Genomic DNA, 72,089 nt, shown 5'->3' with positions numbered 1-72,089 from the left:
TTAACCACACGTCTCAGGAGAGGTCGACCTGAGTCTATTCTAAAATGCATGTTTAATCGTACATTTACACTTACAATGCAGCTACGTCAGGCCTGGCAAGGCGGTAGCAGTAATTGCATTTTCCTTTACACACACACACACACCCAAATTCGGCAAAACTGGTTGGAGAAATATATATATATTTCTCCAACCAGTTTTATATATATATATATATATATATGTGTGTGTGTGTGTGTGTGTGTGTGTGTGTGTGTGTGTGTGTGTGTGTGTGTGTGTTTTATTGTAATATGTCGATGAAGAAGTAATTGAAGCTGGCTAATTGAACATTTTTAGTTCTGTACTCACTTGCTGTACTTTTAGTTACTGTATTAATGGGGTTATTTATTACAGGGTAATAATATATAAATGGTTATGTAATACCCAAAATATTTTTAAAAAATTAAGAATCCTGAATTCCTCAACATCTTGGCTCAAGCTTGGTTTTTTCATCAATTTTCTTATTTTTATCAAGATGACGATTCCTGACGTAAATTTTTTTCATCATATGTTAGTGTTTTCTTTAGGTCTATACCAGTGTTTCTCAACACAACTGATACTACGGATAATAAAAATTTTAAGCTTGTATTGCGGACCACACAAAAAGTTGCATACCAAACTGAAGAAATTGCAGGTTTTTTTTTTAATAATTTGCGGACTAATTACCTACACTAATTTTATCTGTTTAGACTCCGGAACCATCGTAAGGTATTACTTCAGAGGATGTATGAGAATTATATGTATGAATGTAAATGAAATGTAGTCTTCTACAGTCTCAATTCGACCATTCCTGAGATATGTGGTTAATTGAAACCCAACCACTAAAGAACACCAGTATCCACAATCTAGTATTCAAATCAGTATAAAAGTAACTGCTTTTAGTAGGATTTGAACCTTAGAACTCGCAGACTAATTACAGTTTCTTTCTTTTTCCTGTTTAGCCTCCGGTAATTACCTTTCAGATAATACTTCAGAGGATGATATGTATGAGTGTAAATGAAGTCTTGTACAATCTCAGTTCGACCATCCCTGAAGATGTGTGGTTAATTGAAACCCAACCACCAAAGAACACCGGTATTCACGATCTAGTATTCAAATCCGTATAAAAATAACTGAGTTTACTAGGACTTGAACGCTGGCACTCTCGACTTTCAAATCAACTGATCTGGGAAGTCGCGTTCACGACTAGACCAAGCCGGTGGGTTGCGGACTAATTACCTAAAAAATTCTAGCAGTAATGTAAACTCGCAGTTGTACGGTAAGCAAGTGCTCGGTTTTCTCAGTTGTATGCATTATTATTGCCATTAGTAATAATGGATTAATTAGTAACAATGCATTTAAAGGTTGTAAAACTGTGTGATAAATATAAAGACGTTCACGGACCACTAAAATCTTCTTTCGGGCCACCGGTTGAGAAACACTGGTCTATACTTATATCAAATAAAAATAAAATTATAATATCTGGATAAAATTTGAAAAATGTAACTTACTTTTAAAAACTCACTAAATAGTTGAGAAAATTTGATTTTTTTTTAATCAGGGCTAAATTACGTTTTTTTAACGCGTTAAATATTTTTAATTTGACTTTAAAAATAGATATTTAAAGAAGATATGCTGAGGGATTCATTTTTTATATTTTAGAGACATCTGTTTAAATAAAATGTTAATTTTATTTCACCTGAATTTAATACTAACAGAAAAGTTATTTTAAAGTATTTATAATATTTTTAATTTTACATTACACATACCGTTAATGATTATAATATAGGTGTAGAATTCTGAAACATACATTAATTAAAATACATAACGTATTATACATTAAAAGGCTTTGAAAGCTAAGTAGTCACGCTTTTATAATAAACCTTACATTATTGACATCATATTTAAGCCTCATACGTCTTTAATGTTAGATCAGTTCATGTATTTTGCTATTCACCTTTAAAAAGGATTTAATTAAGGTGACATGTGATAGTGTTCATTTTCGTAATTTATTATATAAGCAGGCTTACGTGTTTGGTATTTCTAAAATTCATATTTCACAAAATAAAAAAATATCTATTTATTAGTTTCGTAATATCAAAACAAGACGTATTCTTTGGCCTCATCCTGTAAATTTTGTCCCCTGATTTTTTCCATGATCAAAACAATTTCTCTTAATAACCAGACTTCGTGTTTTTTCCGTCACACTGAATTCAGTGCTGTACTAAATGCCCTATAACTTGATGTGTTACTGTGAAATCAAAATAGATCTTAGAAAAAATTCAATTAAACCTTATAATCATCAATTTTTTATGCGTAAAATGTATAAAATCATACTTGCGTTTTTCGTTTTCTTTTTATTTGAGTGAAAATATAACAAAAATTTGGTTTTTTGAAAATTTTCGAAGCAATATTTTTGAAAAGTAAAATTTAGACAAGCTGAAAAAATATAAATATTCGTAATCAATGGTGAATCAAATTTGATTTTTAATTATCGTATGTATAATATTTATTTATCATTTTGCCTAGTACAATTTTGATTTAATGAATTTTAAATCGTCCTTGACGTGTTTTTTTTTCAAAAGAAATGCATTCCGGGATCTGACAAACGTTTTCCAATAAATTTGTTGGAACCATCAGGACTATAACAATATAAAATAGAAATAAATTGATGAAAACCACCTGATGGGCGTATATTTGAATTAATTTCTTTTTATTTAAAAAGGTCCTCGTGAATTGGCAGGTCCCTCATTTTTGCACGGTAACACAGTTTCTACTGAACATGCATAATATTGCGAATTGAAAAATAAGAAGTCTTTCTTACTGGGTAGGCTTAACAATTTGATAATACACAAATATTTTTGTAATATTTAAAATATTTTTATTTCATTAATAAATAATCATTATGTATTATAATAACTAAAATAAAGAAGTAATTTTTTTTTCACTTATTCAGAAGTATTTTTTATTATCGGCCATTGTAACTGATCTAGAACTTTAAAAAATCAATTGTACCAAAAAAGAGCTATAGTCTTCTGAAAAAAATTGAGTCCTAAATGTATTTCTTCCTTATGCGGTGTGCTTTGGTGTAGGTGATTGGGGTTCAATAAACCACACATCTCAGAAATGGTCAATCTGAGTCTGTAGAAGACTACACCTCACTGTCATACATATCATTCTTATCTTACTGGGCTTTGGGACGGTTGCTTATCGTTTACCAGTTGAACAGATTGCAACGTTCGAATTAGGAATAATAAATAAATTATATATATATATATATATATATATATATATATGTGTGTGTGTGTGTGTGTGTGTGTGTGTGTGTGTGTGTGCGTGTGTGTGTGTGTGTGCGCGCGCGCGCGCACGTAATATAGAGACGTTACAACGTTTTTACAATGAAAAGGGCGACACAGATAAATTGAAGAAAAAAGAATTGTAAATAAAAGAAATATTTTATTCATTGCATTAATAAAACAGAATACACTATAATATAATAAATGCATAATAAAAACATTTGTTACATTTTATATTGTGTCTCATAATCGCGTCTCGCCGCACTTTACCGAGAACTGACGAATCGTCATGTCAAATACAAAAATACGTCACATCCCACAAAACGGACCGGCTCAGCATCGATCGAATACGAATATTTAATTAGTCTCAAATATCGAAAAGGAGGACACTTTTCGAAAGAGGAAAAAACTTACAAAAGGATTACGATTGGTCACCTAAATAATATTATACGTGTAATTTAAAATACATACTTAAGTGTATAATCTTAAGAGTTTAAGTTGTGAAGCGTCTCATTTTGGCCGACTTTCTGTCTTAATTATTTTTTTTATAATTTTGACTCTTTTTAATTGTATTAAAATACTTTTGAAATAAAATCAAAAAAGGAGTAAAATTATTTTAACACCTTCAATTATAAACGTAAAGGTCAATGTTGTTTCCTTCATTAGAAATTACATCAGAGTCTTAGATTTTGTTAAAATGTTTAAATGCTTACAATTCCTGAACTCGTGAACTGATTTTAAGAATTAATCTTTGCTCTTTCTTACAAGGTTCTATATTTGCTCATGCAGTTAAAAAAGAAAATTTCCAATTATGTAATTTTTTGTACAGGAGAGAGAGAGAGAGAGAGAGAGAGAGAGAGAGAGAGTGAGAGAGAGAGAGAGAGAGAAACGATTCATAACTAACTTCCCGTGGTATAAATGTTTGTTAATAAAAATTATGTTACGCATTACATAATACTATTATTGTAATACTATATTAGTATACTATTATTTACACTTAAGATTTTTATTTAATTTATTATTATTCTAATTTTTTTTAAATCAATTAATACTGGTCAGATTTTAAAAATTAAAATTTTGTTTTCTTTAAAATCTTTGACATATTAATTTGTTACATCGATACATAATTACGTACATATCTACTTTTTTCCGTATATTGGCCTATTTATTTTTTGATAATCTAAGACTAGATAGACCGATTGTATAAAATCTGGGACGATGATTTCTACATGTAGGGCATTGAAGCCATTTAATTTTGGTCAATTCATTTTGGCTTGATTCAGTGAGATCTTAAAATTTTATTCAGAGTAAATCTATTTTTTCACGTAATTTTGTACCCTCTACGTAGGATAATTTTTTATATTGTTTGGCCTAATTTAATTCCCCACAACACTCTTTTAATAATTTACTTCCAGAGATTATCGTTATAAAAGATGTAATAGATAAGTATTAATTTATGGGAAAAATATTCTTTGAAATTTTAACATAGGGTTTTCTTCTAGTTAATAGGTAAGAAAATTTCACCCACTTTGGCAGCGATTTCAAAAGGTAAAATTAAAGAATAATAAATATTATTATTTTTTTTTAAGTCTGTTTTATGCACAGTAAAGTTTTAGTTTCTCAGTTATACTACATAATAACCTCTAACTAAAAAACACAGTATTAGCGTTGAAAAATTTCGTAAGGATAAATTGTATAGACGTACAATATATATGCATGTATATTTGCCTGTTTTTTCTTGATATTTCCTGACTGCATCTATAATTTACATGAAATTTAGCACGGTAATTTTATATACACAGGGCATTGATGCTATGATTAATTTTGCTCACAATTGGTCATGTAGGCAGGGAAATACGGAGTTTATTTCTAAATTTGTCCTTAAAGGGTAGGTAAATTTTTTACATAGTTTAATGTCTCAAAGATAATTTCTGATGGTTTTTCGAATGCAAAAAACACTTGTTCATTTTTTTTTGTCATTTGTGGACTAAAATTAGCATTCATGCGACTAATTCATGGACTAATTAGATGATGCGATTACATTATAATGTCACTTTGGTTATGTACTTGGGAAATTTCATTCAGTGGTGATGTATTTTTTTTCGTCAGTTTTATTTTTATCTAAATCAATTTTTATTCAGTCTGGATGAAAAATGTTTATGAACTTCTGTAACTTCTTAAATGAATATGGGTAATTCATACTATTTAACTCTTATTACAGTTTGCCATGTGGTTAGGGAGATACGTACTCGGTAGTTTCTGTTTTACAATTCGATTAAGAATTCTATACTTTTGGTTTTTGTAATAACCCATTAGACACCCTACATTAAAGTGGACAAAAAAACCTTTTTCACAATTTATTCTTGTATCGTCAACATTTCCTTATTTATTATTTAAATTAGGTTACCTATTAAAGAATCCCTTTCGACACGCTGGAAGGCGGAGGTAGATTTCACCGGTGTTAATTAGGGGATAAAAAGGATATTCACCTTAAATTTAAGAAAAACTTCACATTTACTCAATACGGCAAAGGTTGCATGTGAAAAAAGTTTCACATGTTTAGCGTACAAGTCCCATTTTCTTACAATCCCAGCAATATTTTGGTCATCCCTTTCCGTAAGGGTTGGTCATATCAAAAATTGTTTCAGACAAAAGTTTTCGGTAATGTTTAGAGGACTAACGACCACTTTAAGCCGATTCGATACTTGCCTATTAAAGGAGGTATGATTCTTTTTTGTCTTCGAAACCCGATTTCTTCCACCCTCTGGGCTAATGATTGGTGATATCAAAGAAACTTTACTTAGATAAGTTTTAGGCCCTTATCCAAAAAATAGTAGGAACTTTTAACGAATTCGATATTTTACTTAATAAGAAAGTTTTAGCGATATTTTGTTTTTTTCGAAAAAGCCCCCCCCCCAGAATTTCCACCCCCGTGGTCTGATGTTGGTCGTTAACAAAGTAGACCGAGATTTTGAGACGAGTTATTTTTAAGGGGCAATTTTAAAATGATTGGCGCAAAATTACGGCCAGTTATCGTGCCCAGAAAAAAGTGAAATATATATATGTAAATGTATATATAAAATTTTGACCTGACGGTGGTTTCGGGGTCTGGGGGATGTGAAACGCGAAGATATGTCGTTATTTTCCGGAAATCGAATCATGTTACCCATTACAATAGGTAGCTTTCTTATGAAATCTACCTAAAATGTACGGCTATCAAAATAAAAAAATAAATTAAGAACAAAACATTTTCTTCTGTTTATAGTGTACCGAACTACCGTTTATATTTAACAAAACCTTATATAATACGTCTATTATTATTTATAATTTTATCAAGGTTTCTTTGTCCGTAGCATCTTTCACTTTAATTTCGTTAACCGATCTGCTGTCAAATCTTAAATTTCTGTTTATTTGGGAAAACATTTTGTTGTTCGAATTTTTCTTTATAAAAAAAAAAAAAAACTAGGCTTATTATTAGTGCATGCTAGACGAGAGTGTTTTATTGTTTATGTAAATATAAATCCCGTAAAATATGTGGAATATAAACCGCGGTATAAATTTCCCAGCAAAGGCAGAATAGGTTTAGCCGGATTTTCTTTTATTTTTCAACGAGAAAAAACTACCATTTATTTCTGTTATAAAAGATACTGCAGTTATGTAAACTTTTATGTAACTAAATAATCTTGTTTTTCTTTTTTACTTTCACAGTTGTAGCTATACATAACTTCTACTGCTGCAATAGTATTACCGTAAACCGAAAGTTCAGAGATCGACCAAAATGTTGCGTATCAGGGTTTTTGAAAATGTCGATATTTGAAGACCTTATTCTAAAACACAAAAAAATGTATAATTAAAGATTTTCAGAACATGTATGTACGTACTTATATAAAAACTGATTCAACACAAATTCTTCGAACATCACTCAAAAATTATCTACATTACAGCATTAGTTTTTTACCCATCAAATAAAACGGCAACATTATCCCGACTTTTTTTTTTTAATAAACTATAATTATTTTACAGCCTTGTCGAATAAAATTGCGTATAAGATTGAGGGTAACTTATTGAAGTCAATAATTGCACTAATAAATAAACTTTTAAGTCTTCCAAAAACGAAGGTTAAGGTTAATTGGGATCCGTATCTAAAATATATTGTTTTTATTTTTAACTTTAATTTTCAAATTAAGATCCAACAATAACTAGTATTAATATAGACGGCACTGGAACTTTTTTTTTTTAAAAAGGAACCCATGGAAAAACTATTTGAATTTTTTATAATCTCTGTTTTTTTATGTTTTTCAAGTTGTGGTTGTTATTAAAAATGTTTTATAAGGTAGCAGTGGATCAACAGGTTAAGTGCATCCCAAATATCTTAATAAAAGTTTTTTTAGCAGTTACATTCTAAATACAGAATAAATTTGAGAATAAAAACATCATTTAAAAGGGAAAAAAAATATTTTACTAAGAATTCTGATTTTTTTTTCGCAATACTACTTTTAATAGTGCGTAATTTTTAAGTTAAACAATATATGTGATGGATATGTTCTTTGGTGGTTGGGTTTCAAATAACCACAAATCTCAGGAATGCTGGAACTGAGACTGTACAAGACTACACTTCATTTAAACTCATACATATCATCCTCTGAAGTATTATCTGAACGGTAATTACCGAAGGCTAAAGTGAAAAAGAAAGAATATATGTAATGGAGGGTCAAGTCAGAACCAAATTTTTTTCTGAACATTTTGACATTTTCGCAATTGTATTCTAAATGTTGCATAATTAAGTCATTAATTTAAAAAAAAAACTATGGCGTATTTGAAATAAAATTCTCCTCATATCCTTGACAAATTTTTATTTAATTTAATGATTTTTTTTTAATTTCCTTGAATAATTCTAATTTTTAAAAAAATTGATTTTTTGTTGCTTTTAAATGTACGCCACTTATTACGTAAATACTATTTAAATTAAATCATATATTTTAAATACTGAACTGGTTATCAAATCAAATTTTGGTTAACGAAATCGAATCTTATCTCGTAAAATATTGAATCACAGAAGAACATTAAGCGACGGATGTAACATAACGATATCAGGAGAAGCTAACATTCACCTACCGTGTTCAACTTAATGATGTTTACTTTAATGAGCTGAACGTTAGATAGCGGCGTCAAATGTCTCAACTAGAGTAAATTTAATCCAGTTCGACTATCATTAACACCAACATCAATAATAATAATAATTTTAACATACCGTGAAAGTTGCAATACAGTCGACTCCCGATAACACGAACTTTAATAACTAGAAATCCTTGTTAACATTGATTTTTTCGTGTAAGCTTTTATCTTCTCAAATGAAACTTTTATCGAGAAAGGCAGACGCCTTCTCGATAAAAAAAAAACGGTGGATAACTGGAAAAAATTATTGTGCGAAATTGTACCTTTATAAGTCGAAGTGATCAAATGATTACTCTACAACTCGAAAAACAATCTCAAAATCGATCGTTATCTGTGTATCTCGAAGTTCTTGCCATAGAACCTGGTAAACTTGAATCCCTACCCTGGTAAACAAGCATATTGTAATGCTTCGGATGATCAAGTTTTGGAAGAAAATATAATGTGACGGTAAAAGACGCTGAAAGTGCTATAAACAAACACTTAGTTCATTTTCTTAGAAAAATTTAATGAATTTCCAGACAGCGTATTTTCTACTGTTTCTATTAAAAACATTATACTCGCACGTCGTAGTAATTAAAAGCTAAGTAAAATTACAGACTTCTTTACAAGTGAATAATGTACATACTGTGTTTTTTTCTTATTACAATTTACCTACAGAAATTTTTAGATAACGTAATTTTACACAGTAATATTTATTAATAAACATTGTTTTATAACCATTTTAAAGTTTTATAATCATTAAAAGTTGTTTTATAATCATTTAATGTTCATTACAGTAATTACAGATTTATAGTTTATGTAATAAAATACAGCGCAAAAGAATTTACCTCTGCATGTCGAAGGTTGCTCATCCACATCTCTGTATCTCTAAATAATTTACAACTCCATCTAAGTCGAAAAAGTCAGAAAATTAACCCGTATAACATGAACTATTCATAACTCGACGTAATTTCTGTTCCCTTCGGATTCGACTTATTGAAAGTCGAGATTGCTGTTATTATTTTATTTCGTAAAGTCTGTTTATCTGTAAATTGTTTAATAAAAAAATAGTACCTAAATTATAATTAATTTAATATCCAGAACTTAAAAAAATAAATAAAAATACCATTAACATTTACGAGTGAATGTGTCTTTAAAAGTCAATCTTTATAAATAAATAATTAATTGAAAGAATAAATATACTGCTAAACAATATATACGAGGTGTGATCAAAAAATACGGTGAATAAATTGTTATAGCGGCAACTGCCGACGCTACATCCATATGCTGTAATTTGTCCAATAGCGTGATCAACTGAGACAGACAGGGACAAGTTGTAACACGTTCGAGCTTGCCAGAGCCGCTAGAGTGAGGTTGTGTTTATCGTGTCTGTCGCGCAACATGGATTTTGAACAACGCATTAACATTAAGTTTTTTTTTTAAGTTGCAAAAGAGTGCCAAAGAAGTTCACGAAATGTTAGAATCGGTGTACGGCGATAATGTGGTAACTTTGATGACTGTGTACAAGTGGTATGACCGATTTAAAAACGGAAATGATTCTGTTGAAGACGAGCAGCGTGCGGGACGTCCAGTAACCTCAAAAACAGTTGAAAATGTGCAAAAAGTGGAAACAATGGTTCGTTCAAACAGGCGAATGACTATTCGAGAGCTATCGGAAGACCTTAACATCTCGTACGGATCCGTTCAAAGCATTTTAACTAATGAATTGCAAATGAGACGAGTGAGTGCAAAATTTGTTCCCAGACTTTTGAGTGATGAACAGAAGGAAAATCGTGTGTCAATTTGCACGGAGTTGAAGGGTCGTCTTCATGCAGATCCGGACTTCATGGCCAAAATTGTAACTGGAGATGAAAGTTGGGTCTATGGCTATGACCCTGAGACCAAAATGCAGAGTTCCCAATGGAAAACCAGTTCATCTCCTCGCCCTAAAAAGGTAAAATCCAACATCAAGGTCATGCTCGTTGTTTTTTCGATAGTGAGGGCATAGTGCAATCAGAGTTCGCTCCAAGGGGAACAACTGTAAACTCTGAATTTTATAAGAGTGTACTGCAACGTTTGCGAAACGACGTACAAAGAAAGCGAACAGAAAAATGGACCAATGGCTTCCTTCTTCACCACGACAACGCGCCGTGTCACACCTCGCTTCTCATTCGCGAGTTTTTGGCCGAAAAAAGTGTTCCTGTCTGTCCACATCCGCCATACTCACCGAATTTAGCACCATGCGACTTTTGGCTCTTCCCAAAAATTAAAACTGTGCTTAAAGGAAAACGTTTTGACACCATTGCTGACATTGAGAGGGCCACGACCGAACAGCTGAAAGCCCTTCCGAAAGACGCCTTCCAGAAATGATTCCAGTCATGAAGTCAACGTTGGGATAAGTGCATTGCTAGCCAAGGACAGTACTTTGAAGGAGATTAAATCGAATTCTATGTAACCTTATTACTTTTTTTAATAAAAAATTATTCACCGTATTTTTGATCACACCTCGTATATATTTGTACACATAATTCCTGAAAATCTTTCCGGTGAAATTTAATTAATTGATATATGATCGTAACTATTTAATGTCTACATAAATAATCAACCAATTAAAAGGAGTTAATTATTAATTAAGAAGTCATTTAATTTATATTAAAATTTTACATAAGCACAAATAGTAGTAATAATATTAATGTAAAACCTTGACAAATTGTAATCATGCTCTGGAATTGAACTGCTTCTTAGCTATGTAGCTATTAAAATTAAATTCTGTAAAATAATACAAAATTTGAAAATATTGGCATTCAGAACATAACTTGGAATTTCTTGTTAATCCTGTACTTTGACTTTTCTGTGATCAATTTTAAAAGAAAAAATATCGTAAATTTTGTTGATTATATAATTTTAAAAAAAGTTATTTTTTTTCTTTTTTTAATTTATCTTGTATTGGCACTGAAGAATAGTAGTCCTTTCTTATTATATGCATTTCGATAAACCTGATAAGCTTTTTCTATCTTTCTTGCTTCCTTGAGAGATGTTGTAGGATGTCTTTTCAAAATAAATTTATAATCTGACGTTACCAGATGTTTTTTTTAAACGTCTGTTTATATATTTTTTTTCTCTTTAACTTCTGATAGAATCGTAATATAATCCGCCAGTTCACTTCTAACCCTAATCTTCCTAACTCTATTCCTTTAATTCCTCTTTTTTAAATTATTTTCTCTATTGTAAATTTCTTTTTATTTTAAAATAAAGAATTCAGTAATTTTTCAGATAACTGAATCCCCTACAATAAATAAATATTTTAATTTGGTCGGTACATTACAATTCCTTCTACAGATCACGCGGCAAGAACGGGTAGACGCGCTACTCCACGAATAAAAAAAAAAGTAACAGGAACAACATTTACCTGGATAGATCAAGGGAAAACATGATAAATCCCTGAAAAGAGCAGAATCCAGAAGTACTTAATTAATTATAAAATAAGTGATTAAAATCCATATATTAGTTATTAAAATAAAAATACATAAAACAAGTTTAAGGTGTTAAACACATGACGATACTAATTATAAAAAATAAGTACAAAATAAATCACAATTTAGGAAGAGTTATAAACAATTATTTTAGAAAATATTCGTAGACAAGTTGAACGGGTGAAGGGTTTCTAAAACACATTTTTTTCTAATTTTTGTTGAGTTATACGATAATAGTTCTGGTTTAATAAGGTTGGATATTGTTATTTTTTTAGGAATAAGTAATTATAACGTGGGAAATATTACGTTCTCATAAATACAAATACATGTTTAAATTAATATTTAAATAATAATCTGATAGCCCATTTTTACATCTTGAAAACTTGTTCTAACTTCTTAAGAACGATGAAATAATTTATACTGGAGATTGGTTCATATAAATAAACATAATAAATATTTAATAGTGATGACACGGTTAGCATTTTATTATTATTATTATTTTGAAGCTAAAATTAAATTTTGATTTTAGTGCAAACGAAATCAATTTGATCACCAGAAATCTAGCCTAGTCTAATGGAATACAACATAATCTCTATACTACAATATCGGTTGTTCTGGCTGTTTACAAAGCTACTTAGATGAAAACATATCTTCCCATTAAAGGAAACGTTACCCAAGATCCGAATATTGCTACAAACAAAACGTATAAAACATTTACAATTATTGAGTTTTTTCCGTGATCGAGTTCTTGCAATTCCTGCACGACGTGAATAAGATACGAAATTAATTTTAATTTCTTTGAAATTTTGCGGAGACTTCTGTATGAGATTCCGATTCGCTGACATAGCTTCTTATTGACTTTCAAGGTGATCGTTCAAATGATGCACGACATGTTCAAAAGATTCCTCATTTATAACCTTTGGCCAGCCGGACAGTTATCGTTCATCTAGACTACTGGTTTTTCTAAAACGAGCGACTATGTTTGAAATTGTTGACTTGTGGGTAAGTTTGATCGAGAAAAAAAGTACTGCGAAGTTTTCTTGGTGCTTTAAAAACGATTCCGTGTCAAAATAAATTTGAAGAATCAATTCACGTTGAGACTGTAAAATCCATAACAGTCTTTTAATAGCACACCTGCTGCACAGACAAAATAAGGAGAGATAAGCAGATTTTTGAGTATATGTTATTGCTGCAAGATCATGCATTACCAACCCAACCATTATTGCTAGCCTCCAAAGAAAATTTCTCATCTCTTCGGATTAATGAATTCAGGGTTGCGTAACTTTGCATTATATTTTAAATTCAATTACCTTAATACATTTTTGAAACCAGTCCCTACACTTTCATAATAAGTGTATTCATAATACTTTTTTAAACGTTTTTTTTTTTTTTTGCTTTAAAATGTTTCAATATATTAAACGTACTCTAAATGGATATTTTAACAGTTAAAAATATTAAATAAACTTAGCATTAGTTTATTTTATTTTTGTATGCATCAGTTAATGACGATTATACAAATTTTAAAGGATGAGTTTAATTTACTTTTAATTAATATTTGATATTTCTGCCTTAATTTGGTTGTCCATAATTTGTTTTATTTTAATATACATATAAAGTGCATATTATTAATATAAATACAGTGAATATGTTAACCGTTTTGAAATATGAAGTAGAGTTGTATAAAATCAATTTTTGACGTTGCGTATCTTTTCTCTCGCTCTGTTTTATATTTGAAATTCAATTGCCTTAAAATATTTATATTTCAAAGCACTCTTACATTTCCTATGCTTTTATAATAATATTCTTCTAAAACTTTTCAGAGATTCTATTAATTATTAACAACACAATCTGATTTAAATCAGCATTGAAGTTAATAAAATAATTAACAACAAAGGATTAAAAATAATTAAATTATTCAAATAATTTTGAAGATTATTTAAAAATATAAACATAAGATTTTATGTAGTGTGTTACGTCTAAAACTATTGACATTAATTAAAAAAAATTCTTAATTCAATTCCAACTGGGGTTGGACGAAGTAACTTTACTACTGGTACTTCCTAAGTAGCTGAATGTGTAGATTTTGATACCTTGTATTACGTCTAACTTAGTGCATTTTCACAGACTCTTAAACTATTTTAAAAAAGCGGTTCCATTATATTAAAAAAAAAGTAAAAAATCGGGATTCTGGCTTATTATTAAAAAACTCAACATATTTCTCATTATTTAAAGGAGTTATATGAGTAATATAAAAAATTTTTCTTTTTTTTCTTTTCTGGGGGATTTATCAAGCAGAATGATTATTAATGAAATAAAACAAAAAAAAAAGATAGCATTATCTCCAACCACAGAATAAAATATCCCAGTTATATAAATAATATGATATGCTAACGTAATCGAATCTTCAAATTAGTGTAATATACTTTTACTTTTTTTTTCTTGAGCGCACAACGAAGTGTCATTATCAGCGCCCGGACACAATATTATTATAGGAAACAATTTAACTTAACTATACCAAACTTAAAAATTAATTAACAGTAGTATAAACAAATACGATACAATATCATAACGAAAAATATTCCTCACACAGTCTAGCTTAGATGTAAAGTGTCAATCCCGTCCGGTATGCTAAAGGAAAATAAAATACAATAAAAATCTAATTTAAAACAAAGTTACCACTTGGTATTCGCCAAATGAGATAAATAGACGAAAAACACTATATTATTAATCAAATATTAGAATTCAGCTGCACGGCCTTAAGAAATAGTAAGATATTCGGTAACATTATCATATTTCTCCCTAAAATATTTCGGTTGTTACCTCTAATTTAAATTTCCGACATAATGCCGCAGAAAAGAAACAGTCCACAAGGATGTGATGTACCATTAGCTGGCAATCACAGCAAACACAAACGGGTGATCGGTCTGGATCATGAGATGTCCTAGAGTGAGTCTAGTGTGACTTATTCGCAAACAGTAAATAATAACCTTCTCTCAACGGTTACTCCTGTGTGAAGAGCTCCACGGCGCCACAGTGTTTTTAACTGGAAGAAGTTTATTGTTGTTGGTAGCATTCCATTTACTTTGCCAGTCATCATCACAAACCATCCTCTTTAAAAAAACATGATCGTCAGAAACAATGCGATTAGTGAAGGAGGCTGCCAACCTTCTTTTGCCACACTGCCAGTGCGCTCACTGCCTGAAATTCTAATGTGGCTAGGGATCCATCCATATCATACAGTATAAAAAGTATATACCGTACAGTAAAAAAAAAATAATCAATAACATTTGTATTACGTTGAGTCATTTTAGAAATAATAGACCGTATCTCATGCATTAATTTTGACTCCAGAAAAGATAATAAAGTGTTTTTTGCTCCCACCCCATTAGTAAAAAAAAAGCCAAATCAATCAAAAAGTATCTTATTATCTAAGGGGAGATGCGGAATCCATAAGCTCCGCACTTTCCTGCTCCCTTGACCGATTCTGACGAAAGTTAAGTGCCAGGTATTAATCCACAATATACAGAAATCATCGAACCAAATTTCTACTAAATCGCTAGGTCCAGTTTCGGAATATCAAGTAAAAATCAAGCTAATATACATAAACCCTTCCAAACGTTTTCAGTCCTAAAATTTGGTTTTTGTTTAGATGGAGTCATGAAACGTCAATATCTGCAAAATTTAATCCGATTAGCATACTTTTTGTTATATAAACGACAAAGTAGAAATGATGTAATAACATTATAAATAATTTGCAAATGATTAATTAACAGAGATACTATTATTAATTGAGGTAATTATTAATAATTAATAATATTAATGCGTTCTGTGTTTAGTTGTATATTTTAGAGAATACTAGTATAACGCTGCTAAATAGGTTAATCTTCCAAACTTTTGAATTATTGACACGATCTGAACATAAGTAAATTGGGAAAACAACAAACTCTTCAATGAAACCCAGTATTACTTGTGTAGTAATGATATTATTTCAATTGTTAATGCGTATATATATATATATATATATATATTTATATATAAAGTTAATTACGTGGGAAGTATGGAGTAGAGATATTTTTATCGTATGAAAAATTCTTTGTCTGAGATGCCAGATCTTAACCTTTCGTGACCTGGAAACCCCGGAATGCAAAATTTGATCCGATAAGCATATTTCCCTTATATAATATTCTGTAAACCTAATAAACTTGCATCATAATACGTAGTTGGAAAAGTAACAGAAAAGATCTTTCCATAATATGACTAGTAAACTTCACTTGTTTTTTATAGAATTTTAAATGATGTATTTTCTTTCGATAGTTAAATGGAATGTACTCGTAAATTTATCTGGTTAAAATCTTAATCAAAAAACTGATAATATAAATTTATACATCCAAAAACAGTATATGTAGAAGGCGTTACGATTTGTAGGTAAGTTGTAAGACAAGTATAAAATTACTTTACAAACAATTACAACAAAAAGCAATCGAGTTTAAAATGTTTTGGTATCTTACTACCGATTTTGATAATATCTTTTTCTCTTTCTATATTTAAAAATCAAATTTTTCACTCGCTAATTCACCTAAAATTTGATTTTCCTAATAAGATAGAATATGGTAAATGCGCATTTTTATTCCAATTAAGGTAACATCAATTTACTTAGCGCTGAGGTAAGTAAGGAAAATTATTTACATTAGCAGTACCCAAGGTTATTATAAGAATCTAATCGGATATCATGTTAATAGATTAATTAATCAGTTATGATTAAAAATATATATACATTGCTTAAAAAAAAAAATCCAGTTAAAGAAAAGGAAAAAATAGTTGTAAGATTATGTGAGTTGTTAAAAAATTAAAAAATTCCATTTTAATAAATGACAAAATAATTATTAAGAGTTCTTATTTATGGAAAACCACGCTAATATTGCAAATTTATGTAATTTTTAAATAAATATACTTCTTTATGTTCCCTTGTAATTAGACTCATGAAGTTTTACAGCAATAAATAATAATTTTCCAGTCTCATTATAACGTAAAGAAACAATTCTTTTTCTATGTTCCTGATAACCTCGAAAATGACTGAGCCAATCAATATGAAATTTTAACTGCCGGAATATTTACCATAGTTCAAACCTCACCACTGACTGATGAGGTTATTTATTAAAATAACCCTATATTTATATAGTAGTATCACTACTATATAAATTATAAACTACAAAAAAACTACAAATAAATAACGTAAAACGTTTTTTATTAAAGTTAACATTGTCTATATCGATTGTCATTATCTATATCAGTTATTGTCTACTCATTATTCTCAATATAGACTTCTTTAGACAGTCATTATGTGATTAATAAAATCTAATGTCAGTGCCTATAAGAGATAATAAAAATTTGCGTAAAAAATGTTAGTTTGATAGTTAATCTTACTATTTACGTATTTAACAATTGAAAAGTTGTTTATCCTCCAAATTAATCTATTTTATCAGGTAAGATAATTTTCAAAATACAATTTTTTTATAATTAGAAATTTATAAAACCATATTACATTAATAAAATATTGAAATGAAATAATAAATTAAAAAATACTTTTTTCGAAAGTAAAATTAGTTCATTCATATAATGTATTTTTCTATCGTAGGTTTTAAACAGTATTTCTTAGCGTTTTAGAATATATTGGATACAGTATTAACAATAATAACAATAACAACAATATTATTACAAAACTCTCGGTTGCTATGCTTTCTATCTGTGGATTTGTGTAAAGCGTAGGCGATTATATCTTTGTTTCTGGAATAGATTAATCAAGTTATTAAGGAAATTAAATTTGTTATGTTACTATGTATATATTGTATACAAAGAACATTAATTATGAATATTTAAAATAAAAATGCGCTACAGGAAAACTTTAATCGAGTAGGCATTTAACATCAAAATAAAAATATTATACCGGTGAAAAAAAGAATTTTTTTTAATAAAACATTCCGACAATTTTTTTATTTTTATTTTATCAATGCAGAATTCGTATTCAATTATTCAGTTTAGAAACATACAGATTGATGTTAAAGTATGTGTACGGCTTCATATTTCAAAACGAGGGATACTAAGATGTAGAAACAAGTGTAGATCTACATAGTTACAAAATTACTACTTGATGGTGTGTGAAATTTTGGTCCGCCATCTTGGATCTGCCATATTGAATCAAGCTCTCCTTTATTAAATAGGAAGGCGAAAATGTGATGCACCATTTTAATTTACAATTTTACGAGAAAAACGATGGTGAAAACCATTTTTCGATAAATGACTTCAACTTTTAGTTACGAGTATAAGCAATAGAATTTGCAAAAACGAAAAAATTGCGGTAGTAATAAAAAGAGATAAAACGTCCTTAGTAATGTTTTTATTTCGTATTACCATCAACATTACATCCAACAACAAACTTTTGAGTTAATAGCCCAAACACCAATACTAATAGCCTTCACTAATAATAATAAAACGCAATAACTAATAATTTGCAACACTACTACAAATTAAATGGCTGGGTCAACTCACTTTATTTACTTTAACACAGTATTTAATTTTAAATGTATTCGGTCCTAAGTCACTTAATACAATAAATTTTGAAAGCATTCTTGTATTTATAAGAAATATTCTAAATGCTTCCCCTCTACAGCGTGTCAGTAATATCAATTTACAGTTTGTTGTATCATTTTGGAGGTATACCGTGCAGATTCGTCAATTAAAGTATTATTTTTTTTTAAATAATCGTTTTTATACTAAAATATAATTTATATTACGTAATTAAAATATAATTTACTTTACGTAAAATATAATTTATTTTTATATATTAAATCATATACCACATATCCACCTTCCTATTTAATAAAACTTTAATAAAACTGCTTCAATAAGCAGATTCAAGATGGTGGACCAAAATTTGAAACAAAGTAATAATTTTATAACTACTCGTATGTACCCGCACTTGTTTCTATCTTCTATTAACCCTCAGTTTTAAATACGGGCCAATTTCCATTCCTTAATATGTCACCCGACTGTACAGAATATACCGTGAGTCCCACGAAGAGATATACGCTTTTGATTTAATGCCACTCGCCCGTTATCCTACCGCTTCTATTGAAACTTAACAGACCTTGTAACAAAAGTGAAAAAAATTTTGTGTGTAAATTTCAACTTTCTAGGATTTATAGAAACAAAATGGCGGCTTTCAAATAAAAACATCAATTTCAGATAAACCACATTTTTTATTCGTTACAAAATATCTGGAAAAAGCAGATGATGAATTGTTAAACAGCTCTTCTAATTAAATAAAAGAATTTAATAATTATTCATAAGCATGACTAATTATCTAATTGTTTTTAATTATTCTAGTTGTAATTATCATGTGTTTTACCGTATTTTATTTAATACATACTAGTTTTTAAACTATTAAATTAAATTGAATTAACTTAATTTTTTTTAAATTGTACTATTCACATGGAAAAAATCGGTGGCGAATACTGTGCATCAATACCTCTATTCGTTTTCAAGATTAGCCTTTAAAAAGCCTACTTACTGGCTTAGGTGATTCTTTGGTTAATTCTCTGACCTAAAAAAAATGACCAAATGAAAATTTATTATTTATTTTACGGTGAAACGGCAGGAAAACACTGAAACCGTTTTCCTGCAAGATGACACGCTACGCTAGTTCAATACAGAAATAGGACAATTTTTAAATGTCGAGTTTCATGAAAAATGGATAGTCGGAAAGGATCAGTGGAATGGCCAGAATGATCTCCTAAGGTCTGGAGATCATTCAGAATGATCTCAATCCCATATATCTCCTCTTATACTTGCAAATATAGAGCATTTGAAGATAAAATATACAACAACTTAGAAGTTAGATGATTCCGTTTTAAAAAATTGTGTTCTTTATATTAAAAATAACAAACTAATAAAAAATTGACACGAAAACAAAATTTTCATTTAAAAAAATTTTAACATTAGCTTTAAAAATTAATAAATATGGCTTCAATTTCAAAAAAGCTAACTTTTATTTTTACCTGATTTATTTATTTTAAGTAAAAATCTAGGAATCCAAATTTAATAAATAAGCACCCTCGGTTATTAAATTGTTTAATAGCTAATATCTTGAAAATCTATAAAGATATCGCTGCACGGTTTTCGCCATCGATTTTGTTTGTCAAATTGTACATGGAAACAATGTAGTGTGATGATGATTTTGCTATTAAAAAATTAACTAGATCCAATATGACGAAACAAGATGGCTGCCAAACTTTTAGAATAGGTTTGAAAATAATATTTCTTGTCAAAATTAATGGCATTGGTCAGGATTTTATAAAATAATAATTATAGAAAAGAATTAAAAATTGGTAGAAACTTACTTCATACAAACTACAATGAATTGCTACTCAGTAAAAAGATAAGTTCATTTGTTGCTTTTGTCTTACGGCTGTGACACATGTAAAGCAGGTCGGATACAAGGAGTACTTGACAGAGGTAGAGTAGCTTTTTCTGAAAATAATGACTACTTTTTTTCGTCAACAGGAGGGAAACATTAAGATTTATGTCCGACCAGGAGAAGGACGTCAAGAAGTAAAACAGGTCTTAAGAACTACACCCGCGGTAACTGATAGCGGTACTGTTATTGTTAAAGCGCAGGGAAGATCCTACGCGGATTTATTACGGACTGTCAAGTCTTCGGTGTCACAAGAAGAAGTGGGTGATATTTTGTCACTAAAGAAAGGTGTAAATGATGATTTATATATTCGGGTCCAAGGTTCAAAGAAAGCTGCCGAGCTGAAAACGTTATTGAAAACCAAGGCGGCTGATCTTAAAATTGATCTCAGGTCACGTGAAAGCAGGCGGACGGTGGTACATGTTAAGGGCATAGCCATGGATACAACAGAAGAAGAAATAACCACTGCGTTATCGCGAGTACTCGGTGAGGACGAAGACTTTAAATTATCGTCAATAAGACAAGCGTACGGTGAAACTAAAAACGTCACCGTAATCACGAACTTCCGGGCCGCAAAAAAATTAACGGAAAGACGGGTTTGCATCGGCTGGGTTCATTGTGGAGCGTACATAAGAGAACCGGAAGAAAGATGTTTTAGATGTTGGTCTTTCGGCCACGTCTCTGCGACCTGCAAGGGTGTGGACCGTTCGCAACTGTGCTACGGGTGTGGAAAAGCGGGTCATCACAGAGCACAATGTAAAGACCTGACAACGTGCATGCTATGTGGTAAGGAGGGCCACAGGACCGGTCGGTGTACTGTTGCAAAATAAGATTTCTACAAATCAATTGCAATAGGGGCCGACAGTCATTGGCTTTATCGTGGGACACCGCTTTGACGGAGCGCTCAGACGTCATTTTTGTGTCGGAACCTCCTTATGATCTTACTTCTGGAACAGGATGGCTAGTGGATGCGACAACGACAGCAGCTATTGGTTTTCCGGTGTCTGGGATCCCTATAATTAGCAGTGGCAGCAGTGACGGTTTTATATGGGCCGACCTCGGTGAAATCGTAGTATTTTCTTGCTACAATTCTCCAAATGCGGGAATAGATAATTTTGTAGTATTCCTAGAAAATCTTGCAGGAGAGGTTATGAGGCATAGAGGTCGTAAAGTCTTAATCGCTGGAGACTTTAACGCCAAAAGTCCCGAATTTGCGGGAACTGTAAACAGCCTAAGAGGGCGTCACCTGAGTGAGTATGTTAATAGACTAGGGCTGACTTGTATAAACGGTGAAGATATGACGTTCCGTAGACGAATGTCGTGTTCGGCAATAGATTTAGCCTTTACAAGGAGTACTGATATTAACGACTTCTTTGATTGGAGGATTGTTAATAAAGAGAGTTTATCGGACCATCTATTTATAGCATTTGAGTCCCGATCCAGGGAAATTCGTGTAATGTCGGGAAGGCTGATCGTCTCCAAAAAAGGATGCTTACGGTTTAGGGACAGAATAATCCTAAGACTTGCTGGCGATATGTCCCCCGAAGACTTTGTGGAACAAGTTCAAGAGGAATGCGGAAAAGCGGGGGTCTTAGTTTATCCCCGGAGGCAGCAACATGCTTACTGGTGGTCGCCTGATTTGGAACAACTACGGAAGGCAGCATGGAAAGCAAGAAGAGCCTACCAAAGATCGGGTATGCAGAATGCTAGATTAAGGGGTGCTGCGCGTGAGGTATACGTGGAAGCAAGGAATGCATATAATGCATCAATTAAAAGGGCTAAAGCTAGTTGCTGGAAGCGACTGTGTCAAGATATAGATGCTGATCCATGGGGCAGGGGTTTTAAAATTGTTACCAACAAGTTAGGGAAGAGATTACCTGCCTTAACAGACGATAAGATCCATCGTGTTGTTAAGGAATTATTTCCTCAGCAAGCGGATCCTATTCGGGAAGAGATTGTGGATAATAGCTTTGAACTTCTTGACGCTAGTGAGCTATTAATGGCGGTGAAATGACTGAAGCTACATAAGGGACTCGGGCCAGATGGCATTCCAGCCGAGATAATCAGAATATTAGCAGAGAGGATGCCTGCAGAGCTTCTTAATATCATGAATAAGATCCTGAGAGATGGTTGTATTCCAATGCAATGGAAAGAGTCCAGGTTGGCCCTTATCAAGAAACCGGGGACCGATGACTTACAAGTAGCATATAGACCTATATGCATGATTAATAACATCTGGAAACTCCTAGAGAGATTGTTGGAATTGCGGCTGAAAAATGCGATTGAAGAACATGGTGGCCTTTCTAACGCACAATTTGGTTTCCGTAAGGGGCGTTCTACGGTGGGTGCTGTTAAGACAGTTATGCGTCTGGTGGACGAAGCGGCATCGGGTACTTGGCGCACCAGGAAGATACCAATTGTGATATTGCTTGATGTGAGCAATGCTTTTAATTCGCTGAAATGGGATGCGTTGATCCTTGTTTACTCCCTTCCCTGCCAGTTACCTCATATAATATTTTTAAATTCAGGCAGTACCTGAAAAAAAAGTATCAAAAATTCTAAAATAACGTAAATTCTTAATTCTTTCCCTTTAAAAAAAATTCCATGCCGTCTATATTAACGCTAGCCACAGTTGGATTCCAAACTTGAAAATAAAAATAAAATTTTATTTTAAGTTTAAGTCCCATTCACCCCCACTTACTTTTTGGGGCTTAAAATTTTATTTATTGGATTAATTTAATAAACAATATATTTTCCCTTACCAACATGTATTATCCAAGCGTTTTCAGAGTCATTTCTCCATCATCAGGGATTATTTAAAACTATGAATTTATTTGTATCCACAAATTAATAGTTTGTTAATTTATGGATATAAATTCATAGTTTTAAATTATCCCTGATGATGGAGAAATGACTCTGAAAGCGCTTGGATAATACATGTTGGTAAGTGAAAATATACTGTTTATCTAAATTATATCAATACCAACGGTGTCAAATGTTAAGAAAATTGGATTAGTTAAATAATTCAATAATTTGGCTCGACTTAAAGCAGTGTTAATCAATAAGGCTAAAATACCTTTGTCACAAATACAACCAAATACTTGTGCTAAAAATTCAACTTTTTTGGTCAGCGGGTTTCTAAGAAATCAAGTAAAACTCTTTGGAATTGTTAACAACTTAATAAAAAGTCTTATCGTACTAAACCTCAATTTTCTACGTCCTTTACATAAAAAATAGACGTGACCGCTTCTCTTTTTAAATGTATACAAGATTTAATACAATCACAATACTGTATATATAAATTTTTTAAGCCATTTTTGAATAATGCATGTTGAGCTAGTCGGGAGATATTGATCAAAATACCAGCCAACACACTTACGTATAGGTGTACATTTTCCCGAAATTTTTATGGTATATTTTAATTTGAGTAAATTGAATTGTAGGAAAAAACTGTCGTTACGACTTATACTTTGTTGGAATAAGTATAATATTTTTGGCGTTTCAATACTCAAAGTAATGATCTGCGTCCATAATCTACTTGACGTTAGATATAGGAAGAGTTTTTGTATGAAACCTTCAGTGTTAGATGACGGCTCGGAGATCGCGCTTCCGCGAATCATTTAATTTGATAGTTAAGAGTTTTAAGTTATGGTAGGTGGTCGTAGTTGGATGAGGCCATACGAAGGCGATAATTGTGTAAATACACTGTTGGAAATGCCTGCCGAGGCGATTGCATTGGTGACACCCTGAGAGAGGCCAAACTGATAACTGTGTTGTGTTATCAAGTTTAGAAGGTCTAAAAGACGACTTCCGGTAAAGCCCATCCGGGATAGAAACGGAGGAGGTGGTGCGGCGACTGTGATGGCCACAAGGTGGGTGTTTTCCCATAAAGGGGTCAGGATGGACCTTATGGGTTCTTTGTTTCTTATGTATTTCTTTACAATGCATCCGGAGTCTGTTGCAGGTCAAGATTATCGCTGTTGCCATCACAATTTTCTAATTTTTAAGTCCTTTGATATTATCTCTTAAATTAATTAAAAGTAGACCATTACTGTCTAACCTGTTAAAGTTTGTTTTAATTGTGATTAATCTTCTTCAGTGTTAGAGTGAGGCAAGGGGATCGCGCTTCCGTAAACTCGACCGAACAGTTGTGAGGGCTACGATGTAGGACAGAATAGCGAAGATGTCCGAAGAAGGCTACAGCGAAGGCTAAAGCCCATACAGCTAGGTGGAGTTTGTAGGGTCCGAAATCGTCGCAGGAAGGTGTCTTCCCGCTAGAGATTCAGGAAGTTATGGGCTCTATATCTCAAAATTTTACTCAAATTTCACATAATTTAATGCACCTTAGATAGCTATGATACTTTCAGATGGTATGTGATCTTACCCAAACCTCCATAAAGATGTAGGGGCAAAAAACACCTTCTTTTTATTAATAACTGAAATTGAAGTCATATTCTTTTACTACTTAGATGGTTCCATTACATTAATTTCTCACTTTAGTTAGATATTTGGATAATTTCATTCAGGATTGAGAGGTAGTAAGGTGAATTTCTTTTGTTTTGTTTCATCAGCTATCGATGTCTTGATGACTTCAGACTAGATTAAGTAGGATTAGATTTATGAAATTTTGTACGATAATTTCAGAATATGAGTCACTGATGCCTTATAATTTTGGTTAAACTGTCCAATTAAACAGCGAAAAGGAAATCACCATTTTGCAATGGATAATTCTTTGTTTATTTTTATTCGTAGAATCCAAAAATGGATATCTAGGTATCCGTTTTGTTGCAGTCTCTCTCACTCTGTCTCTCTCTCTCTCTCTCTGTGTGTGTGTGTGTGTGTGTGTGTGTGTGTGTGTGTGTGTATGTGTGTGTGTGTGTGTGTGTGTGTGTGTGTGTGTGTGTGTGTGTGTGTGTGTGTGTGTGTGTGTGTGTGTGTGTGTGTGTGGTTCGCGGAGGGGGGGGGGGGTGGTACAGGGAAAAAAGTTGTTTAGCCAATTTTTTCTGATAATTGTTTTATTGTATTATTAAAATTTGCATGGCCCTGTTCATTTATAGTAATGAAAATCGATCTTAGTTGTAAATAAACAGATATATTGTAATACTTCTTATAGGTAAAGGAAGGGAATTAGTCCACTGAACATGCAAAGAATATTCATAATTCATCTGAATATTCATCCTACAACATTATTCGCAAAAGTTTACATTATTCGCAAAACAATTTAGCCTATCATCAGACTCATACAACTACTTCATAATTAGTCTAACTTTTATACTTTTATTTGCGTACGTATTATTTTTGCTGTTATTCAGTTTCGGTTTCATTTTTAATAAGCAATTTTTGTTTACGTTATCAGTAATAAGAGAAGTAGTGAGATTGAAAGAACCACAGAAATATTCAATCTCAGGCAGTAACAAAACAAATTAACGTTAATTAGTTTTGCGTTAGCAAAAAGATTGAATTATCAAGAGACTTTAGCGATGATTACCGATGCAAATAAATAATACGCTTTAAGGCTTTTGCAGCTGAAAGTAGAAAAGTAGAAAAGTAAAATACTTTTCTACTAAGATGAATTAATGATGAACGAAATTCTTATTTATGTGGGTTAAATAAGTGCAGTTGTCTTCCAGCGAAGTATTGTGAAAACGTTTCAAATTGTAGTGGTACAAACCCTCGTAATAAATTAAGATTTAATACTGATAAAATAGTTAAAGAGATTGAAGTCTGCAGAAAAGTGTTTTTTTCTTATTCGTGGGATAAACCGGAAAAAATTGAATTCTGCAAAATTCGATTAAACTTACTGGTGTACCTTCTAAACATCAACGAGGTTAAAATAAAGATTTTTTTCAGTAGTTGTTAGGGGCGTGAGTCACAATGAATTAAACGGCCGTATCAACATCACTCAGTCCTCTGAGTACTGCGCAGCTGAAAGCAATGGAAAACTACAGCTGCTTTTTTTCCAAGAAAATGTGGCTCTCTGCATTTTCACATAGCAATAATGGAGGCGCCTTCCTTGGTAAAATATTCCGGAGGTAAAATAGTACCCCGTTCGGATCTCCGTGTGGGGACTACTAAGGAAGGGGTCACCAGAAAATTAAAAAATAACATTCTACGAGTCGGAGCGTGGAATGTTAGAAGCTTAAAAAAGGTTGGTAGGCTAGAAAATTTAAAAAGGGAAATGGATAGGGTGAATGTGGATATAGTAGGAATTAGTGAGGTTCGGTGGGAAGAGGAAGGCGACTTTTGGTCAGGTGATTTTAGAGTAATTAACTCAGCGTCAAATAATGGGCAGGCAGGAGTAGGTTTCGTGATGAACAAGAAGATAGGGAGGAGAGTGGAGTATTTCAAAACGCATAGCGATAGAATCATTGTAATAAGAATAAAATCAAAACCTAAACCGACAACGATTGTTAACGTCTATATGCCTACAAGCACCCATGATGATGATGAGGTAGAGTGTGTATACGAAGAGATTGATGAAGCAATTAAACACGTAAAAGGAGATGAAAATTTAATAATAGTTGGAGATTGGAATGCAAGCATTGGAAAAGGCAAGGAAGGAAATATAGTGGGTGAATACGGGCTGGGCAGAAGGAATGAAAGAGGGGACCGACTTATAGAGTTTTGCACGAAGTATAATTTAGTAATTGCCAACACCCAATTTAAAAATCATAATAGAAGAATATACACTTGGAAAAAGCCAGGCGATACTGCAAGGTATCAGATAGATTATATCATAGTTAAGCAAAGATTTAGAAATCAACTCGTTGACTGCAAAACTTACCCTAGAGCAGACATTGATAGCGACCATAATTTGGTGATAATGAAATGTAGATTGGGGTTTAAAAACCTGAAGAAAAGTTGTCAGATGAATCGGTGGAATTTAGAGAAGCTTGAGGAAGAGGAGGTAAAGAAGATTTTTGAGGAGGACATCGCAAGAGGTCTGAGTAAAAAAGATAAGGTAGAAAATGTAGAAGAAGAATGGGAGAATGTTAAAAAGGAAATTCATAAATCAGCAGAAGCAAACTTAGGCGGAATAAAGAGAACTGGTAGAAAACCTTGGGTTTCAGACGATATATTGCAGCTGATGGATGAACGTAGAAAATATAAGAATGCTAATGATGAAGAAAGTAAAAGGAACTATCGGCAATTAAGAAATGCTATAAATAGGAAGTGCAAACTGGCGAAAGAAGAGTGGATTAAAGAAAAGTGTTCAGAAGTGGAAAGAGAAATGAACATTGGTAAAATAGACGGAGCATACAGGAAAGTTAAGGAAAATTTTGGGGTACATAAATTAAAATCTAATAATGTGTTAAACAAAGATGGTACACCAACATATAATACGAAAGGTAAAGTCGATAGATGGGTGGAATGTATTGAAGAGTTATACGGAGGAAATGAATTAGAAAATGGTTTTATAGAGGAAGAAGAGGAAGTTGAGGAGGATGAAATGGGAGAAACAATACTGAGATCTGAATTTAAGAGAGCATTAAAAGATTTAAATGGCAGAAAGGCTCCTGGAATAGACGGAATACCTGTAGAATTACTGCGCAGTGCAGGTGAGGAAGCGATTGATAGATTATACAAACTGGTGTGTAATATTTATGAAAAAGGAAAATTTCCGTCAGACTTCAAAAAAAGTGTTATAGTTATGATACCAAAGAAAGCAGGGGCAGATAAATGTGAAGAATACAGAACAATTAGTTTAACTAGTCATGCATCAAAAATCTTAACTAGAATTTTATACAGAAGAATTGAGAGGAGAGTGGAAGAAGTGTTAGGAGAAGACCAATTTGGTTTCAGGAAAAGTATAGGGACAAGGGAAGCAATTTTAGGCCTCAGATTAATAGTAGAAGGAAGATTAAAGAAAAACAAACCAACATACTTGGCGTTTATAGACCTAGAAAAGGCTTTCGATAACGTAGATTGGAATAAAATGTTCAGCATTTTAAAAAAAATAGGGTTCAAATACAGAGATAGAAGAACAATTGCTAACATGTACAGGAACCAAACAGCAACAATAACAATTGAAGAACATAAGAAAGAAGTCGTAATAAGAAAGGGAGTCCGACAAGGATGTTCCCTATCTCCGTTACTTTTTAATCTTTACATGGAACTAGCAGTTAATGATGTTAAAGAACAATTTAGATTCGGAGTAACAGTACAAGGTGAAAAGATAAAGATGCTACGATTTGCTGATGATATAGTAATTCTAGCCGAGAGTAAAAAGGATTTAGAAGAAACAATGAACGGCATAGATGAAGTCCTACGCAAGAACTATCGCATGAAAATAAACAAGAACAAAACAAAAGTAATGAAATGTAGTAGAAATAAGAAAGATGGACCACTGAATGTGAAAATAGGAGGAGAAAAGATTATGGAGGTAGAAGAATTTTGTTATTTGGGAAGTAAAATTACTAAAGATGGACGAAGCAGGAGCGATATAAAATGCCGAATAGCACAAGCTAAACGAGCCTTCAGTAAGAAATATAATTTGTTTACATCAAAAATTAATTTAAATCTCAGGAAAAGATTTTTGAAAGTGTATGTTTGGAGTGTCGCTTTATATGGAAGTGAAACTTGGACAATCGGAGTATCTGAGAAGAAAAGATTAGAAGCTTTTGAAATGTGGTGCTATAGGAGGATGTTAAAAATCAGATGGGTGGATAAAGTGACAAATGAAGAGGTATTGCGGCAAATAGAAGAAGAAAGAAGCATTTGGAAAAATATAGTTAAAAGAAGAGACAGACTTATAGGCCACATACTAAGGCATCCTGGAATAGTCGCTTTAATATTGGAAGGACAGGTAGAAGGGAAAAATTGTGTAGGCAGGCCACGTTTGGAGTATGTAAAACAAATTGTTGTGGATGTAGGATGTAGAGGGTATACTGAAATGAAACGACTAGCACTAGATAGGGAATCTTGGAGAGCTGCATCAAACCAGTCAATTGACTGAAGACAAAAAAAAAATTACTTAATTAATTAATTAATTAATTACTTTTAATTAATTTAATATTAATTATTACTGAATGTAAAGAGAGGATTTTAACTTGTAAAATAATCTCTGACATTATATATTTAAATAAAATGTTCTTTATAACCAATTAATTTTAATCATAGAAATATTACTCCTTTTAACGGTACAGTAATGTAAGGGTTGACCATTATTAAACTGCATACATTATCGATAATTAAACTTTAATATCCCGGTATGAAAATACAATAAAACCCATTTTGTTCAGCTAATTTCTACTAATTTTACCAAATGATAGTCGGGTCAGTTGGATGATATAATCCTTTTGACCTGATTATATCTACTAACTTTACTACTAAAATAGAAAGCACAATACAAGGTGTATAAAAAAGAATATCGTGATTTAAAAGATATTTAATATCTCTTAACTAGTCACAAATAATGTGAAAAATAACTTTACAATTGTAAAATTTATAATAGGCCCTTGTAGGAAAAAACTATTTCCAACAAGTGTTTAATGTGGGCGTATTTCGACACGCGGTACGTACCTAATCGACAGGAGAGTTAATCCCATAATTTAACCCGGATGTCTGAAGTAATAGAAGTGACAGCTACTTCTATTCTGTGTCTCAAATCATGTTGATCAGTAGGTAGTTAAGGAACAAGCACTAGTTTCTTTTTAAAACCCCAAAGGAAAAAATCACATGGGGTCAAATCAGGTGACCTTGGATCACCTGATCCTTATGTATCATCCTGACCGTAAGAGCGGTTAGCGAAGATGTCATTAAACCAATCCCTTACAGAGTTATGCCAGTGGGTATCATACAAATAAAATTCTATTATTCATGTTGCAGTTAAGGAAAGACCGATACATGCACCATATCCAAATAAGCAACTGCTGTTACGCTTCCAAGGTCACCTTGGAAAAAGTGAAATGGATATACAACATGAAAAGTCAGGAAATAGGAAATACTGAAAACAATAGTAAAGGAACAAAATTCGATTAAGAAGAGAAACATTTTGATCCGGGGCACATCCTAGATACATAGAAAGATGTCAAGATACACATATAAACGAAAGATACAAGATATCCATATACATAGAAATTATCTTCAAAATAAAGATGAAAAATTAAAGAAAGAAAAGAACAGTCAAGATTAGAATACTGTGAAAATATCCTATAAGAAAGTACAGGATAAACTGTTTCATCTGATAAAATTGCAATTTTTTTTAAATTTCGAAAGATTCACCAAAGTACAACAATAGATACTAAAAATATAGGAAAAATACATATATTCTGCATAATGACGGATTAAAATGCTATCAAAGTACTATGATTTTTTTTTTAAATTCAGGTTAAAGATTTTGAAAGTAGGGGTTTTCTTTTTTATTATAGCAACAGACACTGGTTTTGCACATTGCTTAGGTTGTCTAACTTGATGAAATATATATTATAACTAATTTAAGCGCCCAGTTCGACCCAAAATCTGAAAAAGCCTGGAAATCCCGATGAGGGCTTCATCCTTATTAAATCACTAATTAGGAAGATACTTATTAACAATCTCTTAGCTCTAATACGTAAATTCGTGGATTTACTTGGAGATATACTTTCGACAATTTTATTACACATTCTTACATGTGGAACACCGTTGCTTGTTTTTTTTCTTTTTACAGAAAAATATTACCAAAATATGAATGCAAGTAAAGAACTATGTAAAAAAAAAACTATTTTACTTTAAAATTTTTATGTTCGGGATGCATAATGATCAATTCTCTCCCCACTTCCCAGACCGATTTTAAGACAGATTAACTGATATCAATGACCTATATTCAGAAGTCATCGTCCAAAATTAAAAAAAAAGAAAAAAAATGGTTACCCAGTCTGAAGTATATCATCCAAAAAAATAACTGATGAAGAAAGAAAAAAATTTGACATATGTCCCAACCCAGAATGAAATTGCATAAATACGTAGCGGTGGTATATTAATGTAATTTAGTTCCACATAGAGTTTTTTTACTTCACATCTATATGATGGTCTTAATAAGACTAAAAAAGTATCTTATCTATTTAAAAAGCATTAAATTATGCGGAAAAATTTATCTACTTTTTGAATTAAATTTTGAAATACGGCAACCATGAAGTCCTATCTCCCTGATTCCTTGATTTAATATGACTAAAATTAGATGGCTCATATATAAAAATCACCATGTCAAATTTCAACTAAATCGGTCCACTCTGCGGTGGACCGATTTAATTGAATTATTATCGGTGGACCACAGACTCTGCGGTGGACCACAGAGTGGACCGATAATATCACAATAATATAATAATATCTAAAGAAAATAAAAATCCAACAAATGTACATACGAGTACTTCCTTCAGCAATTTTTCAATCCTAGAATTGCGTTTTTTATAGATATGGATCATAAAACGTCAAGCTCTGAAAAAACTCCAGCAAGCAGGTGTAACTCGATTAGTGTATTTTCTTTTGAATAATATATTATATAGCAGGCAAAGTAAGAATAAAAATAATTTATTGTGTTTTAATTGCATTTTTTTGATAAATGGAAGAAATTATTCTTTAAATTATTTTTTTTTGGAACAAAATATTATAAAACTTCGCTACATTATTTTCCTTCTCTTAAAAAAGAGAAATATTATTAAAAGATAAAAATAATTTGCAAACTTTATCATTGGAAGGATTAAATATAAGCCTAGTTATCCTGCTTGTTGTGGGATAACTTAAAAAAAAATATATATATATAATTTATTTATATATATATATATTTTATATTTATCTATTTTATATTTATTATATATATATCGGTAATAATTATTTCAGATAACCGTAGGCATGTAATTAATATAATGTAAATAAACACATATTGTTTTATCTGTTTTCAATTAATAAGTTCAAATGGAAATGTTTTACATTTCTGAATTTTTTTTAACAGTTAATTATAATTAGTTAGCATTCATTTTCTAGTGGGGGCTTACATTTTTTTTTTGTTCAGCCTTTAGGACAAGCTTTACATAACTTGGCTTTTTTTCTTTTCCCCAAACTTCATTATCTCTGCTTGATTTTTTTTCTTCTCTCCATTGAGATTTCTTTGAGGTTTTATTTTTTTCTTCAAACTTCATCAACCAATTATCAAAATGTATCTCTTTCATATAAAAACGTTTTGTACATCATTAGAGCTTAAATTTATTAAAATCTTTATATATTTTATATCCTTATAAAGATAAATTTTATTTATATTTATATAATTTTTATATTACCGTTATATTTTATATATCTTTATATTTAAACCTTCAAAAACATTTATTTTTTTATAAGATTTTAATAAAATTTGCGTGTTAAGTATATCACATCGTGTTTCTCCGGAAAGAATATAGACGTTTTAGACAGAAATAAAATTTCTAAAATTAATATATAAAATAAAAGTTCGTGAAACCCACCGGGTTGGTCTAGTGGTAATCTTGTAAGTCAGCTGATTTCAAAATCGAAGTTCTCAGGTTCAAATCCTGTTAAAGGTAGTTGGTTTTATTCGGATTTGAATTCTAGATCTTGAATACCGGTGTTCTTTGGTGGTTGGGTTCCAATTAACCACACGTCTCAGGAATGGCCGGCCTGAGTTTCTTCAAGACTGCACATTTACTGGTACAGTTACATTACACTAAGTCGCTTACGACTTTAATTGCTGATGCGACTGCGCTGTAAATAAAATTATTAAAAAAGAGTCTTAAAATATAAATGTTTCCATAAACAAATTAAAGATTAATAAAAACTAAAATTTAAGGCATTAATTAGAATCGATAATCCGAAATTATTACTCAATCATTTGGTTAAGATAATCTTTGGAATTCATTTAATTATTTTTATTTTTCTATGTAATAGCAACCAGTTAGTTTATTTAAAAAAAAAAAAAAAAAATTAAGACAAATTTTGCAAATTTGCTTTTTAGAAATTTTTGTTATTTTTTTACGTTATGTTCTATTTTTAATTTTAAAGTTTTACGTACTTCTTCAATTGTAAAAAGTTATCTTGATTACGCGACTGTTTGGAATCATGATACACGGACAAATGTATTCAGGCGGTGCTGATGGGTTTTTAAACTGACTTCTTTGTAAGTTAGAATGCAATTTGAAAATCTATCAGCTGAAGAGATCGGCATAAAATAAATCTGGTAAAAAAAATTCGGCTGTTCGTTTTTGGCAACTCGATTTTAGACAGACACACGGCGTGAGGCTACAGACAATTTGCTTTAAGGCGTTCGCTAGAGGTTAGCAATAATAGCGTGGGCGCATTTCATTCCGTAACTGGGTTCGTGATGTCAATGTCAGTGCTTGTACAGTCAGCACAAGAAGTGAGAAGCGAATTACCGTGTAATTATATTTATATGGATATTATTTATATTGTGTATTTTATAACATAAATGTATGCTACTTATATCAAAGTGTAAATATGACCTCTAAAAAATCAAGCAACTGGGAAGATCTTAACAATAATTGTGACTGTGACTGTACCGTCTCTGTAGCAGAGTTCTTGACCTTTGTGAAAACACACGCGTACTCCTCGTTTTGAAGGGGGTAATTTTATGATTTACACAGCTATATCCAGTTGCCAATAATAAACAGCCGAGCTTCTATCAAGAAAATTATTTTAATCATTATTTTTATTTTTATTCTCCATTACGCTAAATTAAGTAGCCACAAGACCAAATACTTTCTCAGGCCGGTTTTATATGCGCCATTCGTATTGTGAACGTGGATATCCTTCATTAATATTTTAAGTTAATGATTTTACGATACATTACAAATTGATATAATTTGTTCATACATGGAACCGTTGGTAAATCTAATTACAAAAACCTTATCCACGTCACTCAATTTCTTTCACATTTCTTATAGGTGTATATATATTTTATTTTAAAATACTTTACGAATTAGATCATGAGAATACATCTAACTAAATAATTTCGTATTTCAAAGTCCTTGACAGAATGAGATCACATTGCTGTCGTATGATTGCGTTACGTGTAATGTTGCATTTAATTTATTGCTCAGTCAAGCTATTTATCTTATTTAACAAATATACATCAGATGCTACTTCATTAAATATTAAGTTATCGATTTATGAACACGATAAAAATTGTTCAGTCTTAACAACCTCTAGAAATGTACAGTAAATTTATTGATGTCGAATACATTACTTCCTCTTATAGCTATTTAAAACCCGTAAATAATTAATACATTTTTATAAGTCACTACAAAAATTATTACCTCGACTGCATAATTAATAGAACATAGATTATGTATTTAATTTTATGTTGCATACACTAAAAGTATATGTAATTGTGAATATTGTTAAGTTAAAGATAACTTAACAATAAAATAAAGAGATGAAGGGATAAAGAGATGTATAGTCTTTGATTTGTATTACACATCAGAAACTTTGTTATGAAAACATTATTGAATCCAATATAGAAGCGGAATCTAATAAAACATTCCAACAGCACCTATCTTCTTATTTCTAGTAAGATTCTTGGTTATTTAAATTTCTTCTACTGATTTCTCGCTAAGGTTAACTATCAAAAAATGGGTTTCATATTGTTCTTCTAAAAAAAATTTATATAAGACTTAATGTCATCTTATGATGTTTAATAAATTACATTTGGATTCAAGATGTTAAAAAGAAAATTTTAATTTTGAATAAAATAAAATTTTTATAGTTTTACACAAATCTCCGCGTTTTCATTGTTCATTCGAATTAAATTTTATAATACGAAGCCATTTTTATAATTTTTCTAAGAAATTTTACGCATAAATATATTCATATTATTCTTAATTTATAAAATAAAAATTATTTTATATATACATGAAAGCTATAAATCTTTATGAGGAATGATTATTTCTGAAGCACTACTCTCCTCAAAGTTTAGGAAGCTCAGTAGTCGAGAAAGATGGGTATGGATTGTTGGACCGGTGATTGGCTTCTTGTTATCTACTACTTTCGGTCGCTATACGCTGTCTCACCCACTGTATTATTATCAATGCCAACACTTTTCAGTCAATCCAGGTAGAACTATAGCCCGTTCATCTATACGCTTTCTAAAGTTTGAAGGTTACATACTGTGAATTCTTACTTCAATGATTTTTATGTTTATTTTAAAAATTAGTATTTCTTTAACCATCACTTCTTTTAATAAAATAAAATAATTATAGTAATTAAGAACATAATAGCAAAATAACTTTTTTTTATAAAAAATTATATAACATTTATTGCTTCACCTCATTAGTAACATATCACTATTTTTCCACCCTTTTTAAACAAAAAAAAAAAATAGTAGTTTCTATTTTAAAATAAAAAAATGTTAACTTCACTTAAGGAAAAATAAGATTTGATATGTAAAAATCATAGGAAGGAAAAATAATCCATATTACTTGTATTAAGTTTAAAATCATATTAAACAAACCCAGTTGTCAATTCACATTATTTTATTTTATCATGTACAAATAAAATTAAAAATTTGTTCACTGAAAATTTAAGAATGCAATAAAATTTAAGAATTTAATAAAATTACCTTTTTTAATGCTTGGAATTAAAAAAATGTAAGTTTATTGTATTCTAAAGCGGAGCTACGGTCGAAAAAAGTGAGAAGTCTTAAGAAATATATAGGATTTTCAAATATAAATTATTTTTATTTTCAAATAGCAAAGGCTAGAATGTCTAAATTTCATGATAAATGTCTAAACATTTGAATACTTTAAAAAATAGATAAGTATAATAAATAAATGTAATTCCCAGTCAGGCTTGCCTACACTTCATCATTCATTTATCATGAAAATTACTGTAATTGGGCGAAAGCCCGTTCCTGCTTGAGAATATATATATAAAACATTAAGTTAGTTTCTGAAGAGGGTTATCGTACAGCATTCTATCAAATCTTATATGATGTCAAAAAAGTTTTACAAAGACGGTCTATTATAAAACAATTTATCTAAGTACAAGAAATTCTTTCTAATATTTCTTTGTTAGAAATGCAATCTGCTTGCAGTGCATTATGTAACTATACTTACATTATGTAACATTACAACCTTGTATTTTATGAATTAATTGGTATTTTACTATCTACAGCTGGATTTTGCAATACTGCTTCGCACCTTTTAAATTTAAAAAAAAAATTCAAATCTATTCAAATATCAATCGTCTCCATTATTTTATTTCGATTTCAAATTGTTGTAGTCGAATTCGTATTTCACTGATTCTAACGATATAAAATTTATTGAAAAAAAGACCGTGAGATCCCAGAATACTTTTCTTATACAAAGAAAACGTCATGACCGTTTTAAAAATCATTTAATCGAACCGGTATTTGACAGACAAATAAATGTGATTGAATTTAACAACATATTAGAATATCAAATTTTATCGCCGTTGCTTATTATTTTCTAAAATTGTTAAAATTTTACTTTTCTGAAAATCTCCTAAAACAAAGTATATTTTCTTTTTTCACTGTAATAAAAGATTACGAAAAACAATAAGCAAGAGATCTTAATCATTTAACGCTAAAATTATTGATAATTAAAAAATAATATTTTTACTTCTTTATACGAAAGGAAGTACTGTGACACGAAAGATTTCAGTATTCAAATTTCACCGGAAATATCCATTTTGACAATTCCTGAATCCATTTTGACTAGTTTCGGCGTGATGTAAGTATGTATCACGGATTACTCAAAAACGATTAACCGTAGAATGTTGAAATTTTGGATTTAGGACTGTTGTAACATCAAGTTGTGCACCTCCCGTTTTGATTGCAGTGGACTGGACAAAAAGTGTCAAAATAAACCCAAAATCAAAAAAAGATTAGGATTTTTTACTTTTTCTTAATTGTAGTAATAAGCCTTCATTAAAAGCATTTCAACGATACATCATAAGTGGTCCTTATTTTCATTGTTTCCAGAATTATAGCCAAATGAAATATTAATTAATGAAATATTTGGATCTTACAAGGGGAAGGCACATCGGTTCGAATCCGACTTCATATACATATATTTTTTTTAACTTTTTTTTTTAATTTAAATGTATTGACTTATTAACAATTTATTAAGCTCTGATTGTAGAAAATTGTTTACAACAAATAATAACAATAAAAAGAAAAAATATGAAAAAATCAGAAGTTATTAGTGAAATAAAATTTTATGTACTTTTCATTTTAATTCAAAATTTTTTACAGAGTTTAATAATTATTAATAAATCAATATATTTAAATTACAAAAAATTTAAAAAAAATATATGTGTATGAAGTCGGATTCGACCGATGTGTCCATGGTTACGGATCCGGATCCGACACGTTCCTGCATATACCACATAAAAGAGTGGTGCAATGTGGTGTCCACTACAATGCAATTGTGTAACTGTCCACTTTATTAAAAAATTGAAGGATCGTATCTCACTTTCAAATGAAATAAGTTTAAATGAAGTGCAGCAAAAAAAAATGTGTATATGTAATTTTATAGGGGTACAAGGAAGACATGTGGTGACCACATGAAATTGTTTTTATTGTTTTTTGATAAAAAGCAACTTAAATTGTAAAAATAATACAAATATGTATAATTATTTAATTCGAAAATATATGTATTCTGTTATTAGAAAATATATGTGTACTGTTACTAGATCACGTTCTACACACACAACTTATTGTTATTTATAATCTCTACATTGTCCAGTTGTAATAAAGAATTGTAAAATTTGTGGGTTTATTTAAATAAATTATTATAAAACATGTTTATTGTTTTAAGTTATTTAATATAAATACATAACACTAATTGACTGAAACAAAAAGAGAACAAGATTTATAGTACACATAAATATATCCAATCAAATTTATTAAGAACCTGTTAACAAAGAAAAAAGCGGTGAAGGGTTGAAGGGTAGCATCGTTCCCAGCTTTGCCCTTGACAGATTTTTATTTTTAATACGCTAAAGAATTTTTAAATATAATGGATTTTTAATTATTACATAAAATCGATAAAATCAATTATAAAATACAAAATTGAAAACAATTTTTCAAATTGTTTTATTTTAGATAACGAATTTGGTGAATCATTTTTAAAACAATTTTACAAATCGATTACTGCGAAGTATGTATAAATATTCTGGCGATATTTTTTAGGTGATAGAGGTTGTTGAATGTAGCAGTTTTTAGCTCATGTAATTTTTTTGTTTCGGCCTTGATTTAAAAAGGTGAGAAAAACATTTTCGTAAAATATAATTACTGATGTCTTAGATGAAATGGAAATTTTCGAACTCAGGACCTCCGGATGAAAGGCCGAGACGCTACCACTAGCGCCACGGAGGCTGGCCTTAATATTCAATACTTGTATTATGAAAAGCCTTTAGGTTCAATTTTAAACGTAAATAGGGCAAATCAACATGAAACATTGTCATATGAAATTATTATTTAGTTTTTATACGTAGCGATTATGTTTATAATATACGAAAAGAATGAGTAGAGTTGTTTATTAAATTCCTTACCGTTATAAAATTAAATTAACTTATTATACTATGCAAAATTTGACGTAAGAGAAATATGTTTTTTCCTGGGAACAACCATTTTTATACGTGTCAAACCATGAGATATGACATGATATTACCACGTTCAAATTTTAGCCTACATAATTAATTTAATTCTACACTGGTATTAAGCAGCTTCATAATACAAATAGCTATGACTATGACAAACGGTCACTCAATATAATAAACGGTCACTCAGTATTTACGGTCGAAAAATTTAATAAGCATTTTAGCAGTTAAAAGTCATCATCTTGGAAAATAAAAACAAAAACTTTTAAATGAAAGAATTATTTTTAAAAATACATAACAATTAATAAAGGTATGTTGAAAATAAAAAGAAAAATCAAAAGTGACTTTGATAAAGAAGAAATTAAATCGAATAAAACTGACTTTGTCAGATCTTTAAAAGTGAATTACCTGGCTTAAATCCAGCATGTAATAACTTTAGAAGAGAAAGTGGAAAAAAAACAATAGACAAGATTAAAAATTTTAAATAATGGCTAAATCTTTTCAAAAATTGTTACATTGTTTAGAGAAAAGAAATTTTAGAATTTAAAAATCCAAAAATTATGAAATCTCTTCAAATCCCATAAATAAGCAAGAAATTCAAGAAATAATTAAACCTTAAAAGATAACAAAACATTCGAAAAAACAGAATTGTGGCAGAAATTTGCAAAATAATAAACAAACACAGAAATGGGAAAAATCTCAAAGAAATCTGAGAAACAGAGGAAACTCCAAAAGAATGGAAAGATGCTAACATTCACCACTACATAAAAAACGAGACAAGAAATACATCAATAACTATCGCGGTATTTCTATTTTACTCGTTCCGTATAAAATATTTTCTAAAGTTTTCTTACATAAAGTACAACCTAAAATAGAAAATGAACTGGGAGAACATCGAGGCGGATTTCAACCAGGAAGGAGTGAACGGAACAGATTTTTTACATTAAATAAATAATCCTACCCTAATAAAGGGCATTTGTACGTGGGTCTGTGTGTCTGTGTGTCTGTCCATCCCGCTTAGCTTAGCATCAGAATGTATGTACCAATCACTAGCGGAAAATACCGATGTGGTAGTACATGTCTCGTCCTGGTCAAGTATATACTTGTTGCATTATTACATATCGATGTATATGGGAAATATATATTAAAAATATTTTTTTTTTATTTACGTGATTGTTTTTCTTCGTAAAATAATGATAACCAAAAATTAGGCACCGGAATGTACCGGTCAATAAGAGGGCGTTCCTACAGCACGCCTCTCCAGCTAGTAAATTACACTAAAATAAAAGGAAAAGTTAATTTTTAATATTACTCTTTGTTGACTTTAAAAACATACGAATCGGAACACCGCGAATCCTTCTTTAAAAAATTGTTAAATAAAACAATGAATATAATCAAAGAAACATCGACAGAAATGTTTTCAAAAGTCATACTTCAAGGCGAATTATTAAATCAATGTGAAATAAAAACTGATGTAAGACAAGGCGATGGACTTTCTTCAATGCTATTCAACTGCAACCTTAAAAAGGAGGTAATAAGAGAATGAACAAAAGAATTTAAAAACCTTAAACTTTCAAGAACAGTAAAACAAGGCAGAAAATCTAAAGGATTTGGAACTGATGTTTTGGTTTAACTGATATTTTTGGTTCTGATGTAGAATTTTCAGCAAAAACAGAAGAAAAATAAAAACTCCAAATTTTAGAAAAAAACGCAGAAATAAAATAAGTTTACAAATGTCATATGAAAAAACAGATATGGCTGTCTAACACTCAAATTAGAAACAAAGAAATTAAACTATCAGAAAGTGGAACAATCAAAATGGTAAATAAATTCAAATATTTAAGAAAGCAATAACCCAAAGGAGTAGAAAAAGAAGGAATGACAGCTAGAGTACAGAAAATGGAAATACCGTATCATTTAATTAGAAACCTAACTAATAAAAAATCCATATCACGAAAAGCCAAATTAACACACTATAAAATAATAATTTTCCCAGAAGCCTTAGACGGTTCAGAAATACAACTACTCTCTAGCAAATATAAGCACAATTGAAAAAAGAACCCCAAAAAAATATACGGTATGAAATTTAATGACGGAATGTAGTGAATAAGAAAAGCGAAAGAATTACATCAAGAAATTGAAAATATTGAATCAACAACAAGGAAAGGAAGGATAAAATTCTATTGGCATATACAGAATGAACGATAACAGACTGATAAAGAACTTTTTAAATTTTACTAATGAAAAAAGACAAAAACAAATTGTTACAAATATATAGAAAAACAACTCGAAGAAATAAATACAAACAAAACTTTTACGTATGAAAGTAATATATTTAGGAAATCTGTTGATAAATATAAGTATCAAGAAAACTGAGGTGGAGTGGTAGCGTCTCAGCCTTTTATCCGGAACTCCTGGGTCTGAATCCTTTTCATACGCTACAAATTTCCATTTTCACATTCCCGCAAACTGTGGAGAATTAACTCATCGGTAAAAAGAAATAAAACCAAAAAGAATTTTCAAGTGGATCAAAGAAAGGAGAGAAACAAACAGAGATAACGAGTAAGTTTTGGGAACAAGAAAAAAGCCAATTATGTAAAGCCAAATTATGGCGTGAACGAATAAAAATAAATAACAAATCCTCAGGAATCATTACGTAAAAAACTGAAAATTTTTACCCGGGTTTAAACATAAAAAGAAACCTAACTGTTGGCCAAGTTTTACAATATCTGTAAGGAATTCCAAATCAAAAGAGAAAATATTATAGTTACTAAATCTTCTCACTGCAAGCGGCAGTTTTACTTGCCGACTACAGCTCTATGCTACTGTAGCAGCATACCTAGAAAAGGAAAATAAAGCGATCGCAAAAAGTTTTGATATTGAGGTTTTTGTAAATGCTGATGTTTCAAGATCCCCTCAATCCAAAAAACAAAAAAAAAGTTATTGAAGATAACTTTTTATTTTTCCGGAAGATGTAAATGCGTACGTAAGTATGTTTATGGTATCTTAATATCTCTAAACGACTCAATATAAATTTGTCAAAAATAGCTCAAAAGGTTCTACATATGGGGCACTGATAACATTAAACTTTGAACAAGATTAAATAATCTGATGTGGACACCACGTGACTTCCTTATACGCCTATGAAATTACATATATACATTCTTTTGCTGCTTTTCATTTAAACTTACTGCATTTGAAAGTGAGATACGATCTTCTAATTTTTTTATAAAGTGAACAGTTACACAATTGCTAAAATATTAGTTTTTATTCACATGAAATATTTATACAATTATTAATTCAACAATCTTACCTGAAATATTAGGTTAGAAAGTTCCTTTATTTTTCTTTAAATAAATATAAGTCTTATACCTACCTAATACTATGTTTTTTTAAATTTATTATCATGTAACCATCAACAAAATGAAAACAAAAAAGAAACAGAAGAAGGTTACTAAATTTTATGCCGATAGTTATTATCAAGTAGACTGAAACAAATGCATAAATAAAAATAATACGATTCTAAATTATAATGTTCAATTTATATAAAATAATCAGATGTTTCACCAAATCTGATGTGGACACCTTATGACTTCCCTGTACGCCTATTGGATTACATATACACATTTTAAGAAGTACATAAAATTTTATTTCACTGATAACTTCTGATTTTTTTTTTCATATATATATTTTGTTATTGCTGTTATTGAATTTATTTATTGTAATTTTTTTTTGTAACCAGAGGTTAAATTATTAATAAATCTATATATTTAAATTTTAAAAAAAGTCGGAAATGAAATCGGATTTACGTCGACGTGCCTTCCCGTTAAAAGATCCAAATATTTCATTAATTAAAATTTTATTTGACTATAACTGTGGAACCAATGAATATAAGTACCATTTATGATATATCCTTGAAAATCCCTCAATAAGGACTTATTACTGCAGTTAAGGAAAAATCCCTAAATCCACATTTTTCTGGATGTTGGGTTTTTTAGACCCTTTTGGTCCAGCCGATTGCAATTAAAAGGGGAAGTGCACAACTAGATGTTACAACAGTCCTAAATCCAAAATTTCATCATCCTACGACTAATCGTTTGAGTTATGCGAGATACATATGTACGTAAAAACGTCAAGCTGAAACTAGTCAAAATGGATTCAGGGATTGTCAAATGTATATTTCCGTTGAAATCTGAAAACCGATATGTTTTGTGATCACAATACTTCCTTTACTTCATACAAGGAAGTAAAAATGGGGAAAGGATAGTTTTCATCATTAATTAAAATTTAAGTCATTTGAATTTAGGTGGTGGCATATTCACCACTATTTCTAAACAATTTTGCCTCATACCTTAAAAACCAAAAAAAAAATTGAAATACTGCTAAAAATATTTAGCTCTAATATATATATATATCCTAGGTGACCTGATTTTCGACTACATTAGACAAAATAGGAACGTGGTATCTATATGTATATATATATATATATATATATATATATATATATAGGAGTATGTATATATATATATATATATATATATATAGTCTTTATTTTAAAGTATAATTTATTATTCTTAATAAATAACACTGAACTAATTTGGATCAAAGCTGTGCAAACTTATTGAAAAATAACTGTTCCAATAAATAAATTTTTAAGAGCCAAAAAATAATATTTAAATGAACGGGAACTAAACTTAAAATACAATTTTTTTAAATTTAATTTTCAAGATAGAAAATTTTACTGTGTATAGTATTGATCTACAGGTCACGAAAAATTTAATAAAGAGGTCTTCATAGGATTCAGCTTGAATTTAAAATAACGTTGAATTTTGTATAACTTCTGATATTGTTTTTCAAGTTGTGGCTGATATTAAGAATGTTATATAAAGTAAGGTGTGAGCAATTTCTTTTATAAAAAATGTTTATTTATTTTTTTTAGTAATTATATTTTACCAATACAGAATAATCTTGATGACAAAAGCTTAATTTTATCAAGGGAGTTATAATGGACCCAAATATTTTTATTGAACATTCTGATTTTTTTGTATTTCTAATTTAAATATTGAAAAATAATTCATTTATGTTTAAAAACTGTATGGCGTATTTAAAATAAAAACTTGACAAGGAGAAAGCTGAGAAAGTTACGCATTCCTTTGACGGTTTTTGAAAAAATAAATTGAGTTGTCTCTTTTATATAGTAAGTGAAATTTAAATGCACATAAAATTACAAGAAACTATATTAAAGTATGAAGTATAACATATGTAATAAATTAATTATCATATTTAATTAAATTAAATAAATTGAATTATATTAATAAATGTATTCATTTAAAATGTAATTAACATTTAACATTAAATAGGATAAATAAATTCAATTCTAAATCATATAAATTGATTCAAAATAATATAGTGTACATGTAAACTGCACAAAAAATGAGGCATCATTTAAACCGTATTAAATATGGCAGGAATTTTTTTAATCGTTTTATAATCTTGTTTTATTTACGGAGATAAAGCCATGATGTAAAAGTAAATTTAATTACGATAAAAAAATTACTGTAAGAATCCACGATTTATAAAAAGTTGCGCAATTAGAACTTTTTCAAAATTAAATAACACAAATTACTTTATTGAATTTTTTTAAAAATACTATATTTATAAAAAAGCCGGTAAAGAGTTTTATAACTTTCCGGCTCTGACAAATCCTTATTGAGGTATACAATTACTCTTTTATATAAATTATCTGACACTCTTCGTTATTTCACTCAGAAATTTTATGCCGCGCCAGTCGGCAGGTATGAAGTAAAATAAACTCAACTCACATAAGTATATACATTTTTCAGAAATTTGTATAACTCTTTCTGTTTATTGTTTTTGGAGTAGGGGTCTTGAAACGTCGGCATTTACAAAACTCTTTATCCAAAATTTTTTTCGATCGCTTTACTTTTTCTTTATATGTTGCAGGAACAATAGGGCTATAGGAATAGTTAAAATATTATCTTAGCACTAGAATAAAACAATTATTTTTAAAATGATAAAATGTATTTATATATAAAAATAATTTTCTTTTAAAATTTACTTAAAACGATTGCAATTAAATCATGAATAAATTAATTAGACCAAAATTAACACTGTTATAAAAAAATTAAAAAATAAACATGAAAAAATGGTATAAAGTCATTCGATATTAAAAATGGTTTACGAGTATATCTACCTATTTATTGCCTTTTGAATGTTCTTGTCACACCGATTTCTTCTGTAATATTTCAAAATTCCAGTGAATCTCAATTCAAACCCTTTGATTATGGAATTTCCTATCGTTATAAACCACCACACAGAAAAAAGTAATTCTTCAAAGATAAGAAAAATACATTTATTACCTAATTCTATCAGTAAAATAATTGTATAATAAATTACAAAAATATCAATAAACAGTAAGATCGTACAAGGAAGTATTGTAATTCAACGGAAATATCCATTTTTACCATCCTTGAATCCATTTTGACTACTTTCGACGTGACGTCTGTACGTACGTATCTCGCATAACTCAAAAACGATTAGCATCGTAGAATGTTGAAATTTTGGATTTAGGACTGTTGCAACATCTAGTTATGCACCTCTCCTTTGATTCCAATCGACTGGATCAAAAATGTCCAAAAAAAGCCCAAATCCAAACAAATTTGGATTTTGGACTTTTTCTCAACTGCAGTAATAAGCTCTCGTTGAGAGATTTTCAACGATATATTATAAGTGGTTCTTATTTTCATTGGTTTCAGAATTATAGCCCAATAAAAATTTAATTAATAAAATATCTGGATCTTACAAGGGAAAAACACATCGGCAAGAATCCGACTTCATCCCTTTTTTTTTAATATATTCCTTTTTTTTTAATATACTGATTTATTATTAAAATTATTAACCTGTGATTGTAAAAGGTTTTTGCAATAAATAATAATCCAATAATAAGAAAAAAAATGAAAAAATATATATATGTAATAAAAAATATAAATATATAAAAAATATATGTAATTTAATAGGCGTACAAGGACGTCTATATTATATGGTGGTATAATATGGTGTCTATATTACATTTTTCAAAGAATATGGAATAATAAAAACTTACGGGGATAATATAATAAAAATGAACGCTAGAGAACTTTTAAAAAAATTTTAAACTAGTTACGATTTAGATCGTTAAGCTATCATTTTCAGTTTGATTAATAAACATAAATGCTCATTTAAATAATATATTAAGTGTGAATGTTATTTACCATTCTTGTTAAAAGAAATTTAATAACAAATTATTTTTTTTAAATATCTCTAACAAACTGAAATTAGATAAAATATATCTATTTTGCGGTTTGAAAACTGTAAAAATTATCAAAACAAATTAATTAGTCGTAAACAAAAATCTGGGATGAAATTTAAAAATTTAGGGTATTTTAATTTTTTGAATAAATTTATTTGCTCGATTCTTATTAATAAACAACATTTGCATTCAATTACACATCTGCATTTTTATTCGTAATATGTCTGAATTTAATAAAATTATATTGAAATATTTTGTGAAGTTATTTACATAGCCAAACCATAATAAGAATTTCATAATAATTGATCTAAGTATTTATTTAAATAAATAAGTGGATAAACTATGAAATTAAAGGGTAAATCAATATAACGGTTTACTGAGTATTAAAAAAGTAAACTAAGCAAAATTATGACACGGTTACAATCTATAAACTGAAGTTTATATACAACGCGCACAGTTGGAAAAAATTGCAAAACAGATAGGATTCTAATGAGACCTATATCAGTTACTACTGCCTGACTCGACGTAGGAGAGTAAGAGAGACCGTACAGCACCGGTCTACGTTTACATTAGTAATTGGCTAGCAGTTCATTTATATGCATCGATGGTAGACGGTTACTGGAACGCATGTCAAGTAGGGATCGAACCGAGACCGTGACTTATATGTTTGTTTATTGCCATTAGTTTTGTAAATTTGACTTTCCATTTACTTCGTAATTTTTCTTTGAAATGTAATGTCAGTATAAACACTAATAAAAAAAATCAGATCAAAGTAAGAATATAAAACAGAATAACTTCAACAGAAGTTATTTATTTTTATTTATTGTTATTATTTTATAATTTTTACTTTTCCGTCTAGCGCTATAGCAGACCTATATAGCTTTAGAAGGGAAAGCATTGTTATCGGTCCAATTTGCGGTTTTCACTTCAACGGATCTTTAACTTTTGATACGTAAGGAATCCAAAAATCCAAAAACCGAATTGAAATTTTACGGATGTTCATATGTAATGTCGATTGCAGAAGAAACTGCGACGATGAGGAATGCGGCCTTTAACGAGCAATTTGTAGTTGACGTCATGATAGTTATTGTTAATAATTTTCTAAAAATATTCCTCATTGTCCTTACCTTAAATTTGTTCATGCCTATCTTCCCTTTCGCTATACAAAACCACACCCCCATACCCACACACTCGCTTGTGTACACACACATACAACCGTGTGATGATACGTCTGCATTCTTAATTTTGCTTTTATTTTTTTTATATCAAATATCTTTTCTTTTTATAACTTTTTTAAAATCATTTTTATATTAATTTATTTGCTACACTTTTTTTTTGTTTTTCACAAAAAAAGTTTTGTTTTTTTACAAGTAAAGGTAAAAACGAGAGACTGGAGAAGATAAAATCGGAAAAAAAATTCAAAATATATATTGTTTTAGTGTTCTTCGGCTAAAACTTCTGCTAACGGCTCTTCTTTGTCGTCCCCACTATCATCCTCTTCTGCACTGTCACTATCTTCGTCATTAATTTGTATAACAAAATTTTCAATCAGTCCGTCATTTTTCTAATATTCTAGCCAACCCGTTCTTCATTTCATTTTTTTCGCGTGTGGGTGTCTTGTTTAGCTACACGGTATGATCAAGCGCGTTGTCTAGAATAATGACACAATTGTTTGGCAGGTTAGATATTAATTTTTCTTGCAGCCACTTTTCAAAATTTTCATTATTCATCTAGCCATGATAATCCCCACCCGCTTTTTCTGCCTGCAAAATAAGTTCTGCTCCGGTTATGAAGCCATTTTTTCTGCCAGCTTGAACTGTTGTTCAAGCTGGCTGAACAAACAGTCTGTTTGTAGAACTATGATTTGCAATTATGCCCCCGACTTCATTACTTTGCCAGCATTTTCCAAAAGTAAGGTTGCTGTCCACCCACGGTTCGTCAATGTAGACAATAGTTCTTCCGAGTTCTCTTTGACATTTAATGGACTGAAGATACCGAGCGCGCCAGTTCACAATATCTGCTGTTTCTATCAAAATCTTTCCCATATTTTGACACCTTTTCTATTTGAAACCCATTTTTTAAAAATTCTTCTGAGTATGCATACTCCAAGGAAAATTAATCGTTTCACGAACAGCCGACCACATTTTTTGTGCTGCAGGAACTACTTTTTGTTTGTGTAGAAATCTACTATTACATTACGAATTACGTTTCTAACAAATTCATCGACGGATGACGATGTTCCTTGATGTTTCGGTCTCTTTTTCCCTGGAGTTGTAAGAATACTTTCTCCTGCTTCTAATCTTCCTTCCGTATCTTAAATATTGTCTGCTCATGAATTCCAGTGTATGTCGATGCTCTCAGATTTCTTTTCCGAACGGGATGCCAATTTTATCCCTATACTCCTCATCGCACTTATTTATAATTCTACAAATGATTTTTCGGGCTTCACTATCTACTGTTTGTCCTCGTTTCCATTTGGAACTAATTTTTTTAAAAAGCAATACTTTAAAGAATTGCTAGTTAAGAAAAAATGTATTTTTGTAGCTATTAACTAATATATTTACATAAACATCAATAAAAATATACAATAAAACTTTACTATTTAAGAAAAAATAAAATCTTTAATCAACCCTACGCAGTTAAGACCCTACGCAATAAGAAAACTGCCAGAATAAAAACGTCTCAACAATTAGAACGCTTCCTAGCGAATAAAAGTCGTGATAATATGAATAATAATACGAAAGCTGAAATAACAAGGTACTTGCAACTGCAAACACAATGTTTTTGTTCGAAATATTAACAGTACCGTTGCTACAGAAAACACACCACGAACAGTACGTGCCCCTACGCCTCGCTAAATCCGAAACTCCCAATCTTGTTTGCAACCGACAGTACTAGTGTATGTTCGGTGTCGCCCCACTAAGTCATATATCACCAGAACCTCTCGACCGATTTTGACTAAACTTGGTCAGATTATTTCTGTGTATGGGGCATTGATGCTATTAAATTTTCAACTTAAAAGGTCAAGGGGGTTAGGCTGTAGAGCAAGGTTACCCTTACTATTTCGAGATTGCGCCTAATTAAGATCTTATTCTTCTTAGGTTGTTAATTTAAAATTAATAATATTTCAAAAAAAAAATTGCAAAATCACACCCCCGCCACAAAAATGCTGTAAATAAAATAGTGGCTAACTGGGTATAGTACGTCATTACCATCCCCTCTATCCATAAAGAGCGCTAGTGCAGCACTGACGTACAGCTGCTGTAGTCGCCTGCTATGTTTTGATGTCACAGGTAAGCGATAGAATTAAATAAATGGATAATATTTAAAATGTAAACAAATATTTAAAGTGGCCCCTAATGCTGCCACACCCGCGCGAATAAAATAAATAAACAAAAAAATATTATATTTAAATAAAATGATAAACATTTTAAATTAAGTTGTGTGTGTGTGTGTGTGTGTGTGTGTGTGTGTGTGTGTGTGTGTGTGTGTGTGTGTGTGTGTGTGTGTGTGTGCGTGCGTGTGTGTGTGTGTGTGTGTGTGTGTGTGTGTGTGTGTGTGTGTGTTAATATATATACTGATAATATATAATATTTTTTTCTAATGCTGAGCATCAGAAAAAAAACGCGTGACGGGAAAATCCTACAGCTGTTTTGTCAGCTTTTTATCTAAGAGGGAAAGCACCAAACAAAATTCATAAAATCAAAGGTTCTTTATTAAATTTCCCTAACGTAACTGGTACTAATAGTTCATTTTAAATCATTTGTATATGAATATCATGTTAAACTGAAAATATTTTATACTAGCAACCCCCGGGCATTGCCCGTGCTATAAGGGTATAGAACTTAAAAATTGATAGTTTTTTATTAATTAAGCTTTGCTCTTAGAGTTGTCACTATTCACAATCTGCCTTCTCTTATATATTTTTCTCCAAATGATGTCATTTGAAGTAGAGTAATTATACTGTTTAGAACTATCTAAAAAATATTTAGATAAAATGTATTCCTAAAATCAAATTTTTAATGAAATCATGAGAAAATTGAAGTTGTTCAAGAATTACTTTACCCTCAGTACAGCCAAGTCCTGGTGTCTCATCGTTTCATTTTTTGGCATGGCATTGTAATATTTTTGGACGTGTGACCTATTTCGAACATCTTTCAAATTCAGATAGTCGATTTCAAGGTGATAATCAAAAGCCGATTTGAGATCTAACATAATTCTCAAGAGAATATATTGCTCTTTGAGAACCTACGTTGAGAACCTAAGCGTGTGAATTTATGCTCTGGCGTAGATTCACATTGTCTGCGATCATAAATTTTAGTTCTTCCTAGAAGCCCTAGAAGTTCGTCCTATTAATGATCACGCCAACCTAGGCGTTATGAAAATACTAACACCAAATTGAAGTCGAGTCTATCTCAATTATATGTATATTACTTACCCTGATGAAACTTCTTAGTTCAGTACATAGAAATCTATAGGCTACAGCTTTGCATGCTTGAGGATGAGTACTCGCGGATCGCGGTCGTAACAATGACCATTAATAAAGACGTCATTAGATTTTCCAAAGGAAGTTCTAGATTTATTTATTTATTTATGAATATTAGTGATATTGGTGATTCTACATTCTAGGTGGTTAAACCTCAATTAGTTGTGTGGTTTAAATTGTGGTAAACATGCCGAGGGTCATAAAAAAAACTATTTAAAATTTTGTAATGATTAGTTCAGAAGTTTTCGCGCTTAACGGGATCAAACGTAATGTACAGACGTGTCTGTATATAAAAAAAAAACTATATTATGTAAGTAGTGAGATTTTATAGTTTAATCTGATATCGCGAGATTAAATAATGGCATCTGGTAAATAACTATGAGTCTATAAAATGTATTAATTTACGTTGGATTTATTTCCTTTACTGCTTGGCCAGTATTTTTACGTGACAAAACTCATTATTTAGCTCATATCTTTGCATATTGTGTTTTTAAGTTTTATACTGGTGTTATAAATTTCTGATGATGCATAATGTACTAAAATAAAATAGAAAATTACTTAACTAGAAAATCAATAATTTATACAGTGCGGTTTATTGCAAGCTTTTCTTCAATACGTTTTGCTGATGATTTTTAAACTTTGTTTTTTTTTTACTTTATTTAATTTTTTATAGTAACGTTTACGTTTGTTTATAAATAAGACAGATTAACTAAAACCACATTCCTCTAGAATTTCAATAAACGTACATTTATACATTTTAATTTTTTAACAAATTTTAAAATTATATATTAAATTTGTAATATTTTCATTTTAATTAAAATTATGTGCACCACACCATACCTTATCTTTTTTTTTGTCTGTCATTTGACTGGTTTGATGCAGCTCTTCAAGATTCCCTATCTAGTGGTAGTCGTTTCATTTCGGTATACCCCGTACATCCTACTTCTCCAACAATTTGTTTTACATATTCCAAACGTTACCTACCTGCATAATTTTTCCCTTGTACAAGTTCCTTCCAATATTAAAGCAATTATTCCAGGATGTCTAATATGTGGCCTATAAGCCTGTCTCTTCTTTTAACTATATTTTTCCAAATGCTTCTTTCTTAATCAATTTGCTGCAACACCTCTTCATTTGTCACTTTATCCACCCATCTGATTTTTAACATTCTCCTATAGCACCACATTTCAAAAGCTTCCAATCTTTTCTTCTCAGATACTCCGATTGTCCAGGTTTCACTTCCATATAAAGCGACACTCCAAACATACACTTTCAAAAATCTTTTCCTGACATTTAAATTCATTTTTGATGTAAACAAATTATATTTCTTACTGAAGGCTCGTTTAGCTTGTGCTATTCGGCATTTTATATCGCTCCTGCTTCGTCCATCTTTAGTAATTTTACTTCCCAAATAACAAAATTCTTCTACCTCCATAATCTTTTCTCCTCCTATTTTCACATTCAGTGGTCCATCTTTGTTATTTCTACTACATTTCATTACTTTTGTTTTGTTCTTGTTTATTTTCATGCAATAGTTTTTGCGTAGGACTTCATCTATGCCGTTCATTGTTTCTTCTAAATCCTTTTTACTCTCGGCTAGAATTACTATATCATCAGCAAATCGTAGCATCTTTATCTTTTCACCTTGTACTGTTACTCCGAATCTAAATTGTTCTTTAACATCATTAACTGCTAGTTCCATGTAAAGATTAAAAAGTAACGGCGATAGGGAACATCCTTGTCGGACTCCCTTTCTTATTAGGGCTTCTTTCTTATGTTCTTCAATTGTTATTGTTGCTGTTTGGTTCCTGTACATGTTAGCAATTGTTCTTCTATCTCTGTATTTGAACCCTAATTTTTTTAAAATGCTGAACATTTTATTCCAGTCTACGTTATCGAAAGCCTTTTCTAGGTCTATAAACGCCAAGTATGTTGGTTTGTTTTTCTTTAATCTTCCTTCTACTATTAATCTGAGGCCTAAAATTGCTTCCCTTGTCCCTATACTTTTCCTGAAACCAAATTGGTCTTCTCCTAACACTTCTTCCACTCTCCTCTCAATTCTTCTGTATAAAATTCTAGTTAAGATTTTTGATGCATGACTAGTTAAACTAATTGTTCTGTATTCTTCACATTTATCTGCCCCTGCTTTCTTTGGTATCATAACTATAACACTTTTTTTGAAGTCTGATGGAAATTCCCCATTTTCATAAATATTACACACCAGTTTGTATAATCTATCAATCGCTTCCTCACCTGCACTGCGCAGTAATTCTACAGGTATTCCGTCTATTCCAGGAGCCTTTCTGCCATTTAAATCTTTTAATGCTCTCTTAAATTCAGATCTCAGTATTGTTTCTCCCATTTCATACTCCTCAACTTCCTCTTCTTCTTCTATAACACCATTTTCTAATTCATTTCCTCCGTATAACTCTTCAATATATTCCACCCATCTATCGACTTTACCTTTCGTATTATATATTGGTGTACCATCTTTGTTTAACACATTATTACATTTTAATTTATGTACCCCAAAATTTTCCTTAACTTTCCTGTATGCTCCGTCTATTTTACCAATGTTCATTTCTCTTTCCACTTCTGAACACTTTTCTTTAATCCACTCTTCTTTCGCCAGTTTGCACTTCCTGTTTATAGCATTTCTTAATTGCCGATAGTTCCTTTTACTTTCTTCATCACTAGCATTCTTATATTTTCTACGTTCATCCATCAGCTGCAATATATCGTCTGAAACCCAAGGTTTTCTACCAGTTCTCTTTATTCCGCCTAAGTTTGCTTCTGCTGATTTAAGAATTTCCTTTTTAACATTCTCCCATTCTTCTTCTACATTTTCTACCTTATCTTTTTTACTCAGACCTCTTGTGATGTCCTCCTCAAAAATCTTCTTTACCTCCTCTTCCTCAAGCTTCTCTAAATTCCACCGATTCATCTGACACCTTTTCTTCAGGTTTTTAAACCCCAATCTACATTTCATTATCACCAAATTATGGTCGCTATCAATGTCTGCTCCAGGGTAAGTTTTGCAGTCAACGAGTTGATTTCTAAATCTTTGCTTAACCATGATATAATCTATCTGATACCTTGCAGTATCGCCTGGCTTTTTCCAAGTGTATATTCTTCTATTATGATTTTTAAATTGGGTGTTGGCAATTACTAAATTATACTTCGTGCAAAACTCTATAAGTCGGTCCCCTCTTTCATTCCTTTTGCCCAGCCCGTATTCACCCACTATATTTCCTTCCTTGCCTTTTCCAATGCTTGCATTCCAATCTCCAACTATTATTAAATTTTCATCTCCTTTTACGTGTTTAATTGCTTCATCAATCTCTTCGTATACACACTCTACCTCATCATCATCATGGGCGCTTGTAGGCATATAAACGTTAACAATCGTTGTCGGTTTAGGTTTTGATTTTATCCTTATTACAATGATTCTATCGCTATGCGTTTTGAAATACTCCACTCTCCTCCCTATCTTCTTGTTCATCACGAAACCTACTCCTGCCTGCCCATTATTTGACGCTGAGTTAATTACTCTAAAATCACCTGACCAAAAGTCGCCTTCCTCTTCCCACCGAACCTCACTAATTCCTACTATATCCACATTCACCCTATCCATTTCCCTTTTTAAATTTTCTAGCCTACCAACCTTTTTTAAGCTTCTAACATTCCACGCTCCGACTCGTAGAATGTTATTTTTTAATTTTCTGGTGACCCCTTCCTTAGTAGTCCCCACCCGGAGATCCGAACGGGGGACTATTTTACCTCCGGAATATTTTACCAAGGAAGGCGCCTCCATTATTGTTATGTGAAAATGCAGAGCCACATTTTCTTGGAAAAAAAAAGCAGCTGTAGTTTTCCATTGCTTTCAGCTGCGCAGTACTCAGAGGACTGAGTGATGTTGATACGGCCGTTTAAGTCGTCCTGACTCACGCCCCTAACAACTACTGAAAGAGCTGCTGCCCTCTTTCAGGAATCATTCCTTAGTCTGGCTCTCAACAGATACCTCTCCGATATGGTTGCACCTTCGGTCCAGCTACTCTGTATCCCTGAGCACTCAAGCCCCCTCACCAACGGCAAGGTCTCATGATTCATAGAGGAGGTATAATTTCATTACATTATTGATTTAATTATAAAATCAAAACGATTTTGTCAATTTTGTCTTTTTTTCATTTATTTACAAAAATAAGGACATTGGTTAAGAATTTGGACTATTGATTTAAAGTGTGTAAAACTTAATACTTAAAGTGTGTAAGACGAAAAATTACACACTTTTAAAAATTAAACGAAAATAATGAAATCTAACGAAAATACAGCTTATTAAAAAACAATAACATTAAAGTAGAATTACAATCCTAATTTACAATATAATAATGTGGACTTAAATAATGTAAAAATATTATCGATAAGTACAACTGGAAATGAGGTTCTTCTGAACTAATACATAACTCACATCTCCTGAACAGTTGAGATTAGGGGGGAAATGTCAAAGAATAAAAATGCCTTAGAGTTATGTGTTGTATGCGATATTGTTATAAAAATTGCAGGTTCCACTTAAAAAAATTAAGTTAGGCTCCATATTTAAAAAAACGGCTGAGATTTTAAACACACAAATAGGTTATATTTATTCCACTGAAACAATAATAGGTATCTTTTCGGTACGTTTTACTTAATATGTTTTGTTCTTTGTAGCTATTTTAGATTATGAGATCCCAGTGGTTTTACACTCAATTGATTCCATTAGTTACTAAGAACAAAATCTACCTTCTCTTCCGGTGAACTCTATTTAAACCACCCTCCACCAATATCATTTAACTACCATTAAAGCTATTTCAAACTAAAGAGCTTTAACTCAGTGCAGTATTGAGAAATGTTCAACACGCTTCTATTCATCAAGAATAATCTAATTACGAGTACGTAGCATTGTCTTTATGTTCAGATTTATAAATTAAATTAATGTGAATTTTATCGGAAAACTAATCATGACTTACAAAAACTTTTATAATTTTTTTTATTTTATAACATATTAATTTTCAGCTCCTTTCAATTTCGTATCGTAGTGATGAAAAAGTAAGTTAATATAACTACGTAGGAGAAATGATTTTTCGTCTTATTTACAATGTATTATAAGGCTATAAAGAAAGAAAATGAATTTTTAAAAAGTAAAATTAGTGAAATAGAACCTCAGGTCGTAGAACTGCAACACTACAGCAGACTTAACTTGCTTACTTAATTTGGAAATTCATGGGATTCCTGTTACCCCAAATGAAGATGTGTGCTGCGTAATGAAAGATATCGCTAAATCAGTTAATATACATAATCAAGACCTAAACATCGAATTCCAGTGCACAGAAATCCAGTGAATAAGAAGAACGCTCTATAATTGTCAGATTCAAATTAGACTAGCAAAAGATAATTTTTTCAGCAAGTATAAAAATTTACAAAAACGACAGAAAAATACTACCGAACCCAACTCTCCTATACAACTAACTAATAAAACACAAACAGGAACTTGCCTGACAGTGCAGTATACATCAACGAAAATCTCTCAGTTTTTTTTTTATTTCAAATTCAATATCTAAAAAATTATTTTTCTGTTCTTTTCAATTTTATATGTAAATTTTAAATTATCATTATAATTGTTGAGTTTATTCAATATGATTAAATGTTCATTATTTATAACTGGATTATATATGACTAGTGTATATCGTCTACATATCTTATCCATAATAGCACTTAGTGTGTGTTCAATAAATCATGAATTATATTTTCAAAATGTTACATAAAAATCTCAGACATACATAAAAATCTGCAATTATCATACGTAAACCTTTCGTTGCTGAGTAACATTTGTTCTCATATTCGAAATAGTTTTGGAGACAAATAATTCTTACAATTGTGATAAATACATTCCTACATTCTGGTGTCTTGTCTTTCAAATTGTTTTTTTTTTTTATTATTTCTATTGTTTTATAGTATACAGTATATACAGTAGTTATAGTATTAGCAAAAAGTATAATAGTTGATTACTCCCACCGGCGAACAAGGGTTGTTTTTTCCTTCTGCCGATCGGTGCCGACTTTTAAAAATCGGCACCGATTTTTTATTATGTTATTTATAATTTACTTTAGTATACTTTTAAATACTCATGTATAAGTATGACTATATTTCCTTTGTATTAATATTGTATTCTCTGTATTTGTATTAAACATTTTTGGATTTAATATATAAATAAATTACATTAAATTATTTAATTACAAGACTTCAAATATATAGCACGTGTCATATTAATAATAAAAATGCTGACAACACTGTTGTAGAAATTTCCCGTCGTGGGTTATTTCTGATGTAGGGCTTACACACACATACACTTACAACTTTGAAATATTTATGTTAATGTTTTTTTTCTTTATTTAATTCAACGATTCTAATCAAACCGCGCGCAAATACCCTATTTAATTCGCGCGGGTGTGGCGGTACTAGCGGCGACGGTCGGCACTAACTAACCTAATGTAATTTCACAACTTACATAGAACAAATTTCCCTTGTACGGTCGGCAGATGATCTAGCCGCGAGGTTAACGCACCAGGAACCGAGTCAACCGCGCGATCGTGTTCGAGACCCAGCCAGAGCGAGTTATTTGTTTAAACTTTAAAAATTATTCATTTATTTAATTCTACTGCTCACCTATGACGTCACAACATAGCAGACGACTACAAAAGCGTTTTTTTTGGAAGTGGGAGTGCAATTTTGAAAATTAATCTTTTTTGCAAATATTTTTATTTTTTAATTGTTAACAAATGTGTCTAAAAAAAATATGCTCTTAATTAGGCGAAATCTCGAGATGCTGAGGGTCACCCTTGACCTTTGAAAATTTGTTGAAAAAAGTTAAAAATTTAATGACATCAATGCTCCATATATAGAAGAAATCTGACCAGTTTTGGTCGAAATCGGTACTGTAGTTCTGGAAATGTAAGGTGATTTAGAGGCCAGCACCGAACACACACGCGTACATTAACATCCGGAAAATTTCCATCCGGTTTTTTAAGTTCCTTAGGTGTCAAAACGTCAAGATCCGGTGAAAACCGCATATCCCCAAATTGGACCGATTACAGTGCTTTCCCTTCTGAAGCTATAGCTCTGCTATAGCGCTATCTAGACGGGAAAGTAAAATATTAGAGCTAATATATGATTACCATATAATACTGGATTAACAGTAAAGACTAATACGTGTAACATTTTACCGATTAATTTTATGTATCATTATTTTGAGTCGCTAACTAATTTAAGTTATTTAAGTATTAGTCATTGAATCTGATGTTAGCATTTCATTTATACAAATTTAATAAACTGATTCAATTCGCTGATCTTGCCAGTGGTCAGTAAAAAATTGTATTATTTAAGAAAATTTTTAAGTTAGTGAGTGATAAATTTTTCAGAGCAAGCACTATCTACAGAATGGCCACAAAATACCTTTTCAAATCAAAAATAATAAACAAGAACTGTTCGTCGTTAGTTTATTTAAAAATGTTACACATAAAACTTACTTTAATTTACATCTGTACGTGCTCCTCTAATACGTATATGCATGTTTTATCAGTGCGTTTCGACATTCTTCTGTGAAAAACACTCGCTGATAGCAGGTTTTTGCTCATCATCATTACTCAGTTGCAAATGGGTAATTTTTCTTTTTTATTATGCTACAATGGGAGTTGTCAAAGGTTACTAAGTAAACGGACACTGAATTTCGGAGCCGTTTACCAATCCATCGCCCTTCAGAATGTTCATTTAATAAGTCCCTTACTGAATGAGTATTATCAACTGGAGTTCCATTTTGCTGTAAAATTTTAGTTAATTCAATATCAACCGATCGCTGAAGAATAAAATAATATTCAAGCGTATCAAGATATGAATTACTGTTAATACTTCCTTCACAAAATTACAATCCTATCAGATGCACTTCAAATATCGCTGCTCACATCATTGTACATAGTAGTTGGTAAGTGATTTCCTCATACATTATCTGAAAACAATTGCTCAGGTACAGAGAGCCACATTCATAAGAGGAGAAAACTTGTTTTCGTAGACGCTTTAGAAGAGTTTTGTAACAAGTTTTCTTAAAGCTTTGTCAGAAATCTTATTAACATGAGCAGATTTAAAATGTTTAAACTCAAATATTTTCCACTATTTTCTTAAGTATTGAACCCTGAAGATTTATCCTGAGTAAAAGAAGATCTGTACAGAGGGAAATGAAGTAAGATACTATTATGACAATGGAATAGAATTGAATTTCTAGCTTTTGACGGTTCAGTTTTTATGAAATGCAATTATAACATGAAATTAATTGAAACGCTATTTCAACGGTTTAAAAAAAATAATTAATTATACAATGTTAACAAAGTATGGGAACTGTTAAAAAACATTTCAACCGTTAAATACTGAAAAATTTTATTTCTTACTTGAAACTATCTTTTTTCTGCAGATTATCGACCTACGGGACCGCTATAGAAGGGGTTCAGGAATAATAAATAGAAATGTTACGGTTGTGAGTTATCACTTAACAGTGGTATTGAAAAACAAAAATTTTCACGTAAAACAAATTTTGGGCTACGGTAACTGCACTAAATTAAAATTTTAATGCTTTTAACAGCTGCTTTCAAAACTGGTTTGCAGTATCTGTTATAGCAACACAATAGAGCGCACTGAAAAAAATAAAAAATAAATACTTCTCTGGGAAGCAAAACAAAAATTTTAAATGGAAAGGGTAGAGTCATTTTAAAGGATGTTGAAAAACATAAATTTTGACGTGAAAGACTTTAAGTTTAGACAAAGCTAACCAAAATGGCAGCCATATATTTTAGTTGTATATAATATATAGTTATTATTTCAATATGTTTCACAGCTAGTTTCAAAAGTGCCCTATAGTACACATCTAAAAATGTTTTCACACTAAAAACATCTTCTCCTTCAAGTAGAAGCAACTATTTATTTATTTTTTATTTTTTTTTTATTTTACTATTGACCAATTACCTAAGAAATACTTGTCTTTTTTAATCTTTTTTAATAAAATATACAGTTCCTCCTTTTAATAAAAAAGGAGCAAATGAGACCTGAGTCTTTACAGTATTGTTGACCACTTTTTAAACTAGCTGTAAAAAAATTAATCGGCCACTAATTTGGTTAGACTTGTAGGCCGGTTTTTTTTTTTGTACAAAAAATTTTTACTTATTCCTCTTTAAAATGGCTTGTCACAACACTCTTCCTATCCTATGAGGATTTCCCTGATTCTTGGGGTTTGGTGTTCTCATACAAAAAATAGATCGTTCTGACGTAAGAGAATTTGTTAAATTTCATTTTCTACTCTAACTGTTAAACTTATTTAAAGATTCCCATGCTTTATATATTAAGAATGTAGAAATAAATGCTATACTCGACATTTATTTTTAAACCGTATTTATGCATAACATGAAATATTACATTTTTTATGAAATCTAATAACCACTACATTAAAACACAATAAAGTAAGTAATAATTTTAATGATGCCCTTTAATCATATTAACTCAAAAATAAATGTATACATACATATATGTAAATAATAAATAAAAAATAAAAATGAAAGAAAAATAAATTAATTACAGTCGAGAATAAAAATATAGAAAACAAAAAATAAGCATTAAATGGTTTAGCAAAGAGTGAAATTTTAATATAAATAAGGTTCCTTTTAACAGAACTTCTCCATTTGTAAATGTAAATGTTAAGATTGTATAACGTAACTGACATAATCTTCTAACATAATACTTGCAAGTTTGGGCAAAAGATTTCACTTATTTGCGGGAAGTAATTCGTAATTTACTCGCTGGGTTTGCAATTATTGTATATGCACAGAAAGAAAGAAAGAGAGCAAGGGAAACTAAATTTCATTATACACAGTTCTGTTAAAACAAGTTCTTTTAGGGTATATCTTTGTTAATATCGTAAGTACTTTCTGAAGAGAAAATCTGTATGCAGAGTAGATAGAAATTGAGAAATTATGTTACCTCCATTTCTTACTTAAAGCTAGCAACTTCATTTATTTCTCTGTCTTGAACAATTATTTCAATTATCTGGTTTACTACATTCTCTTTACGTAGCAGAAAACCTTATGACTAATTTTCATACCTTTATTACATTATTATTACCAGTAATTATCAAGCATATGATAAAAATTGTAAATTAATATTTTTAGACTGGCTACATATTAAATTAGCGAGCTATAAAATATTTTTAACAAAAATAAGTTGTTTTATTATTTTTATGTTTCTTATAAAACAGTTCATAAATACATAAAAGCCGGTAAGGAGAGCCGGTAACTTCAGACGATTTCATCCTCGACTGACTTCTACTAAGTAGGAAAATTAAGTGGAATTTTAAAATAGACAATAGTAGTAGTGTATTACAACAAGTAGTAATACAAGTAAAAAATTATTTAAAATAAACTTTTCTGCTCTGCTTTTCTACTTAAAAGTAAAATTTATAGATACAGAAACTCACGGTAACTGAATCTTCCCCCGTAATCAACTGTAAACAAAATTAAATGGCATCAATGATCCGCATTCAGAAATTATCATATAAAATTTCATAAAAAATCGTAAAATCTCAAAACTACGAGACAATCCGATAACTGACGAAATAGAAAGCAAAAAAAAATCTGAAGAAGGTTTAAAATTTCCTATACCTGAATGAAAACACCCAAATGCATAACTGTGCATAAATGTAAACGAAATAACATACTAATGTAATGGAATTATCAGATTAGTTCGCGAATACGAGTTTTAATTTTGAAAGTACAAAAAAAGGATAAAAGTGTTTATTGCCCAACCCCTTTATGGAAGTTTGAATAAGACCAAACAAACAGAATCAGAAAGTATCTTAGCTACATTAAATTATGTGAAATTTTCCTACCCTTTAAGTAGAATTTTGCGATAAGGAACCCTTAACGTTCATATCCCCGTACCACTGTGAATAACTGTGACCAAATTAAATGATATTTACTTTTCATACACAGAAATCACCGTGCCAAATTTTACCCAAATCGATCAATCCTGCTGGAGATATCAAGAAAAAAGTAAGCCAACATAGTCATACATACGTATATTTGTACGAATGTTAATACATCCTTCCGGGATTTTGAAATCCTAAAATTATATTTTTTTGTTAGAAGGGTGTCATAAAAGATGAGATCTTAAGTAACTCTAGCATGCTAAGTTTGCATAAGGGAAAGTATGCTAATGGAGTCACCATTAGCATACTTTCCCTTATACATAGTTACGCTTTACATTTATGCTTTGTAGTTAAACAATATAACTATATAACCGAGACAGAAGAAACTGAATAAGTGATTAAAAATCGAAAATAATTAAATAACACAAAACGAGAGATTTTTTCACTTTACAGTAAACTTCTTATCTATGGAAAAATAAATTAGAGAATAGTCTGTAATTAAATTTATTTCTAACTCCTAAAGTAGTGCCAGAAGAGTTACAGATTATTAAAGAATTAAAACAATGTTGTAGCCTTTCCCTAGCTGTTCAATTTAGACGAAGTGATAACACAGTGGAGGGAAATAGTCTATGTTGAGATAGAATTGAAGACAGGAATGTTCGATAAATACACTTCTACTTGCGGATAATCAAATCCTTACTGAGGAAACAGAAGACAACCTACAATATTCCACTTTTCATTTGTATAAAATATGCCACGAATATGATCTTTGGAAATCAACTACAAATCAAAAATTATGAAATTTTGAGGGAAACGGCCGGATAAGATCTAAAACTGTGATAAAAGATTTCATTTTGGACCACCGGTATCCTTTCAAAAACCTAAGATGTACGATTACCTATGGAAAGGATGTATATGTAAATCATAAAATAAGCAAGTTTCAAGCATTTTAAGGTACATACATAGAAGCCTAAAACATTTGGTAAGAAGAGAGACAGAATTAAATTTTTTAAGACGATAGCTCTACCTGCATTAATATATGAAAGTGAAGCCTGGATTCTGGGTAAAAAGAAATAAAGTCCCAAACAGCAGAAATGCGGTTTTTAAGACTGTGAAAAGTTGTACATGATTAGACAGGATAAGAAATGATAAAATTAGACAAGATCTGCAAATAGAATCTTTGAATCGGAGAATTAAAATTTACAGGGAAAGTAGAAAGATCATGAAGAGAAGATGTCATCACGGAGAATTCCTCCTGTAGTTATGAAATACAACCCGTTTGGGAAGAGAAGTATACGTTTACCGAGGAAGGGATGGAGTGACCACAGGATGAAATGAGGCTAATAAGGACAAGAACGGGCATAGATGCCTATGTCGTGGAGTAAGAAGAAAAATATTTATTATCTGACAAGGTAAAATAATTCTTTTTAGATTATTTGTTCTTTCATTTTAAAATTCAAGGATATAGAAGTCTTTTCTCAGGAAAGCCTAAAGAAATATTTTTTTAAGGAATTTAACGTGGAACTAAAAGGTTTCTCAGAAGTCCATTGAAGTTCTACGGTGAATATTTTCTTCCTGTACTTAAATAAACAGCAGAAACATGGATTCCGGAAAGGGATACTTTGGGTAGAGTGAAGGAATATTTAACAGAAGGCAAGAAATGGGAGTTACCAATAACGATGAGAAAATATAGATAAAATGGATGGTTATCCGGAGAGACAAGAGAAGAACTTCATCGGTTTAGGTATACAGTATAAATGTCATGGAAGGAGAAATGTTATTTTTAAAAGAGAAGATCGAGGCTGTATTAGATAAAACTAGGGAAGAATCAAACTGGAGAATAGATAACAGGTGCGATTTTTAGGAGAGGAATATGAAAGAAAGTAATCCGTAAGCCGAAATAGATGGTAGAAAATATTTTTTAAGGTCTACCTACCATACCTTCAGAAACGGAATGATGGTAAAAGAAATAAGTTAAATGGTAAACTTAAAAAAGTCATAAATTTTACCTTGTTTTGACTAGATGATATATACAAAAATTAATTAGTTTATTAATTTAACTAAGCAACAAAGATCTCTTTAAAATTTCAAAAAATTACAAATGTGCTATTAAGAATATTTACGTCTCAACATTTAATTTAAATAGTGACAAAAAATGGTAATTAATTCAAAAATTTCAATCGAAAAAATTTAATGTGAACACTACATGATTTCTTTGTACGCCTATAAAATCACTTTTTTTTAAATGAAATGTACGTACAATTTTATTTCATTAATAACTTCTGATATTTTTTTTTTTTTTAATTATTATTATTTAATAATGTTATTTTTGAATTATTATTTATTGTAAAACGTTTTTTTTTTTTTACAATCGGAAGTTAATAATTATTAATAAATCAATGTAATTAAATTAAAACAAAAAGTTAAAAAAAAAAAGGGAGATGAAGTCGGATCTCAGCCGATAAACCCCCTTGTAAGAAATATTTCATTAATTAAAATTTAATTTATTATCATATACCGTTGACAAACTTTCAATGAGGGCTTATCACTGCAGTTAAGAAAAAGTTCAAAATCCAAATTTGTTTGCATTTTGGGCTTTTTTGGACACTTTTGGTCCAGTCGATTGCAATCAAAAGGAGAGGTGCATAACTAGATGTTACAACAGTCCTAAATCAAAATTTTCAACATCCTACGGCTAATCGTTTTTGAGTTATGCGAGATACATATACGTACATAAGTCACGCCGAAGCTAGTCAAAATGGATTAAGGGATGGTCAAAATGGATATTTCTGTTAAAATCGAAATTTTTCGTGATCACAATACTTCCTTTACTTCTTACAAGGAAGAAAAATAATTTTTAAAAAATCGGGTGGTATATCCGGCTCTAACGACAGTCTTATAGCAGAGAAATACAGTTAAATCCTCCATTTTGAGTAACTTCTCGAAGGATTAGATTTTTTTTACTTCCTTGTATACAAATCAATCGTAAAATATATTACTTTCATCTATTTTTAAAGAAATTTTCGTTTTTGAATTAATAAAATCAAAAGTGTTTCCACTAGTTTGTTTCTGAAAGTTTTCGTAACAAACTTAGAACCTGCATACATTACCAACTTGGTCGAAATAATAAGCCAACAACTATCGTTCCAACAGATTCTACTGCGTGTAGTCTGTACAACCGAATTAGATAACAATCTAATCGGCAAATAATTATGTTCATTATGGATTAATTACTAGTTATGGACAACTAAATATTTTTCAATGTGCTAGGACGGTAGGTAGGAACAAATATTCAACATTTCCCCCATCATTTCTCCATAGTTTTAGGTGTTACAAGGGGTTGTTGGACCGACTGGCCAAATTACCACAGTGTTGAAATGTCAATGTGTTCATACCATTCGAGGAATTTCTTTTTAAAACTGTCAATTTAAAAGGAATTATTAGTTTTAAAATGATCAATTTTTCAAGTATCAACTTTTTTTAAATATCAATTTTATTTTGAGTATTTTGTAAGTTTGGAAACTTACAAAATACTCACATGATTGTGGATTATACAGTAAAATCTTCTTATTCGCGGGGGTTAGAGACCGTAAAAAGGCCGCGAATATAGAACGGAATTGATGCGCATTTAAGGAAGAATGGTTAGGTTCTATGTAAAATGAAAAAAAAAAACATGCTTACTTACTTAGGACGATGTTATTGATGAAATACAGACGGGCAACATTAATTATCAGCACTGATTTAGTAGAGTACATAGGATCTCTACACAAAAAATATTTAACAAAATACAGTATGTTTCCTAATTTACTCGTAAGCACTTACTGAACTGTTAAATTTAAAAACTCACTACTACGTACGGTATGTACTTTATTAGAAAACGGTATTACATGTTCAAATAGTACTCGTTAATCGCCTTAAAAAGTCAGGAAAACAGCACTACAGTACTACGTACACTAAAACTAAAGGAAATTTACAAACCTAACCTACAGTATGTTGGATTGTATTTACAAGAATTTGTAATTTTTCCTTGTCTCGCTCTTGTTTTTAAATGTGAAATTCTGTGTATTCTTGCACAGCATCATCAATTTTGGGCTTAAAGATTAAGTTTCTATTCAAAGATGGATCAGCATCTATAAAAAACCTGAGAAGATCAAGATATTTTAATGGTTTCGGTAAGCGTTTTGACATTTACCTGTTTTCCAGGGATCGTATCTTCTACCTTCACGTTCATAATCTACCTGCGCCATTAAATCTTTTAATATTTTTATTTTTTAATGTTACTACATAATGTAATGTACGCAAATACGGAAAATTTTAGCCGCGAATATAAGAAAGACATCGCAAAATATTGCACCGCGAATAACGAATATGAAGATTTCGCTGTATCTTCAAGTTAGTAAATCAATAGAGGTGTAAGACTTAACGGGGTTTATTAAAAATAAAAATTTGAATTAAAAATAAAACTGCCACATGAAACCTTATTAAGACATTTAAAAATTTAAATGTCATTACGAGTTTCCAGTGTTGATTCGAGATATCAGCTGTATATTCCTGAAAGATTAATTAAAACATTTTTTTGTATCTTTCTATGACAATAAACCCTATGGTAAAACAAATAAATGTTCTTCAGTAAATATAGCGTATCTTAATTTTGAATTTTATTTTTCAATAAATGCTCGCACCATCGTAAGTAATTCGCTGAAACACTCATCTCTCCATTCCATTAGCAGAAATATTCTAAAATCGCTTGCATCTAACTCAGGGTATAAATTTAGTAAATGAATCTCTTCTCTTTCGATTTAACGACTTTTTCTAAAAATGTTCATTCCTACCTTGAGACTGAAGTGAAGTTTAAGTCGTAAATGAAATTAGACCGAATTGAAAGCACGGCGAACGTTCACTCAGTAGATTTGATAATGCCTGAGGAATTGTATCACAATCTGCACGGAGACAGTGTATAAATTATTGTAGTGTGAGACTCACCTCCAGCTTATCCAGTCTGATAAGTCAGTTGGTTGTATGGACTGAGTTAGGTAATGTATAAACTTGCCTTCAATCTAACGAGGTACGCTGATCAAAGTTGGTGCAACGTTAGACCAGAAATGTTATTTGTGAATCTTATTAAAAATATTCGCAGAAGCTGATGCTGGAGTGTCGATACAATTTTACTCTAATAATAATCTGTCGACTGTAGAAGCGTTTTCTTCAGAATCGAATTCCATGAAATTCTTCATCCCGTAAAAAAGGTTTTACCACATTCCTGCTAACAAGCTCCTAGTTTGTGGTTATTCATTGAAAAATAAGAATATTTGTGTTTTGTATAATGAAACTAATTAACCGCACTAGAGAGAGTTTAAAACTATAAAATCGTGAAGGTTATTTATTAAATGTAATATCTCTCTCGGTACGGTTTACTACATCGCTTAGATTATAAACAGACCATAAATAAAACGTTTAAGTTCATTAAACCGCAGTATAACATTCGGTATAGAAATATTAATTCGGAAATACAACGCTATGCTATCTCCCACTACAACATTTAATATATCGAAAAGATTTTTATATATCGCACAACTGGCACATGATGTGGTGTTAATGTTCAAGTGATCAATCAATAAATAAGTAAACAATTGATGAACAGCTATTGTAAAATTGGTAAAAAGGACGAAATCACCCATCATAAAAATTGGATCGCAGAGAAGATTCTGTTAGATAATGGAAAACGAAATGATAGATCTATTTTAAAGACGGATAACCACAAAACACATCGATCAAAAAGATAGTAACGTTCTTTCTACCGTATACATAAGCGATCGGGAAAACCCCGCTATATTTCCGAGGATAGTAGTGAACCAATAGAAAAGATTGTTACATACTTCCACTGTAAAACAGAATTATCGGATAGAGCACAAATATTACTTCGATGATAACCGTGAAAAAAATTACTACAATCTTGAAAGAGGCACTGTTATATTTAATTAAGGACGTCATTGGAGATCAAAGATCAAAATTTCTTTAGAATTCTTTATTTAGTAGTTTTTATTATTTTTGGGTCACCATTGGTTTGAACGATTTGTTGTTATTCAATCCACCGGGTTGGTCTAGCGGTGAACTCGTCATCGCAAATCAACTGTTTTCGAAGTCGAGAGTTCTAAGGTTCAAATCCTAGTAAAGGCAGTTACTTTTATACGGATTTGAACACTAGATCGTGGATACCAATGTTTTTTGTGGTTGGGTTTCAATTAATCACACATCTCAGGAATGATTGACCTGAGACTGTACAGGATTACACTGTCCATTTAAATTCATACACATCATCCTCATTCATCCTCTAAAGTCATACCTTAAGGTGGTTCCGGAGGCTGAACCGAAAAGAAAAGAAAGAAAGGTCTGTTGTTATTCTATTTAAATATCTGTTTTGTTTAATCTTTTATCCTCAATTCTATACTCTTATGTTTAGCTATTTCTTTTAGATATTTTCATACATTATTAGTCTTTCCTATTCCATCATTTTTATCTTACCGCACTTACTTATCTCTAACACCAATTTGCGTGTTGTATGTTTGACACTATGTCCCCGAAAACCGGGAAATTACTTACAACAAGAAGATGTAGTGTAGTATCTTTGTTTATTACGAGAATAGAATTTGGTAATTTTTTCCTCCAAAAATCTGGTGTAGTGAGAACAAAAAAAATTCTATGATCGTTTAACTAGAAGAATAAAGAAATCGCAAATAACTACAGAAAATCATATTGTAAAACTTTTTAAAATAAAATTTTCAAAAAATTATTCAACCCTTTAACAAATGGATTTTTAGAATTTCTTTTACTATTCCAACATATTTACTTTTATTTTAAAATAATATGTATAAAAAAATTATTTTAAATGAGCTGTTATTAAATTAACAACAGGTTTTTATTCTTGCTACATTAGTAAGTACTTCTACGCTTTTACGCTTTTTTTTTACACGTTATCAAATTCAAAATAATCCTCGGTAATTGTTACTTAACGCATTCTACTGTTACCGAATAAATGGATGAATAAATAATTCTTATTTTTACATCTTATTTAGATTTTTTATTTTATTATTATTATTTTTATCTTTATTTTTTTTAAAAATCAGTGTTTGGTTCAAATAACAAAAATATTCTTCATTTTAATTAAATTTCCTCGTACCTGTTCCCAGGTACTTTTGTGCAAGATTGAATTTGTACAGATTTTTTCATTAAGTTTTACCGATTTAAAAACAAACTTTTATTTGATAAATAAATCTAAAAGATAATAATTTTCTATTTTACCTCTTAAGGAAGAATTTAATTAAATTTTTAAAAATGTTCAACTACATCATTGAAAACTTTTTAATTTTTTAAAATCCATCTATTTTTTAAAAATATTTAAGTTTCTAACTACAGAGAGAATTGATATACTTTCCTCTTTAGGAAAGCAATGGATGTAATTTAATAAATTTAAAAATATTTAAATAAATAAGGTAATTTCGTGAGAAAAATAAATGAATATTAAAATTCTTCGATAAATTTTTACCTACCCAATCATATTAAACGCATAACATTGGTAACAAAAAGTTAAAACCTAAATAATTACAAAAAAAAAGTCTACGAATCTCATAACGTTAATTACTGGGGAGTTTTTGACAAAATATTAGTTTACATAAATATTATTTTAATCGAGTTATGCTATACAGTTAGGCTGATACTGTTAAAGAGTATCGTGAAAATTAAATAGTCCGAAAATTTTGTGCCGATTTTCACTTACTACTAATAGAAATTATTATTTTTAATTCAATTACTAAAAATTTTCAAAGGAAAAATTTTCCAACTTATTTATTATCTGGAAAGTGTTTCTAGATACATACGAACTCTGTTCAGAAAATAACCGAACATTTTTAATTACGTGCCAACGGAGATATTTAGTGACGTGTGGCTGGAGGTTTCGTATAACCTCCTCTGTAACCACATGTTCTTGGATCGTTGATATCTCATTTAGTTTTCGTGTTATTTTTATTTCAGTGCAACGTATTTAAGCATTAGTAGCGGTTTTTCTAATGTACGATTTTCGGGAGCAATGATATAACGTAAAAGTTTGCGGGAAACCGGGGAAAGCTCACAGAAACTTTTCAACTTTTGAAACAAGCTTACGGATGTGATGTCGTACGAAGTGTTACGAATGGATTTCACCATTTAAAAGCGGTTGTGAGTCGATTGAAGATGACCCTCGACCAGGTAGGCCTTCAACTTCAATTAATGACACGCTTATTTAGAAAAACAACGATCTGGTGCGTACAAATCGCCGATCGACTGTCAGAATTTGCAGAAGAAGTCCATCCTAATTGAATCATGCCTTGACTTTTTGACTGAAAAACTGAGCGTGCATCGAGTTGTAGCAAAGTTTCGTTTGATGACCAAACAACAATAAGAACATCCAGTGGACGTTTGTCGGCAACTTCTTTAATAAACCGACGACGATGAAACATTCACGCAAAGGATCATAACGGGAGACGAAAGATAGGGCGTTTCGATCACAAAAGTTCAATCATCACAATCGATCGGCAAAGGATCTCCACGCCAGTACATCAGTCTCGATCCAATGTCAAAGTGATGTTTTTTTTCGATTTTAATGGAATTGTGCATTTTAAATTTTTGCCTCATGGTGAAAAAGTGAACCGATCGTACTATCAAGGCGCTTTACGGTTACTGAAAAAGCCCGCAAAATAAACCAGAATTGTGGCGAGACAACTCATTTCCTTGACCACGAAAATGCGCCCGCACATTTATCTTTATCAATTCTTCAGTTTTGTGCCAAAAATCAGATGCCTCTCTACCTGCAGGCCTGGTTGGATCCTTGCTATTTTTTCTTATTTCCGAAATTAAAATCAATGATGAAAGAACACCGTTTTGAGACTACTGACGACATTAAAGCAAATTCGTCACAGACCTTAATGGCCATTTCAAATGAAACTATCCAGGACTCTTTTTCGAAGTGGAAACATTGCTGGGAAAAGTATGTAAATAGCAGAAGGGAGTACTTTGAAGGGAACAAGGACCAATAATCTGTAAAATTAGTAATAAAGATTTAAAAAATAATGTTCGGTTATTTTTTTGAACAGACCTCGTATTTATACCAAATTTCACTAAGTATATCTCAATCCATTTTTCAGAAATAATTTTTACAAAAAAAAATCCAAAATGGCGGACAATGGTAAAATGAGACGAGACAAAGCATTTGTTCACATGATTTTTTTTTTTTTTGTTTACACTGTTCCCTTAAGTTTGGCCAAAACCTATCGGGAGATCCATTACAGAGTTTTCATAAAGTATGGGATTTCCTAAATAACATTTCAATAATTCAAAGTAGAAAAATGGGATTTAACAAATGCTTCAAGCTCAAAACAATCTATTTTTAAGTATAAGACACTCAAAGCACCAAGGGAGTATTTGAACTCAAACATTTTAAACGGAAGGAATAATGTTGTGACATCAATTTAAATGGTATTGATAAATAAAGATTTTGAATAAAATACTTCGGGGTATGACAACTGTAACAAAACACTGACCAATTAATAATTCACCCAGATACTTTCTACAGTAATTGTAGGGTAATTAAATACCCGTTCAAGAGTGAAACAAAAAAAAAACTTTAGCAAATACTTCTACCATAAAGCATTTTATTTTTCAGTATAAGACCACTACTTGGGATTTACTTTAAGCCACTTTTGTAACTAGTTAGAAAAAATATTAAATTTCTACTATTTTGGTTAACGTTTTCAAAATCTGATAATCTTTACATAAAAGTTTTGTTTCCAATGACTTTTAAAGAATTTGTTATAAACCTCCTTTTTCCACTTAAAATGCCTGATTTGTAATCCATCGGGTCCCCTACAGGATGGTTAGGATGTAGTTGTCTCATACCGAAAAAAAGATCGTTTCGATAAGTTTCATTTTTATCTGTTTAACGGTTGAAAAGTTGTTTTAGGCTTCCCATACAATAAATGTTATGCTGTCATCGGTATATTAAGACATGAAGTATATAAAAACAGCAAAGATATATCTTAAGAGAATAAAAGTTAATACTTAAAATTAAAAGTTTGTAGAATTTTGTGCATCATCGTAACGTGATTTTTTTGATATTAGTTATTTGATGTTATTGATAGATCAGATTGGCTAAGAGTAGGGTATTTGATTCATAACTGATTATTGTACATAACCAATTAATATAATGTAATTATAATATAACGATATAATTATAATTGATAATATTGTTTATCTTATCTTTTTTTACGGGGACATAAAAATAGTGTGTCAAATTAT

This window comes from Lycorma delicatula, chromosome 3 (assembly GCF_047948215.1).
Source record: "Lycorma delicatula isolate Av1 chromosome 3, ASM4794821v1, whole genome shotgun sequence".
NCBI classification, from domain to species: Eukaryota; Metazoa; Arthropoda; class Insecta; order Hemiptera; family Fulgoridae; genus Lycorma; species Lycorma delicatula.
This window is presented reverse-complemented; position numbering follows the sequence as displayed.